General features: G+C 54.6%; 2 protein-coding genes across 3 annotated transcripts; both read left to right on the forward strand.

The window, feature by feature from the left end:
- Positions 1-15876: 15876 nt before the first annotated feature.
- WNT4 (Wnt family member 4) lies at positions 15877-45732 on the forward strand. Its single transcript, XM_032968087.2, has 6 exons — positions 15877-21360; positions 31955-32280; positions 35194-35325; positions 36057-36199; positions 37904-38044; positions 39757-45732. The coding sequence occupies exons 1-6, from the start codon at positions 21272-21274 to the stop codon at positions 40081-40083; spliced, it is 1158 nt and encodes a 385-aa protein (XP_032823978.1). The 5' UTR covers positions 15877-21271; the 3' UTR covers positions 40084-45732.
- A 1960-nt stretch (positions 45733-47692) lies between these two features.
- On the forward strand, positions 47693-52743 carry AP5B1 (adaptor related protein complex 5 subunit beta 1). 2 transcript variants are annotated; one of them, XM_032968092.2, is made up of 2 exons: positions 47693-48083; positions 48992-52743. In XM_032968092.2, exons 1-2 carry the CDS (start codon positions 47982-47984, stop codon positions 52607-52609), a joined length of 3720 nt encoding a protein of 1239 aa, XP_032823983.2. In that variant the 5' UTR covers positions 47693-47981; the 3' UTR covers positions 52610-52743. The 2 variants fall into 2 exon arrangements, with proteins under 2 accessions (XP_032823983.2, XP_075929038.1); XM_076072923.1 differs by lacking the exon at positions 47693-48083 and adding an exon at positions 48090-48450.
- The last annotated feature ends 18288 nt before the right edge of the window (positions 52744-71031 follow it).

Genomic DNA, 71031 nt, shown 5'->3' on the forward strand with positions numbered 1-71031 from the left:
TGATCGTGGTGGTGGTGAGTGGTGATGATGGTGGTGGTGAGTGGTGATGATGGTGGTGAGTGGAGATGGTGGTGGTGGTGAGTGGTGATGATGATGGTGAGTGGTGATGGTGAGTCGTGACGATGGTGGTGAGTGGTGATCGTGGTGGTGGTGAGTGAGTGATGATGGTGAGTGGTGATGATGATGGTGGTGGTGAGTGGTGATGATGGTGGTGAGTGGTGATGGTGAGTGGTGATGGTGGTGGTGATGTTGGTGGTGGTGGTGAGTGGTGATGATGGTGAGTGGTGATGGTGGTGGTGAGTGGTGATGATGGTGGTGAGTGGTGATGGTGGTGGTGAGTGATGATGATGGTGGTGAGTGGTGATGATGATGGTGAGTGGTGATGATGGTGGTGAGTGGTGATGATGGTGGTGGTGAGTGGTGATGGTGGTGGTGAGTGGTTATGATGGTGGTGGTGAGTGGTGATGATGGTGAGTGGTGATGGTGGTGGTGATGGTGGTGGTGAGTAGTGATGGTGGTGGTGAGTGGTGATGGTGGTGGTGAGTGATGATGATGGTGGTGGTGGGTAGTGATGGTGGTGGTGAGTGGTGATGATGACGGTGGTGGTGAGTGGTGATGATGGTGAGTGGTGATGGTGGTGGTGAGTGGTGATGATGGTGGTGGTGAGTGGTGATGGTGGTGGTGGTGAGTGGTGATGATGGTGGTGAGTGGTGATGGTGGTGGTGAGTGGTGATGGTGGTGGTGAGTGGTGATGGTAGTGGTGGTGAGTGGTGATGATGATGGTGGTAAGTGGTGATGATGATGGTGGTGAGTGGTGATGGTGGTGGTGAGTGGTGATGGTGGTGGTGAGTGGTGATGAGGATGGTGGTGAGCGGTGATGGTGGTGGTGAGTGGTGATGGTGGTGGTGAGTGGTGATATTGGTGATGGTGGTGAGTGGTGATGATGGTCGTGGTGAGTGGTGATGATGGTGGTGAGTGGTGATGATGGTGAGTGATGATGGTGGTGGTGAGTGGTAATGATGGTGAGTGGTGATGATGGTGGTGAGTTGTGATGATGGTGGTGAGTGGTGATGATGATGGTGGTGAGTGATGATGATGGTGGTGAGTGGTGATGATGGTGGTGGTGAGTGGTGATGATGGTGGTGGTGAGTGATGTTGGTGGTGAGTGGTGATGATGGTGGTGAGTGGTGATGGTGGTGGTGAGTGGTGATGATGATGGTGGTGAGTTGTGATGGTTGTGGTTAGTGGTGGTGATGGTGGTGGTGAGTGGTGATGGTGGTGGTGGTGAGTCGTGATGATGGTGAGTGGTGATGGTGGTGGTGAGTGGGGATGATGATGGTGGGGAGTGGTGATGATGATGGTGGTGAGTGGTGATGGTGGTGGTGAGTGGTGATGGTGGTTTTGAGTGGTGATTGTGGTGCTTGTGAGTGGTGATGGTGGTGGTGAGTGGTGATGGTGGTGGTGATGGTGGTGGTGTTGGTGAGTCGTGATGATGGTAGTGGTGAGTGGTGATGATGATGGTGGTGAGTGGTGATTATTGTGAGTGGTGATAATAGTGGTGGTGAGTGGTGATGATGGTGGTGGTGAGTGGTTATGGTGGTGAGTGGTGATGGTGGTGGTGAGTGGTGATGATGGTGGTGGTGAGTGGTGATGGTGGTGGTGGTTATTGGTGATGATGGTGAGTGGTGATGGTGGTGGTGAGTTGTGATGATGATGTGGTGAGTGGTGATGATGATGGTGGTGAGTGGTGATGGTCGTGGTGATGGTGGTTTTGATCGGTGATGGTGGTGCTGGTGAGTGGTGATGGTGGTGATGAGTGGTGATGATGATGGTGGTGAGTGGTGATGATGATGGTGGTGAGTGGTGATGGTGGTGGTGAGTGGTGATGGTGGTGGTGATTGGTGATGGTGGTGAGTGGTGATGATGGTAGTGGTGAGTGGTGATGATGATGGTGGCCAGTGGTGATGATTGTGAGTGGTGATGATAATGGTGGTGAGTGGTGATGATGGTGAGTGGTGATGATGGTGAGTGATGATGGTGGTGGTGAGTGGTGATGATGCTGAGTGGTGATGATGGTGGTGAGTGGTGATGATGGTGGTGAGTGGTGATGGTGGTGGTGAGTGGTGATGATGGTGGTGGTGGTGATGAGTCGTGATGGTGGTGGTGAGTGATGATGATGGTGGTGGTGGTGAGTGGTGATGATGATGGTGGTGAGTTGTGATGATGATGGTGGTGAGTGGTGATGATGATGGTGAGTGGTGATGTTGGTGGTGATGGTGGTGGTGAGTGGTGATGGTGGTGGTGGTGAGTGGTGATGATGGTGGTGAGTGGTGATGATGGTGAGTGGTGATGATAGTGGTGTTGAGTGGTGATGATGATGTTGGTAAGTGGTGATGATGGTGGTGAGTGGTGATGATGGTGGTGAGTGATGAGTGATGATGATGGTGGTGAGTGGTGATGGTGGTGGTGAGTGGTGATGATGGTGAGTGATGATGGTTGTGAGTGGTGATGATGGTGAGTGGTGATGATGGGGGAGAGTGGTGATGATGGTGGTGAGTGGTGATGATGATGGTGGTGAGTGGTGATGGTGGTGGTGAGTGGTGATGATGGTGGTGATGGTGGTTGTGGTGAGTGGTGATGGTGGTGGTGAGTGATGATGATGGTGGTGGTGGGTAGTGATGGTGGTGGTGAGTGGTGATGATGACGGTGGTGGTGAGTGGTGATGATGGTGAGTGGTGATGGTGGTGGTGAGTGGTGATGATGGTGGTGGTGAGTGGTGATGGTGGTGGTGGTGAGTGGTGATGATGGTGGTGAGTGGTGATGGTGGTGGTGATTGGTGATGGTGGTGGTGAGTGGTGATGGTAGTGGTGGTGAGTGGTGATGATGATGGTGGTAAGTGGTGATGATGATGGTGGTGAGTGGTGATGGTGGTGGTGAGTGGTGATGGTGGTGGTGAGTGGTGATGAGGATGGTGGTGAGCGGTGATGGTGGTGGTGAGTGGTGATGGTGGTGGTGAGTGGTGATATTGGTGGTGGTGGTGAGTGGTGATGATGGTCGTGGTGAGTGGTGATGATGGTGGTGAGTGGTGATGATGGTGAGTGATGATGGTGGTGGTGAGTGGTAATGATGGTGAGTGGTGATGATGGTGGTGAGTTGTGATGATGGTGGTGAGTGGTGATGATGATGGTGGTGAGTGATGATGATGGTGGTGAGTGGTGATGATGGTGGTGGTGAGTGGTGATGATGGTGGTGGTGAGTGATGTTGGTGGTGAGTGGTGATGATGGTGGTGAGTGGTGATGGTGGTGGTGAGTGGTGCTGATGATGGTGGTGAGTTGTGATGGTTGTGGTTAGTGGTGGTGATGGTGGTGGTGAGTGGTGATGGTGGTGGTGGTGAGTCGTGATGATGGTGAGTGGTGATGGTGGTGGTGAGTGGTGATGATGATGGTGGGGAGTGGTGATGATGATGGTGGTGAGTGGTGATGGTGGTGGTGAGTGGTGATGGTGGTTGTGGTGAGTGGTGATGGTGGTGGTGAGTGATGATGATGGTGGTGGTGGGTAGTGATGGTGGTGGTGAGTGGTGATGATGACGGTGGTGGTGAGTGGTGATGATGGTGAGTGGTGATGGTGGTGGTGAGTGGTGATGATGGTGGTGGTGAGTGGTGATGGTGGTGAGTGGTGATGATGGTGGTGAGTGGTGATGGTGGTGGTGATTGGTGATGGTGGTGGTGAGTGGTGATGGTAGTGGTGGTGAGTGGTGATGATGATGGTGGTAAGTGGTGATGATGATGGTGGTGAGTGGTGATGGTGGTGGTGAGTGGTGATGGTGGTGGTGAGTGGTGATGAGGATGGTGTTGAGCGGTGATGGTGGTGGTGAGTGGTGATGGTGGTGGTGAGTGGTGATATTGGTGGTGGTGGTGAGTGGTGATGATGGTCGTGGTGAGTGGTGATGATGGTGGTGAGTGGTGATGATGGTGAGTGATGATGGTGGTGGTGAGTGGTAATGATGGTGAGTGGTGATGATGGTGGTGAGTTGTGATGATGGTGGTGAGTGGTGATGATGATGGTGGTGAGTGATGATGATGGTGGTGAGTGGTGATGATGGTGGTGGTGAGTGGTGATGATGGTGGTGGTGAGTGATGTTGGTGGTGAGTGGTGATGATGGTGGTGAGTGGTGATGGTGGTGGTGAGTGGTGATGATGATGGTGGTGAGTTGTGATGGTTGTGGTTAGTGGTGGTGATGGTGGTGGTGAGTGGTGATGGTGGTGGTGGTGAGTCGTGATGATGGTGAGTGGTGATGGTGGTGGTGAGTGGTGATGATGATGGTGGGGAGTGGTGATGATGATGGTGGTGAGTGGTGATGGTGAGTGGTGATGGTGGTTTTGAGTGGTGATTGTGGTGCTGGTGAGTGGTGATGGTGGTGGTGAGTGGTGATGGTGGTGGTGATGGTGGTGGTGTTGGTGAGTCGTGATGATGGTAGTGGTGAGTGGTGATGATGATGGTGGTGAGTGGTGATTATTGTGAGTGGTGATGATAGTGGTGGTGAGTGGTGATGATGGTGGTGGTGAGTGGTTATGGTGGTGAGTGGTGATGGTGGTGGTGAGTGGTGATGATGGTGGTGGTGAGTGGTGATGGTGGTGGTGGTTATTGGTGATGATGGTGAGTGGTGATGGTGGTGGTGAGTTGTGATGATGATGGTGGTGAGTGGTGATGATGATGGTGGTGAGTGGTGATGGTCGTGGTGATGGTGGTTTTGATCGGTGATGGTGGTGCTGGTGAGTGGTGATGGTGGTGATGAGTGGTGATGATGATGGTGGTGAGTGGTGATGATGATGGTGGTGAGTGGTGATGGTGGTGGTGAGTGGTGATGGTGGTGGTGATTGGTGATGGTGGTGAGTGGTGATGATGGTAGTGGTGAGTGGTGATGATGATGGTGGCCAGTGGTGATGATTGTGAGTGGTGATGATAATGGTGGTGAGTGGTGATGATGGTGAGTGGTGATGATGGTGAGTGATGATGGTGGTGGTGAGTGGTGATGATGCTGAGTGGTGATGATGGTGGTGAGTGGTAATGATGGTGGTGAGTGGTGATGGTGGTGGTGAGTGGTGATGATGGTGGTGGTGGTGATGAGTCGTGATGGTGGTGGTGAGTGATGATGATGGTGGTGGTGAGTGGTGATGATGGTGGTGAGTGGTGATGATGATGGTGGTGAGTGGTGATGATGATGATGGTGAGTGGTGATGTTGGTGGTGATGGTGGTGGTGAGTGGTGATGGTGGTGGTGGTGAGTGGTGATGATGGTGGTGAGTGGTGATGATGGTGAGTGGTGATGATAGTGGTGTTGAGTGGTGATGATGATGTTGGTAAGTGGTGATGATGGTGGTGAGTGGTGATGATGGTGGTGAGTGATGAGTGATGATGATGGTGGTGAGTGGTGATGGTGGTGGTGAGTGGTGATGATGGTGAGTGATGATGGTTGTGAGTGGTGATGATGGTGAGTGGTGATGATGGGGGAGAGTGGTGATGATGGTGGTGAGTGGTGATGATGATGGTGGTGAGTGGTGATGGTGGTGGTGAGTGGTGATGATGGTGGTGAGTGGTGATGGTGGTTGTGGTGAGTGGTGATGGTGGTGGTGAGTGATGATGATGGTGGTGAGTGGTGATGATGATGGTGGTGAGTGGTGATGGTGAGTGATGATGATGGTGGTGATGATGGTGGTGGTGAGTGGTGATGGTGGTAGTGGTGAGTGGTGATGGTGGTGGTGAGTGATGATGATGGTGGTGAGTGGTGATGATGGTGATGGTGAGTGATGATGGTGGTGAGTGGTGATGCTGGTGGTGAGTGGTGATGATGATTGTGACTGATGATGGTGGTGGTGAGTGGTGATTTTGGTGGTGAGTGGTGATGATGGTGATGGTGAGTGGTGATGATGGTGCTGGTGAGTGGTGATGATGGTGGTGAGTGAGTGGTGATGTTGGTGAGTGGTGATGATGGTGGTGAGTGAGTGGTGATGATGGTGGTGAGTGGTGATGGTGGTAGTGAGTGGTGATGATGGTGGTGAGTGAGTGATGATGGTGAGTGGTGATGATGGTGGTGGTGAGTGGTGATGATGGTGAGTGGTGATGATGGTGGTGAGTGGTGATGATGGTGATGCTGAGTTGTGATGATGGTGAGTGGTGATGGTGGTGGTGAGTGGTGATGATGGTGAGTGGTGATGATGGTGGTGAGTGGTGATGATGGTGATGCTGAGTTGTGATGATGGTGAGTGGTGATGGTGGTGGTGAGTGGTGATGATGGTGGTGGTGAGTAGTGATTATGGTGGTGAGTGGTGATGGTGGTGGTGAGTGGTGATGATGGTGGTGAGTGGTGATGATTGTGAGTGGTTATGATAGTGGTGGTGAGTGGTGATGATGGTGGTGGTGAGTGGTGATGATGGTGGTGGAGAGTGGTAATGGTGGTGGTGAGTGGTGATGGTGGTGAGTGAGTGGTGATGATGGTGAGTGGTGATGATGGTGGTGAGTGGTGATGATGGTGATGCTGAGTTGTGATGATGGTGAGTGGTGATGGTGGTGGTGAGTGGTGATGATGGTGGTGGTGAGTAGTGATTATGGTGGTGAGTGGTGATGGTGGTGGTGAGTGTTGATGATGGTGGTGAGTGGTGATGATTGTGAGTGGTTATGATAGTGGTGGTGAGTGGTGATGATGGTGGTGGTGAGTGGTGATGATGGTGAGTGATGATGGTGGTGGTGAGCGGTGATGATGCTGAGTGGTGATGATGGTGGTGAGTGGTGATGATGGTGGTGAGTGGTGATGGTGGTGCTGTGTGGTGATGATGGTGGTGGTGGTGGTGAGTGGTGATGGTGGTGGTGAGTGATGATGATGGTGGTGAGTGGTGAGTGATTATGGTGGTGAGTGGTGATGATGATGGTGGTGAGTTGTGATGATGGTGAGTGGTGATGATGGTGGTGGAGAGTGGTAATGGTGGTGGTGAGTGGTGATGGTGGTGAGTGAGTGGTGATGATGGTGAGTGGTGATGATGGTGGTGAGTTGTGATGATGGTGATGGTGAGATGTGATGATGGTGATGGTGAGTGGTGATGGTGGTGGTGAGTGGTGATGATGGTGGTGGTGAGTAGTGATTATGGTGGTGAGTGGTGATGGTGGTGGTGAGTGGTGATGATGGTGGTGGTGAGTGGTGATGATTGTGAGTGGTTATGATAGTGGTGGTGAGTGGTGATGATGGTGGTGGTGAGTGGTGATGATGGCGAGTGATGATGGTGGTGGTGTGTGGTGATGATGCTGAGTGGTGATGATGGTGGTGAGTGGTGATGATGGTGGTGAGTGGTGATGGTGGTGCTGAGTGGTGATGATGGTGGTGGTGAGTGGTGATGGTGGTGGTGAGTGATGATGATGGTGGTGAGTGGTGAGTGATGATGGTGGTGAGTGGTGATGATGATGGTGAGTGGTGATGTTGGTGGTGAGTGGTGATGGTGGTGGTGAGTGGTGATGGTGGTGGTGGTTAGTGGTGATGATGGTGGTGAGTGGTGATGATGGTGAGTGGTGATGATAGTGGTGTTGAGTGGTGATGATGGTGTTGGTGAGTGGTGATGATGGTGGTGAGTGGGATGATGGTGGTGAGTGATGAGTGATGATGATGGTGGTGAGTGGTGATGGTGGTGGTGAGTGGTGATGATGGTGAGTGATTATGGTTGTGAGTGGTGATGATGGTGAGTGGTGATGATGGTGGTGAGTGTTGATAATGTTGGTGAGTGGTGATGGTGAGTGGTGATGACGGTGGTGAGTGGTGATGGTCGTGGTGGTGAGTAGTGATGTTGGTGGTGGTGGTGATTGGTGATGGTGGTGGAGAGTGATGATGATGGTGGTGATTGGTGATGGTGAGTGGTAATGGTGAGTGGTGATGGTGGTGAGTGGTGATGATTGTGGTGGTGAGTGGTGATGATGATGGTGAGTGGTGATGGTGAGTGGTGATGGTGGTGGTGAATGGTGATGGTGGTGAGTGGTGATGATGGTGGTGAGTGGTGATGATGGTGAGTGGTGATGAAAGTGGTGGTGAGTGGTGTTGATGTTGGTGGTTAGTGGTCATGGTGGTGGTGAGTGGTGATGATGGTGGTGAGTGATGAGTGATGATGATAGTGTTAAGTGGTGATGGTGGTGGTGAGTGGTGATGATGGTGAGTGATGATAGTGGGGAGTGGTGATGATGGTGAGTGGTGATGATGGTGGTGAGTGGAGATGGTGGTGGTGAGTGGTGATGGTGGTGGTGATTGATGATGGTGGTGATGGTGGTGAGTGGTGATGATGATGGTGGTGGTGGTGAGTGGTGATGGTGGTGGTGAGTGATGATGATGGTGGTGAGTGGTGATGATGGTGGTGGTGAGGGGTGATGATGGTGGTAGTGGGGAGTGGTGTGGGGGTGGTGAGTGATGATGATGGTGGTGAGTGGTGATGATGGTGGTGGTGAGTGATGATGGTGGTGAGTGGTGATGATGGTGGTGAGTGGTGATGATGATAGTGAGTGATGATGGTGGTGGTGAGTGGTGATGATGATAGTGAGTGATAATTGTGGTGATGAGTGGTGATTTTGGTGGTGAGTGGTGATGATGGTGATGGTGAGTGGTGATGATGGCGCTGGTGAGTAGTGATGATGGTGGTGAGTGAGTAGTGATGATGGTGAGTGGTGATGATGGTGGTGGTGAGTGGTGATGATGGTGGTGAGTGGTGATGGTGGTGGTGAGTGGTGATTATGGTGGTGAGTGAGTGATGATGGTGATTGGTGATGATGATGGTGGCGGTGAGTGGTGATGATGGTGAGTGGTGATGGTGGTGGTGAGTGGTGATGATGGTGGTGGTGAGTGGTAATGGTGAGTGGTGATGGTAGTGAGTGAGTGGTGATGATGGTGAGTGGTGATGATGGGGGTGAGTGGTGATGATCTGATGGTGAGTGGTGATGATGGTGATGGTGAGTGGTGATGGTGGTGGTGAGTGGTGATGATGCTGGTGGTGGTGGTGAGTGGTGATGATGGTGGTGGTGAGTGGTGATTATGGTGGTGAGTGGTGATGGTGGTGGTGAGTGGTGATGATGTTGGTGAGTGAGTGATGATGGTGAGTGGTGATGATGGTGAGTGGTGATGATGGTGGTGGTGAGTGGTGATGATGTTGGTGGTGAGTGGTGATGATGGTGGTGGTGAGTGGTGATGATGATGGTGGTGAGTGGTGATGATGCTGGTGGTGAGTGGTGATGATGATGGTGGTGAGTGGTGATGATGGTGGTGGTGAGTGGTGATGATGGTGGTGGTGAGTGGTGATGGTGGTGTTGAGTGGTGATGATGATGGTGGTGAGTGGTGATGATGGTGGTGGTGAGTGGTGATGATGATGGTGGTGAGTGCTGATGATGCTGGTGGTGAGTGGTGATGATGATGGTGGTGAGTGGTGATGATGCTGGTGGTGAGTGATGAAGATGATGGTGGTGTTGAGTGGTGATGATGGTGGTGGTAAGTGGTGATGATGGTGAGTGGTGATGGTGGTGGTGAGTGGTGATGGTGGTGGTGAGTGGTGATGGTGATGCTGAGTGGTGATGATGATGGTGGTGAGTGGTGATGATGTTGGTGAGTGGTGATGATGGTGGTGAGTGGTGATGGTGGTGGTGGTGGTGAGTGGTGATGGTGGTGAGTGGTGATGGTGAGTGATGATGGTGGTGGTGAGTGGGGATAATGGTGGTGGTGAGTGGTGATGGTGGTGAGTGGTGAGTGGTGATGATGGTGGTGAGTGGTGATGATGGTGAGTGGTGATGATGGTGATTGGTGATGGTGGTGAGTGGTGATGATGGTGGTGAGTGGTGATGGTGGTGGTGAGTGGTGATGAGTGGTAATGGTGGTGATGAGTGGTGATGATGGTGGTGAGTGGTGATGATGGTGGTGGTGAGTGGTGATGGTGGTGGTGAGTGGTGATGGTGGTGGTGAGTGGTGATGATGATGGTGGTGAGTGGTGATGATGGTGGTGGTGAGTGGTGATGGTGGTGGTGTGTGGTGATGGTGGTCAGTGGTGATGGTAGTGGTGGTGGTGAGAGGTGATGATGATGGTGAGTGATGATGGTGGTGAGTGGTGATGGTGAGTGGTGATGGTGGTGGTGAGTGGTGATGGTGGTGGTGAGTGGTGATGATGGTGGTGAGTGGTGATGATGATGGTGGTGAGTGGTGGTGATGGTTGTGGTGAGTGGCGATGATGGTGAGTGGTGATGATGGTGGTGGTGAGTGGTGATGGTGGTGTTGGTGAGTGGTGATGGTGGTGGTGAGTGGTGATGGTGGTGGTGAGTGGTGATGATGGTGGTGGTGAGTGGTGATGGTGGTGAGTGGTGAGTTGTGATGATGGTGGTGAGTGGTGATGATGGTGAGTGGTGATGATGATGGTGAGTGGTGATGGTGGTGAGTGGTGATGATGGTGGTGAGTGGTGATGGTGGTGGTGAGTGGTGATGAGTGGTGAGTGGTGATGATGGTGGTGGTGAGTGGTGATGAGTGGTAATGGTGGTAGTGAGTGGTGATGATGAAGGTGGTGGTGAGTCGTGGTGATGGTGGTGAGTGGTGATGGTGGTGGTGAGTGAGTGGTGATGATGAGTGGTGATGATGGTGGTGAGTGGTGAGTGGTGATGATGGTGGTGAGTGGTGATGATGGTGGTGAGTTAGTGATGATGATGATGGTGAGTGAGCGGTGATGATGGTAGTGGTGAGTCGTGGTGATGGTGGTGAGTGGTGATGATGGTGGTGAGTGAGTGGTGATGATGAGTGGTGATGATGGTGGTGAGTGGTGATGATGGTGATGAGTGGTGATGATGGTGGTGAGTTAGTGATGATGATGGTGAGTGAGCGGTGATGATGGTGGTGAGTGAAAGGTGATCTTTGGGAGCGGGTAGCGTAGTGATTCCCAAGTTCGATTCCCGCTCACTGTCTCGACCACCGGCGACGATTATCTGAACCCGTCCTAGGCCTCCCCTAGGTCGACTCAGCCTCAATCGAGTATCTGGGGAGAAAAAGGCGGCCGGGCGTGGTGCTGGCCACCCACCCCCTCGTGTGCCGTGCCGGCCTTCATAGGTGCTCGCTAACAGCACCTGCCCCAACAGTCTGTTAAGGCTACACGGGTGATCTTTGTCTGTTGAGTGGTAACGTCGGTGAGTGAGTGATAATTGAACGTTGAGTGGTAGGTGACTGAACGGTGAGCTGGTGGTGAGTGGTGATGATGAGTGAGTGGTAGGTGAGTAGGTGAGTAAGTTGTGTGTGTGAATGGTATTGTCAGGTGAGTGATCGGTGAGTGGTTTGATGATGAGTGAGTGGTAGGTGAGTAGGTGAGTGAGTTGTCGGTGTGAATAGTATTGTTAGGTGAGTGATATATGAGTGATAGGTTAGTGGTGATAATGAGTGAGTGGTAGGTGAGTGAGTGGTGGGTGTGAATGGTCTTGTTGGGTGAGTGATAGGTGAGTGGTGATGATGAGTGAGTGGTAGGTGAGTAGGTGAGTGAGTGGTGGGTGTGAATGGTATTGTTAGGTGAGTGATAGGTGAGTGATAGGTTAGTGGTGATGATGAGTGAGTGGTAGGTGAGTAGGTGAGTGAATGGTGTGTGTGAATGTTATTGTTAGGTGAGTGATAGGTGAGTGGTTTGATGATGAGTGGTAGGTGAGTGATAGGTGAGTGGTAGGTGAGTGATAGGTGAGTGGTAGGTGAGTGATAGGTGAGTGGTAGGTGAGTGATAGGTGAGTGGTAGGTGAGTGATAGGTGAGTAGGTGAGTGAGTAGTGAGTGATAGGTGAGTGGTAGGTGAGTGATAGGTGAGTGGTAGGTGAGTGATAGGTGAGTGGTAGGTGAGTGATAGGTGAGTAGGTGAGTGAGTGGTGAGTGATAGGTGAGTGGTAGGTGAGTGATAGGTGAGTAGGTGAGTGGTGATGATGAGTGAGTGATAGGTGAATGATTGGTGAGTAGGTGAGTGGTGAGTGATAGGTGAGTGGTAGGTGAGTGAGTGGTGAGTGATAGGTGAGTGGTAGGTGAGTGATAGGTGAGTGGTAGGTGAGTGATAGGTGAGTGGTAAGTGAGTGATAGGAGAGTGATAGGTGAGTGATAGGTGAGTGGTAAGTGAAGTGATAGGTGAGTGATAGGTGAGTAGGTGAGTGGTGAGTGATAGGTGAGTGGTAGTTGAGTAATAGGTGAGTGGTAAGTGAGTGATAGGAGAGTGATAGGTGAGTGATAGGTGAGTGGTAAGTGAGTGATAGTTGAGTGATAGGTGATTAGGTAAGTGAGTGGTGAGTGGTAGGTGAGTGATAGGTGAGTGGTAGGTGAGTGATCGGTGAGTGGTAGGTGAGTGGTAAGTGAGTGGTAGGTGAGTGATAGGTGTGTGGTAAGTGAGTGATAGGTGAGTGGTGAGTGATAGGTGAGTGGTAGGTGAGTAATAGGTGAGTGATAGGTGAGTGGTAGGTGAGTGATAGGTGAGTAATAGGAGAGTGATAGGTGAGTGGTGAGTGATAGGAGAGTGATAAGTGAGTGATAGGAGAGTGGTAGGTGAGTGATAGGTGAGTGGTAAGTGAGTGGTAGGTGAGTGATAGGTGAGTGATAGGTGAGTGGTGAGTGGTAGGTGAGTGATAGGTGAGTGATAGGTGAGTAGGAGAGTGAGTGGTGAGTGATAGGTGAGTGGTGAGTGATAGGTGAGTGATAGGTGAGTGAGTGAGTGGTGAGTGGTGGGGGTCTGTTTATAGATCCTGGGACCGGAGTCGATCCCCTATCTCTGCGTTCAGCTGCATCGAGGCGATTTCACTCGAGGAATGTAAACACGTTGGGCGCTCACCACGCACAAACACAGACAAAGATCCCCCGTGTAGCCTTCGCAGAACTTTCGGGGAAGGGGGGGAGATTTGCCGGTGGCGAGCGGCAACCTCTGAAGGCCAACACTTGCTCGGGATGCCTTTGTCTCCCCAAAGTGCCGATGTTTACACACAGGCCACCAAGGAACTCGTTTGAGGCTGAGTCGACCTAGGGGAGGGCCACAACCGCCGGGTTCGTAGCCGCTGTGTGCTCCACGCTCGCTGACGCACCGCGCAACAAAAGGCAAAGATCCCCCGTATAGCCTTGACAGGCTATCGGGGCAAGTGCTCTTAGCGAGCACCAATGAAAGCCGGCACAGTACACGAGGGGTGGGCGGCTAGCACCACGCCCGGCCGCCTTTGTCTCCCCAGTGGCGATGTTTACACATCGCACCAGGTACTCGCTTAGAGCTGAGTCGACCTAGGGGAGGCCAACGACCGGTTCAGATAATCGTCACTGGTGTTGGCCGTGAGCGGGAATCGAACCTCGGGTTGCTGGGTTCGAAGCGCACACACCTCTCCCCACACGCACGCTCACAAAGACAAAGATGCCCCGTATAGCCTTAACAGGCGGTTGGGGAAAGTGCTGTTAACGAGCACACACTCACTCACAAACTAACACACACTCACTCGCACAGAAACGCACACTCTCACACACACCCACACAGACACGCACTCACACCCAGACACGCGCACACTCAGACCCACGCACTCACACACTCTCACACGCACTCACACCCACAGTCACACACACAACAACAACCGCCATTCGCCACTAAGTGGCGGTGACGTCACCACGACGCTTGTGCCAGGCAATGTGCACCTTGAGGCCACGTGAAGTGTCGAATGCCCGCTGGCAGGAGGTCATGGGGCAGACCCAAGTGCCACGGGTTGACTGACTAAGATGACTGAGATGACTGGCTGATGCACCACCTGTGCTCCCTACTGTGCCAACCTGCTGTGCTTTAGCCACCCGGCTTGTTGTGAGCGTCGCTCCTCCGCCCTCCGTTGTTGTTGGAGGGCGACTGCCTCCAACTGCCCAGTTGCGTCCTTCACGAGCCTCCTCCACAGAGGCCGATCTTGACACCGCTGGTACCAGTCATCGGCAAGTCCACTCAACTCCACGTCCTCCTGTACCACATCACTCCATCTCTTCTCTAGCCCGTGCCGCGCCCGTTTAGCCCCCTCGATCCGGCCGAACAAAAGATGTTTCGGCATGCGGTGGCTGGGCATGCGGGCTACATGACCCAGCCAACGCAGCCTTGCCTGCCGGAGGAGCTCACCGATGGGACCTTGCCAAGATCTTTCAAGGATTTGTGAGCTCCTCACACAATCCAGCCTGGTTAAACCCAGGATGGATCGTAGGCAGGCCAGCCTAAATGTTTCCAATCGGTGATGATGCTCCATTAAGAGGGTCCACGTTTCGCAAGCGTAGAGAAGGGAGGGAATGACCGTGGCCGAGAAGACCTGAAGCTTAGTGCGGAGCGACAGACCAGGTAGCTTCCACACAGCGTTACGCAACCGATGAAAATATATTGCCGCTCGACTGATTCGGAGTGAGACCTCTGCTGTTAAACTGGAGCCGGTCATAAGCACACTGCCCAGGTATGGGAAACTCTCCACTCTCTCCACAACTGTCCCATCACCGATTGGGAGTTGTGGTGGTGGAGTGTCCGATGGTACAAAATACCCAGGCAGGTGCTTAGTTTTGGTGGGGCTGATGGTAAGGCCCCATCTCTTAGTGGCACGCTCCAGTCTCAGCAGCAGCAGCGTCTCCAACTCCTCCTCTGAATGAGCAGCTATCACACACTCACCCACACACACTCACTCACACCCACACACGCTCACTCACACACTCTCACACGCCCACCGCAAACTCGCACGGAGTGTCGCCCGGGGAGATGACCGCGGTTCTCCAGATCGCTTGAAGATCCCCTCGACGCGTTCCTTGGGTCTTGACGGACAGGCTACAGTACAGCAAGGCAGCTGCTGGCCACCAGTGTCTCACCACCCTCGTATGCAGCGTCTGGTTGGGTGTCCCCTCCCCCTACCTACCTACCTACCACCTCCCCACCCCCCCCCCTACCGCCTTCCCCTACCACCGCTCTTGTCACCCAGCACGTCGGCAGTCGGACTGTCCACGTGCCCGGCACCGCGGCACGCAACGTGGACAAAGTCGCGTGACCCCTCGTGCGCAATGAGCCGCGACAGACCCCCGTGAGACTCTCACACGGGGGTCATATTCTCAGTGGCATCATCATCATCATCAAACAAAACAAAGATCCTCCCCAGTGTAGCCTGCGCCAGGCTGTTGGGGCAAGTGCTGTTAGCGAGCACCTATGCAGGCCGGCACGGCACACCAGGGGAGTGGGTGGACAACTCCACGCCCGGACCGCCTTTGTCTCCCCAGTGGCGATGTTCACACACCGCACCAGGTACTCATTTGAGGCTGAGTCGACCTAGGGGTTGCCCAGGACCGGTTCAGATAATCGTCACTGATATGACGATTATCATCACCACCACCAACATCACCGGAATCATCAGCAGTAGTAGCATCGTCATCATCAGAAGCGGCATCAGCAGCAGCATCATCAGCAGTATCATCAGCACCGTCAGCACTCGCATCGTCAGCATCCTCACCATCAGCATCCTCATAAGCAGCATCACCATTATCATCATCAGCAGCAGCATCACCATCAGCATCACCATCATTAGCAGCATCACCAGCATTACCATCTGCTACAGCAACAGCATAATCGTCAGCAGCAGCAGCATCAGCATCGTCGTCGTTATAATCATCATCATCAGCAGCAGCATGGGGGTGAGAGAGAGATCAAGTGAGAGGGGGAGAGAGAGGGGTGAGTGAGTGAGCCTGTAGTCTCAGATCCTGGATCCCCCTCCCCCATCACCCCCCCCCTTCCTCCGCCCCCTCCCCCTCTCCTCCTCCCCCCCGTATCTCCCCCCCGCCCGCCTCCCACATTACCCCCCCCCCCACTTCTCCTCCCCCCGTATCCACCCCCCGCTATGAGAGGGGAGCGCGTGGAGAGTCCAAGGCAGAAACACTGAGACGGAGACACTGGGAGAGACACGCGCGGAGACATTGGGGGACACGCGCGGAGACACTGGGAGAGACACACGCGGAGACACTGGGAGACACGCGCGGAGCCAGAGACACACACAGAGATAGCGGGAGATACACGCAGAGACAGAGACACACGCGGAGACACTGGGAGACGCGCGCGGAGACAGAGACACACACAGAGATAGCGGGAGACGCACGCGGAGACAGAGACACACACAGAGATAGCGGGAGACACGCGCAGAGACAGAGACACACGCGGAGACACTGGGAGACACGAGCGGAGACAGAGACACACAGAGATAGCGGGAGACGCACGCGGAGACAGAGACACACACAGAGATAGCCGGAGACGCACGCGGAGACAGAGACACACAGAGATAGCGGGAGACGCACGCGGAGACAGAGACACACACAGAGATAGCGGGAGACACGCATCGATACAGAAGTCGAGATACAGAGACGCGGAGACAGGCAGAGACAGACAGAGACACGTGTGGGGTGACAGACCGAGACGGAGACACGCGGAGACACAGAGACACGCAGATATAGACGGAGACGCTTATAGAGAGAGACAGACATCGATCCGCACACAGACTTAGCCGCAGGCAGAGACACAGACGCATAGAGGTATAGGAGACATATATAAAGACAAATACCTACAGACATATATAGATACACGGGCACACACACACACGGAGACAGGGAGACAAGGGCACACGCAGAGACAGACATTTCTCGAGACGCAGACACTCACGGAGACACAGGGGGAAACAGAGATACAGTGAGACACTGGGAGACAGGGAGCCGCAGGGAGACAGGGATAGACAGAGAGAGAGAGGGAAACAGACGCAGGGAGAGACAGAGAGACACCGGGATAAACAGGGAGGGAGAGGCAGAGACAGGGAGACACAGGGAAACACAGGGAGGGAGAGGGAGACACAGGGAGACAGGGAGGAACAGGGAGACACAGGGAGGGACAGGGAGACATAGGGAGGGACAGACAGAGACAGGGAGACACAGAGAGGGACAGGGAGACACAGAGAGGGACAGGGAGAAACAGAGAGACACCGGGAGACACAGGGAGGGACAGACAGAGACAGGGAGACACAGGGAGGGACAGGGAGACACAGGGAGGGACAGACAGAGACAAGGAGGGACAGGGAGACAACCCCCAGAACACGGGGCCCGCTGTTTCTGGTTAAACATTGACAGCGCTTTTGTCAGAGCGGGGAGAATCGTAACTCCAAATAACTACGACTTCAACGACTACAACAACAACAACTACAACAACAACTCCAACAACGACTACAACTACAACAACGACTACAACAACAACTACAGCGACTACAACAACGACTACAACAACAACTACAGCGACTACAACAACGACTACAATAACAACTACAACAACGACTACAACAACAACTACAGCAACGACTACAACAACGACTACAGCGACGACTCTTACGACTACATTCACGCACTCAGTGCATCACCGAGATCAACTCCAGAATAATCGAGATCAGCAACTCCTGACTCCGATCAACTCCAGGATCTGATCAACTCCAGGATCTGATCAACTCCTGACTCCGATCAACTCGAGGATCTGATAAATTCCAGAATCTGATCAACGCCTGCATCCTATCAACTCCCGACTCCGATCAACTTTGTGAGCCAGGTTCACCGTGGGAATTGCGATGCGGTGAACGGAGAGACGCGTGGGTTGAGGGAGAGTGAGTTGCAGAGTGAGTGCGTGAGAGTGCCGGCGAGGGTGTGAGAGTGGTAGAGGGGAAAGTGTGAGTGTCAGAGAGTGTGTGAGAGGTAGAAGCAGAGTGAGAGAGTGTGAGTGTATAGGAGTGTGAGAGGCAGAGAGAGAGAGAGAGAGTTTGTGAGAGTGGAAGAGGGGGAGAGTGTGAGAGTGTGATTGTATCAGAGTGTGAGAGGAGGTGTGTGAAACTGGTCGAGGAGAGAGTGTGAGAGGCAGAGAGAGAGAGAGTTGGTGAGAGTGGAAGAGGGGAGGGTGAGAGGGTGTATCAGAGTGTGGGAGAGAAAGTGAAAGGGGAGGTCAAATAACAGAGCTCAATAGCGAGAGTAGTATAGAGAGGGTGAGAGTGTGAGAGAGAGTGAGTGTGGGAGAGAGTGTGGGAGAGAGTGTGGGAGAGAGAGTGAGTGTGGCAGAAAGAGTGAGTGTGAGAGAGTGTGGGAGAGAGGGTGAGTGAGTGTGTGAGAGTGTGGGAGAGAGAGTGAGAGAGAGTGTGGGAGAGTGTGGGAGAGAGAGTGAGTGTGAGAGAGTGTGGGAGAGAGTGTGGGAGAGAGAGAGTGAGTGTGGGAGAGAGAGTGAGTGTGAGAGAGTGTGGGAGAGAGTGTGGGAGAGAGAGTGAGTGTGGCAGAGACAGTGAGTGTGAGAGAGTGTGGGAGAAAGAGTGAGTGAGTGCGTGAGAGTGTGGGAGAGAGAGTGGGAGAAAGAGTGAGTGTGGCAGAGAGAGTGAGTGTGAGAGAGAGTGAGAGAGTGTGGGAGAGAGAGAGAGTGAGTGTGGAAGAGTGAGTGAGAGTGTGGGAGAGAGAGTGTGGGAGAGAGAGTGAGTGTGAGAGAGTGTGGGAGAGTGTGCGAGAGAGAGTGAGTGAGTGTGTGAGAGTGTAGGAGAGAGAGTGAGTGTGAGAGAGTGTGGGAGAGTGTGGGAGAGAGAGTGAGTGTGAGAGAGTGTGGGAGAGAGAGTGAGTGAGTGTGTGAGAGTGTGGGAGAGAGAGTGAGTGTGGAAGAGTGTGTGAGAGTGTGGAAGAGAGAGTGAGTGTGAGAGAGTGTGGGAGAGTGTGGGAGAGAGAGTGAGTGAGTGTGTGAGAGTGTGAGAGAGAGAGAGTGTGGGAGAGTGTGGGAGAGAGAGTGAGTGAGTGTTTGAGAGTGTGGGAGAGAGAGTGAGTGTGAGAGAGAGAGTGAGTGTGGGAGAGAGAGTGAGTGAGTGTGGGAGAGTGTGTTGGAGAGAGAGAGTGAGTGTGAGAGTGAGTGTGAGAGAGAGAGTGAGTGTGAGTGAGTGTGTGAGAGTGTGGGAGAAGAGAGTGAGTGTGAGAGAGAGAGAGTGAGTGTGTGAGAGTGTGTGAGAGTGTGGGAGAGATAGTGAGTGTAAGAGAGAGAGAGTGTGGGAGAGAGTGTGTGAGAGTGTAGGAGAGAGAGTGAGTGTGAGAGAGTGAGTGTGTGAGAGTGTGGGGGAGAGAGTGTGTGAATGTGGGAATAGTGCGGGAGAGAGAGAGAGTGTGGGGGAGAGAGTGTGAGTGTGGGGGAGAGAGATTGTGGGAGAGAGAGTGAGTGTGGGAGAGTGTGGGGGAGAGAGAGAGTGTGAGTGTGGGAATAGTGCGGGAGAGAGAGATTGTGGAAAAGAGAGAGAGCGTGAGAGAGAGTGTGAGTGTGAGAGAGAGTGAGTGTAAGTGTGCGTGAAGTCGTGAGAGAGAAAAGGAGGGAATACAACGGTGAGAGAGAGAGAGAGGGACAGGTCAAGAGAATATTGAAAGATAGACAAAGACACAGACAAGACTGACACAAAGACAGACAGACATCAGAGAAACGTATCGTCTTATCGACACACATAAACCTAAGACAGACACTAAGATAGATTTACAGATACGCAGGCAGACACACTAGCAGATACTTAATCACAGACAGACGGACAGAAAGATACCTAGAGAGAAACTTAAGACAGACACTAAGATAGGCAGACATACATACAGACAGGGACACACACACACACGGACATACGGGAATTGAATAAAATCCAGTAGAGAGATAAGTCGTCTAGCAACAACAACAACATCCAACAGCGACACGGTAAATACACCTCTACAGGTCTACTAAAAGAGACAGAGTCAAATGTATCGTACGGCAACAGGCTGAAGGCGTCGTTGAGATTCACCGCAGGGCACGAGCGTTGATTAATTTGAACCAGAAGGCGAGGAGATCATTCGCAAAGGGAGATACCCGCGGAGACATTCCCGATAAGGCAGAGCGGGTGAATCCACAGCAAGGCAACAGCAGCAGCAGCAGCGAGGATTACTCACCATCACAAACATACAAAGTGCGAATCGACAACACCAGCATCATCAACAACAACAACAAGGCTACTCGTAATTGCGAGAGTCAATAAGTGAATTACAACTTTTGTCTGGAGGATTGCCATTGTTCCGGAACGGCAACAGTGAGAAGGAAATAGAGCACCGCTGAGCGGGCGATTGGACTATAGAAGTCCTATTGCAGAGTCCTATAGGAGTCATATTGCAAAGTCCTATCGGAGTCCTATTGCAGATTCCTATAGGAGTCATATTGCAGAGTCCTATAGGAGTCCTATTTCAGATTCCCATAGGAGTCCTATTGCAGATTCCTATAGGAGTCCTATTGCAGAGTGCTATTGCAGAGTCATATAGGAGTCATATTGCAGAGTCCTATAGGAGTCCTATTGCAGAGTCCTATAGGAGTCCTATTGCAGATTCCTATAGGAGTCCTATTGCAGATTCCTATAGGAGTCCTATTGCAGAGTGCTATTGCAGAGTCCTATTGCAGAGTCCCATAGGAGTAATATTGCAGTCCCATAGGAGTAATATTGCAGTCCTATAGGAGTCATATTGCAGAGTCCTATAGGAGTCATATTGCAGAGTCCTATTGCAGAGTCCTATAGGAGTCCTATTGCAGTCCTATAGGAGTCATATTGCAGAGTCCTATTGCAGAGTCCTATTGCAGAGTCCCATAGGAGTAATATTGCAGTCCCATAGGAGTAATATTGCAGTCCTATAGGAGTCATATTGCAGAGTCCTATAGGAGTCATATTGCAGAGTCCTATTGCAGAGTCCCATAGGAGTAATATTGCAGTCCTATAGGAGTCCTATTTCCAGAGTCCTATAGGAGTCATATTGCAGAGTCCTATTGCAGAGTCCTATTGCAGAGTCGTGTTGCAGTCCTATCGGAGTCATATTGCAGAGTCCTATTGCAGAGTCTTTTAGGAGTCCTACTGCAGGGGCTTTGATCGACATAGGCGAGGTGATTTAAACAGCCCTTAGCCTTGGGGTAGGGTTATAGTCACATCCTGATATTGATTGACGGTGGAGCGGAGTGGGGGGAGGAGAGAGGGGGGCTCTTAACTGAAGACCGGGGGCGGGGGGGGGGGAAAGCGATTCAAATAATCCACCGCGAAGGTGACACAAATAACCGTAGTAAATAAATAAGCAGATCAGAAACAGAGAGAGGCAAAGGCGGAAGAGTTGTGTCTTGCGTTCTTCGCTCGAGAGAGTCTCTCAAGAAACTCAAGCGCTGGAAATCTCTTCAAGTGACGGGCCCCACTTTGCTGCTGCTGATGATGCTGATCACGGCGATGATGATGGAGACGGTGATGGTGGTGATGATGGTGGGATCCGTGCGCCTCGCCTCCTGCAGCAGCTGGTTGTGAGTAACTCTGTGTCGCTAACTCTGTCTCTTGCACAAACACACACGCGCGTGCCTGTGCGCGCGCGCGTGTGTGTGTGGGGAGCGGTAGCGTAGCGGTAGCGGTTAGCGCTACGCTACCCCTACGAACCTGGCTACCCAGGTTCGATTCCCGCTCACGGCCGACACCAGTGACGATTATCTGAACCGGTCCTGGGCCTCCCCTAGGTCGACTCAGCCTCAAATGAGTACCTGGTACGGTGTGTAGTAAACATTGCCACTAGGGAGACAAAGGCGGTCGGGCGTGGTGCTGGCCACCCACCCCCTCGTGTACCGTTCCGCCTTCATAGGTGCTCGCTAACAACACTTGCCCCAAGTCTGTTAAGACTATACGGGTGATCTTTTGACGTGTTATTTGTGTGTGTACACGTGTGATCTCTTACATGTGTGTGTCTGCCTCTGCACGTGTGTATACGTGCGTGTGCACGTGTGTAACTGCACGTGTGTAACTGCACGTGTGTATACGTGCGAGTGCACGTGTGTAACTGCACGTGTGTAACTGCACGTGTGTAACTGCACGTGTGTATACGTGCGAGTGCACGTGTGTAACTGCACGTGTGTGTATACGTGCGTGTGCACGTGTGTAACTGCACGTGTGTGTATACGTGCGAGTGCACGTGTGTAACTGCACGTGTGTATACATGCGTGTGCACGTGTGTAACTGCACGTGTGTGTATACGTGCGTGTGCACGTGTGTAACTGCACGTGTGGAAATTTGAACACACAGAGACACATATCCGTGTCGTCTTAACGAACGGTCAACGAGTAGCCACCTATGAAGGTCGGCACACACAGACACAGACAGACACACACACAGACACACACACAGACACACAGACACACAGACATAGAGACACAGACACACAGACACAGACACACAGACACACACACATAGACACACACACACATACACACACACAGACACACAGACATAGAGACAGACACAGACACACACACAGAAACAGACACACACAGACAGACACACACACAGACACAGACACACAGACACGGATAGACGTAAAAGCAAAGATACTCCGTGTAGCCTACACAGTACGTTGGGGAGGGGAGGGGGGGAGGACAAGTGCTGTTGAGGTTTCAAGTTTCAAGTTTATTTTGTTTAACCCAGGTGAGAACTCAAGAGAGCCAGATAGAGAGGAGTCTCGTTTGCAAGATTGACCTGCTATGGGGGAAAGGGGAGGTGGTCAGGTCACGTAGATAACTAAATATAAACAAATTAATATTTTTAAAACTATTTACTTTTTTCTAAATGCGACCTGGCCACCACAAATGATAGCTCAAGGAAAAGTGGACTCATCATCATCATCATCGTCGTCGTGTGCGCATTCGTAAAGTCGCAGCCGAGTAGTCTCCAAACGCGTGGATGATTTGGATTCGAAATGCGGGATGGGTGAAAAAAAAAACATCAACTGGAGGACCCGGAAAGAGAGAAAGACAAATTCCACGCGAACACGGGGAGAGAGATTGAGAGAGACACCACAGACTCTAGATATACAGCAGCAGTAGGCATCGTCTCCTCGTCACCGTGATGATGATTATGAGAGAGAGAGAGACACCACAGACTCTAAATATACAGCAGGCATCAAGGCTCAGGTTTGAACCCATGACATCCTGCATACCAGGAGAGGTTGTTAACATCTCCTCGCCACCGTGGTAATGATGATGATGAGAGAGAGAGATACACCACAAATTCCACATATACAGCAGCAGACGTCAAGGGTCGAGATCGATCAGGCGAGGTTGTTAACATTTCCTAGCCACCGCGTAGAATAACGTAGGAAGCAAAGAGGAAGAGATCGAACAATGAACATGCGTCCTGGTCGTCGCATGAGAAATCAATTATTAGAAATATCAGAATCAGAAGATGTATTTATAGACTGGAGGAAATCCGATGAGCTACCAAGCTCTCTTATTCACAGATGTCCAGGAGGTGCAGGGTCAGAACGTTACAGCAATAAACGACACCTCAACACGGTAGGAATACAGGGAAGGCAAAAAACTAATCCATTGTAAAAATCACGTAAACTAAACCACTTAAAAAAAAAAGAATTACCAGATAAAGCCCCACTTAGCTACGTAGCTTGTTTTTTTTTAGAAGCGACCTGGCTATCACAAATAATAGCTCTGAGAAGTCGCTCATCATCATCGTCGTGTGGAAATGTATAGCCTCAAAATAATCTAAGCAGGCTACAGGCACGTCTCGTAATGATCCACAGACGACTGATGGGAGTTGGACATTTTTTTTTGCAGGTCGACATTAATTCACCGGAATATTAAACAGATATAAGGGCACTACTGTTGTGCAAAGATGAGGTGAGCTGTCAATTTCTTTGAGCGAGCAGCACCGATGATGGCTCGGCACACGATGGGGTGGGTGGCCAGCACCGCGTCCGACCGCCTTTGTCTCCCCAGTGGCGATGTTTACACACCGCACCAGGTACTCACTTGAGGCTGAGTCGACCTACGAGGCAGGCCCGGGCACCGGTTCAGATAATTGTCACAACCCCCCCCCCCCCAACACACACACACACGCGCACACACACACACACACGCGCACACACACACGCGCGCACACACACACGCGCGCACACACACACACACGTGCACGCACACATACACACACCCGCACACACACACACACACGCGCACGCACACACGCACACGCGCCCACACACACGCGCACACACACACACGCACACACGCGCACACACATACACACACGCGCGCACACATATACGCGCGCACACACGCACACACACGCACACGCGCACACACACACACCACAATGCACGCATGCATGCCATGCCGTGCATAACACGCACGCACCGCAAGCCTACACGCGGACCCACATACTGCCACAAATATGCAAACAATTCAATTCTCTGTCCTCTATTTAAGCAGGTGAGGGCCCATTGAGATGCGTTATCTGTTGTGACTGACGGCCTTTATTTAACCATTCGAGAGACCGTCAAGATGAAATATCTGTTGTGACTGACGGCCTTTATTTAACCATTCGAGAGCCCATTGAGATGCGTTATCAGTTGTAACTGACGGTCTTTATTTAACCAATTGAGAGACAGTTCAGATGAATTATCTGTTGTGACTGACGGTCTTTATTTAACCATTTGAGAGACAGTTCAGATGAATTATCAGTTGTGACTGGCCTCCTTTATTTAACCATTCCAGAGACCATTTAGGTTCATCGTCTCGCCCGAGTCGCGTCCTTTATTGAACCCCCTGAGGGGGCATTCATAAGATTTGATGTGACATTGCTTGCGTGCAATAAATATTGTAATTCACTTCAAGTTCTATTTTCTCAATCCACTGCTGGACGATTACATCTTTCCCACCCACGCGTCAGCCGGCGGGGGGTTGTTTGACCATACTTCTCCACTCTGGTTCAGTTGAGGTGAAGGGGGGGGGGGCAAGTGTCAGGAGTAGGTTCGAATATCACTCGCCACTGACGTTAGCCGTGTCCGGGAATGGACCTCAGGACGCTCGGATTCACGGCTCGGTGCGCTAACCGAAGCGCCACCGCTCCACCCACTCACGTGATCATGCAGCGGTAGTTACAGCCGGGGGATGAGACATTTGTGGTGTTAATTAGTTAATGAGTTGTAATTAGGGGCGAGTGATGCTCGACCAACGTCTTCACAGGTGCAGTAATTAAATGCAATTGATGGTTATTGAGTCAATATTAGCGAGTTGAACTAGCGATGGTGGAGTCATTGGCGAGTTTAACTAGCGATGGTGGAATCATTAGCGAGTTTAACTAGCGATGGTGGAGTCATTGGCGAGTTTAACTAGCGATGGTGGAGTCGTTAGCGAGTTAAACTAGCGATGGTGGAGTCATTGGCGAGTTTAACTAGCGATGGTGGAGTCGTTAGCGAGTTAAACTAGCGATGGTGGAGTAGTAAGCGCTGGTTAAGTGCCCAACATGTAGAGTGCAGTGTTTGATGGCGGTCCCCATTCAATTAGTAGTTTAATTAGTGGGGGGGGGGCGGGGGGGGGGCTGGGAAGTCACGTGGTGGAGAGATAAGCGATTGGGGTTCAGTAGGGGAGGGGGTGCGTGGGGGAGGGGCTGATGTAATGAACGCTTGAGAGAAGCAAACTGATTGTGGTTTTAAAAATAGAGATGAGGAGGAGGAGGTGGGGAGAGGAGTGAGGGAGGGATGAGGAGGGAGGAGAGAGGGGATGAGGGATGACTGCGCCCCCTACAGCGGTGGCTATGAGATGTCAGCAACCTCGCCTGGTGTACAGGGGATCGCGGGTTCGATCCTGATCCTGACCCTGACGCCTGCTGCTGTACACACGGAGTTCGTGCGTGTCTCTCTCTCTCTCTCCATGGTCGCGTGGATTTTTCTCAGGGTCCTCCGGTTATTCCCTCCACATTAAAGAACCAACGTCACGCGTTTAGAGTATTTGGCTGCTTTATACATCTCATCACACGATGATGATGATGACAAGCCCACTTCGTTGAGCTATCATTTGCGATGGCCAGGTCGCTCTTGAAGAAGAGCTACTTAGCTGAGTGGGGCCTTACCCGGTAAAATAAAAAAAGAAAGATATAGTTCACAGTCTAATTTGCAATATGGTAAAATGCTTCAGCATTTGGGGGGGGGTTGAGTTATACCGGTTGTTACATTGTCCGTGTGTTTATTTTAGCTATCGGAGGAGGACCTTGATAATCCAGAGGTAACCCATGCAGAATCGGGGGAGAACATACAAACTCCAATAGACAAGATTCCACTCCCCCCCCACCCCCATAGCTTATAACAGGCTGCTGGGACAAGTGGTGTTTGCGAGCACCTATGAAGGCCCGCACGCCACAAGGAGCGGGCGTGTGGCCAAAACTCCACGCTCGGCCGCCTTTGTCTCCCCAGATGTTTTACCACACACACTGCAACCGGCTGCTCGATTGAGGCCGAGTCGATCTATAAGGGGGCAGGCCCAGGAACCCGTCGAGATATTCGCCACCGCTCTCCATTGGCACGCGAGCGGGACTCCAACTCGGGCCGGCCTCTGCCGGGGTTCGTGAGCGCGGTGCGGCGCTAACTTCAGCGCCACCGCTCCCCGCGTACAATCGGGAATCGAACCCTCCCCCCCCCCCCCCCCCCCCGGCGAGGGATCTCCGCTGCTGTGTAGTTTGTCCCAGGCTCGTGTTCGGTCCGCGTGTTGTTCGGCCGCATGTCCGACGTTTTTGCCCCTCGCGCCAGGTTAGGTTCTTCAGGAATTGATCGATGTTAGCGGTCGATGCAGCAACGCCACTCTACAAATGCAGCCATCTCGAGAGACGGAGAGACACAGAGGGAGAGAGAGAGGGAGAGCGAGCAGGGAGAGGAGGATGGTGGAGCCGAGAGGCGGTGAGATGGACGAAGGACGGAACGGCGATGGGGAGAGAGTGATGCGAGGTGGGGAGACCCGGGGAAGCGAGAGATGGGAGATGGTAGGAAGAGGTGAGAGAAGAGAGGAAGAGGAGCGACCAGCGGCAGAGAGAAAAGACGGACACGGAGGGGGGGGGGGGGGGAGATAGTGGAGGGCTGGATTCGGGGAGAGGAAAGGAGGGAGGGAGAGGAAAGGAGGGAGAGAGAGCTCACTGATGAAAAAAAAAGTTATTCTGTTGTTTGTGTTGCTATCACATTTCCTGTTTGAGTAATAGTAGTAATGAATCATCATCGTTGCCACCAAGACCACGCAAACATCAACATCATCACCACCACCACCACCATATCATCACCACTAACACACCATAATTACTCCCACAATTATTACACCACGATCATCAGTATCATATCATCACCAACTACCATCATCACCACTACCACCATTATCACTACTACCACCATCATCATCATCACCACTACGACCATCATCATCATTACCACTACCACCACCATCATCACCACTACCACCATCATCACCACAACGACCATCATCATCATCATCACCACTACCACCATCATCACCACAACGACCATCATCATCACCACTACCACCATCATCACCACAACGACCATCATCATCATCACCACGACCATCATCATCACCACTACTACCACCATGACCACTACCACCATCATCATCATCTCTACCACCACACCACCATTTCTATGAACGTCAACTCCACCCTCGTCAGAAGGGGAGAGAGAAAGAAAATAATGAACACGGAGGAGTCGAGAGCTGGTCGAGGTGGGAGAATGGAGAGGAAAGTGGTGATGGAGGGAGTTGGGGAGAGAGAGACGGGGGGGGGGGGGACGGTCACTGATAAAAGTGATGCTGTGTTTTGTTATCTTGTTTCCTGTTTAATTGATTACAGTGATGAATCACCAGCGTTACCACAAACATCCTCATTAGCACTGCCATCATCATCATCACTCCTGCCATCATTAACATCGCCACGCGACCAATACTAAGCACAAGACCATCACCATCTTCACGACCATCATCAGAATATGTATTTGTGCTGGAGGAATCCGATGAGCTAGGAAGTTCTTTCCCACAGATGTCTACTACGACCACTCAAATCATCACTCACATCACTACCACTAACAACATCCCCGCCACCATGAATATGAACAACATGATCACTACCATCGCTCATCTAACCCATCATCATCAACAAAGACTCCCCCGTGTAGCCTTAACAGATTGTTGGGGCAAGTGCTGTTAGCGAGCACCTACGAAGGCCGGCACAGCACACGAGGGGGTGGGTGACCAGCACCTCGCTCTGCCGCCTTTGTCTCCCCAGTGGCGATGTTTACACATCGCACCAGGTACTCATTTGAGGCCGAGTCGACCTAGAGGAGGCGCAGGACCGATATCAGATAATCGTCGCTGGTGTTGGCCCGTGAGCGGGAATCGAACTCGGGTGGCCGGGTTCGTAGCGCAGCGTAGCGCTAACCCCTACGCTACCGCTCACCCACTGAGCCGACACCCCCGCCAACCTTCTGCATCACCACTTTTAAAACATCTCCGCGAGAGAGAGGCGAAATCGCTGACTACACTGCGTTTTGTCTAAATAACAAAGTAACACAAAAGAGAAACATAAAAATAAAAAGATAAATATTACAAATAAATAAAACACACGCGCGCACCCAAATCAATCCCATATGATGACCGAGATGGGTCAGTGCCTCCCCTCTCTCAAACCACACACTGCCCACTGCGAGCCACCTGGCAACGAGCCCGAGTTCGATTCCCGTTCACAGCCACCGACATCGGCGGCGTATGTCTGAGCCGGTCTCTGGGCCTTCTCTAGGTCGGCTCAGCCTTAAAACGAGTACCTAGTTGCGGTGTGTGTGTCGAACAGCAGCACGGGAGAGACAAAGGCGACGGGGCGTAGTGTTGGGCCACCCATCCATTCCCCCTTCGTGTGCACTGCCGGCCTTTATAGGTACTTCTCACGAACAGAACTTGCCCCAACATTCCTTTAAAAGGCTATACGGGGGGGGGGGGGGGGGGGGGGGTGGAACTTTTACCTTTTGTGAGTGTGCCGTGTGGCCCGGGACCGGTTCAGAAAATCGTCACTGGTGGTGTTGGCCGAGAGCGGGAATCGAACCCGGGTCGCCGGGTTCGCAGCGCAGCGCGCTGACCACTACACTACCGCTCTCAGACACACATACACACACACATAGAGACACAGACACACATACACACACACATAGAGACACAGACACACGTACACACACATATAGACACAGACACACATACACACACACATAGAGACACAGACACACGTACACACACATAGAGACACAGACACACGTACACACACACATAGAGACACAGACACACGTACACACACATATAGACACAGACACACATACACACACACATAGAGACACAGACACACGTACACACACATAGAGACGCAGACACACGTACACACACACATAGAGACACAGACACACGTACACACACACATAGAGACACACATACACACATATAGACACAGACACACGTACACACACACACATAGAGACACAGACACACGTACACACACATAGAGACACAGACACACATACACACACACATAGAGACACAGACACACGTACACACACATATAGACACAGACACACGTACACACACACATAGAGACACAGACACACGTACACACACATAGAGACACAGACACACATACACACACAGAGACACAGACACACGTACACACACACACATAGAGACACAGACACACGTACACACACATAGAGACAGACACACGTACACACACACATAGAGACACACACACACACATATAGACACAGACACACGTACACACACACACATAGAGACACAGACACACGTACACACACATAGAGACACAGACACACATACACACACACATAGAGACACAGACACACGTACACACACATATAGACACAGACACACGTACACACACACATAGAGACACAGACACACGTACACACACATAGAGACACAGACACACATACACACACAGAGACACAGACACACGTACACACACACACATAGAGACACAGACACACGTACACACACATAGAGACAGACACACATACACACACACATAGAGACACAGACACACGTACACACACATATAGACACAGACACACGTACACACACACATAGAGACACAGACACACGTACACACACATATAGACACAGACACACACACACAGAGACACAGACACACATACACACACACATAGAGACACAGACACACGTACACACACATATAGACACAGACACACGTACACACACACACACATAGAGACACAGACACACGTACACACACATAGAGACACAGACACACATACACACACACATAGAGACACAGACACACGTACACACACATATAGACGCAGACACACGTACACACACACATAGAGACACAGACACACGTACACACATATAGACACAGACACACATACACACACACACATAGAGACACAGACACACGTACACACACATATAGACACAGACACACGTACACACACACACACACATAGAGACACAGACACACGTACACACACATAGAGACACAGACACACATACACACACACACATAGAGACACAGACACACGTACACACACATATAGACACAGACACACATACACACACATAGAGACACAGACACACGTACACACACATATAGACACAGACACACGTACACACACACACACATAGAGACACAGACACACGTACACACACATAGAGACACAGACACACATACACACACACACATAGAGACACAGACACACGTACACACACATATAGACACAGACACACGTACACACACACATGGAGACACAGACACACGTACACACACACATATAGACACAGACACACATACACACACATATAGAGACACAGACACACGTACACACACATAGAGACACAGACACACATACACACACACATAGAGACACAGACACACGTACACACACATAGAGACACAGACACACGTACACACACATAGAGACACAGACACACGTACACACACATAGAGACACAGACACACGTACATACACAGACGAGCAGAGAGACACAGACACTAATCGATTTTAGTAATATAGACCGGGGTTCGGCAACCGAAAACCTTACAAGAAGAACCATCGTTTTTGAATTCCATAACAAATTTAATTAAATATTTGAAGAGGCAAAATTCGCTGTGGTGCTGAATACGAGACGATAATGAGTCCCTTTATAAGTAACAGTCACGAAGAGGTCACATTTAAAGAGGTCGCCGCACGCGGCTTCGGGGCCTCAGGAACTCGCCGACCCCTGAAAAAAAACATAAACATTAAAACGCATTTCTGTTTTTTTTAACTTGCATAGTCAAGTAATAGTATTTTGTCATTTGCTATACGGCCAGATAACACGACAAATCGCTAACCTTAAACACCTAGTCGTTCATTAAAGTTGAAGGCGGTGTAGTACTATAGTAATAGAGCAAGTGCAGAATCACTGAACCGGAATTTATAGCTTGAAAGCATTTAACGCGGGACCCTGGAGAGTTCGGGGCCCGTAGCTACGTACATATGTAGCTACTTTTGCTACTAGGATAATCCAGCAATGCAGACACATAAAAACAAATATCCGCACACGGATAAAACAACTAACACTGTGTGTGTGGCTTGAAAATAGACGTATATGAGACGACGTTTCGGGCAACCATTATTTACCTCACCGTTGTTATAGTGTACCTCGTTGTTGTTTAATTTGCCTAATAATTGTTATTGATGTAATTCACCTCGCAGTAGTTATATTTACCTCAATAGTCGTTATTCACCTCATAATCGTCGTCGTTATTATCGCTGTAGTTTACCTCGGTTTTATTTACCACATAATTGTCGTGATGTAACTCGTCCTCCTCACCGCTATTGCCGTAGTTTACCTCACACTTGTTATATTTACCTCAAAATTGTCCCATGTTTTACCTCAACATTACCATCGTTGTTATTGCGGTTTACCTCGCAGTTATATTTACCTCATAAATGTCGTCATTTACCTCAATAGTCATCGTTAACTTCATTTTCTTTGTCATCCCCCCCTCCTTTAGAGCGCTCTCGCGCTTGGCATCTCTGGGCGCCGTGACCTCTGACCCATCATCATCCTCATCATCATCGTCGTCGTCCTCCTCCTCCTCGTCGTCGTCTTCATCATCATCGTCGTCGTCGTCTTCCTCCCCGCACGCCTGCGAGTCCCTGGGCGGCCTCACGCCTCGCCAGGTGCAGCTCTGCCGCCGTCACACCGAGGTGATGGAGGCGGTGAGGCGCGGCGCCCAGGTCGCCATCGCCGAGTGCCAGCACCAGTTCCGACAGCGGCGCTGGAACTGCAGCACGACCCGCAGCGGGCCCAGCGTGTTCGGCAAGATCGTCAGTCAGGGTGAGGAGTGGTGGTGGTGGTGAGGGGGTGGTGGTGGTGGTGGTGAGGGGGTGGTGGTGGTGGTGGTGAGGCGGTGGTGGTGGTGGTGAGGGGGTGGTGGTGGTGGTGAGGGGGGGGTTGAGTGGTCAGTCAGGGTGAGGAGTGGTGGTGGTGGTGGTGGTGAGGAGGGGGTTGAGTGGTTAGTCAGGGTGAGGAGTGGTGGTGGTGGTGGTGGTGAGGGGGGGTTGAGTGGTTAGTCAGGGTGAGGAGTGGTGGTGGTGGTGAGGAGGGGGTTGAGTGGTTAGTCAGGGTGAGGAGTGGTGGTGGTGGTGGTGGTGAGGGGGGGTTAAGTGGTCAGTCAGGGTGAGGAGTGGAGGTGGTGGTGGTGAGGGGGGGTTAAGTGGTCAGTCAGGGTGAGGAGTGGTGGTGGTGAGGAAGGGGTTGAGTGGTCAGTCAGGGTGAGGAGTGGTGGTGGTGGTGAGGAGGGGGTTGAGTGGTCAGTCAGGGTGAGGAGTGGTGGTGGTGAGGAGGGGGGTTGAGTGGTCAATCAGGGTGAGGAGTGGTGGAGTGGTGGTGGTGTGATGGTGGTGGTGGTGAGGGGGGCTTGAGTGGTCAGTCAGGGTAAGGATTGGTGGTGGTGGGGTGGTGAGGGGGTTGAGTCATCAGCCAGGGTGAGTCTCGGAGAAAGGTGAGGTGAAATTGTCAGCCAGGGTGAGGAGTGGAGGGAGACTGACGAGGAGAGGGCTGGGATTGAGTCACCAGGAGAGGACTGGGATTGAGTCACCAGGAGAGGACTGGGATTGACTCGCCAGGAGAGGACTGGGATTGACTCACCAGGAGAGGGCTGGGATTGAGTCACCAGGAGGGGACTAGGATTGAGTCACCAGGAGAGGGCTGGGATTGACTCACCAGGAGAGGACTGGGATTGAGTCACCAGGAGAGGACTGGGATTGACTTGCCAGGAGAGGACTGGGATTGACTCACCAGGAGAGGACTTGGATTGAGTCACCAGGAGAGGGCTGGGATTGACTCGCCAGGAGAGGACTGGGATTGACTCGCCAGGAGAGGACTGGGATTGACTCACCAGGAGAGGGCTGGGATTGAGTCACCAGGAGGGGACTGGGATTGAGTCACCAGGAGAGGGCTGGGATTGACTCACCAGGAGAGGACTGGGATTGAGTCACCAGGAGAGGACTGGGATTGACTCGCCAGGAGAGGACTGGGATTGACTCACCAGGAGAGGACTGGGATTGAGTCACCAGGAGAGGGCTGGGATTGACTCGCCAGGAGAGGACTGGGATTGACTCACCAGGAGAGGGCTGGGATTGAGTCACCAGGAGGGGACTAGGATTGAGTCACCAGGAGAGGGCTGGGATTTACTCACCAGGAGAGGGCTGGGATTGAGTCACCAGGAGGGGACTGGGATTGACTCACCAGGAGAGGGCTGGGATTGACTCACCAGGAAAGAGCTGGGATTGACTCACCAGGAGACAGCTGGAATTAAGTCGTCAGCCTGGGTGAGACTCACCAGAGGGAGAGGTCAGTCAGGGTGAGAAAGTGAAGGGGAGAGACGCATTCGGGGAGAGCTGGCGTGGATCGCAGGAGATATGTGGTGAGGTGACAGAGTGAGTGAGCGGCAGAGCTGGGATGAGAGCGAGACGTGGAGCAGATGAGAAACGTGACGAGAGGAGGAGAACTGTTGTGAGGTCGAGGCGTGGGAGGAAGAGAGATCTTCATGGGAGGAGAGCGGAAAGCAAGAAGTATGTTGAACTTATTTCGTACCGCACGTCGCCAACCCGTGCTAATCGGAGATGGAGACTCGGGGCTGAGAGAGGATTGACTTAGAAGGAACGGAAGATGTGAGGCGAGTGAGACGTACGGTGAGGTGGAGGAGAGCTTCGGGGGGTGAGCCCCCGGGGAAGGGAGCGCTGGTAACAGGAGCTCTGGTCGAGATGATGGTGAGAGGAAAACTGGGGAACGGAGACCTGTGCTGAGCATCTCTCTTGATCGGTCAGAAAACCTTTTAAATCTAATTCTCATCTGGCCCCACGGTGTAAACAAGTGGAGTCTCTTATCTTCCACTCCGTCTCTCGGGTCTTTCCATTTACGTGCTACCAAGAAGGGCCGTTGCCCGAAACGTCGACTATTGTATATTTCACAGTTTAAGGCCCTCGTGTTGTCGACAATATGTGTTGAGTTTATTATCTGGCGACAGATAGGCTTATCGCTTTCCCTTGCTCCAATTGGTCGGTTCCATCACGCTTTACATCTTTCCGATTTGTCGCTCAACGTGTGGCATTGCTCTTTACATCACTTTGCCCCCCTCACTTTCTGATTGGTCGATTCGTCACTTTGACCCCCCCCCCTCCTATCTCTCTACATATTATTGGCTGATTCACCAATTTGCCCCCCTATGGCTCTGATTGGTTGATTCATCATAATTTCTCCACAACTCTGGCTGCCCACCTGATGATGCTGGGTTGCAATTACTGGTGACGTGTCGTACTCGAATTGCAAATGTTGCGGGTTTACTCTCCAACACACCGGTGTGCTGTACTAGTAAAGAATTGGCACGTCTTGTTTGCGTGACGAACCTTACTCATTGGCTGTGTCGGGTGGTGGCGGGTTTAACGACACATTTATATCCACGCGATCTAACCCAAAAAACTTATATTATGGATAATAACGTGAAAGCCTACGTGTTAAACTCGTCACTTTGACACTCCCCAATTGGTTGAGGCCAACACCTTGTCCCCCTCCCATCTCTGATTGGTTGATTTATCAATTACGCTGCCACTCTCTGATTGGTTGAGTTAGCATCTTGCCCCCCCCCCACCCCACATCTCTAACTTTCCTCCCCTCCCCCCTCCATCTCTCGCCCTTCTGATTGGCCGGCGTGTTGCTGATCCCCGCTCTCCGATTGGCTGGCTGCAGGCACGCGGGAAGGTGCCTTCGTGTACGCGGTGGCGGCGGCCGCGGTGGCCCACGCGGTGACGCGCGGCTGCAGCAGCGGGGAGCTCGACAAGTGCGGGTGCGACCGCACGGTCAGCGGCACCAGCCCTGAGGGTACGGCCCTCGCGCAGACCCTCAGGAGACCCCCTCACCAGCAAAGAGACTCACAGAGACCCCCTCAGGGACCCCCTGCCCACACACCACGCAGAAACTCCCCGAGATCCTCAGGTACTTCCCTATCGGGGAGACACTCACAGAGACCTTCAGGAGCCCCCACTTGGGAGAAACTCCGAGATCCTGAGGGATTTTCCTATCGGGGAGACCCTCACAGAGACCCTCAGGGTTGGGACCCCCACATTCACAGACACCCTCTGAGATCTCTACCGGGGAGACAAAGTCCCTCAGGAACCCATTTTGGGAGGTGAGGGAGGGTTGGGGGGTACTCACAGAGACCTCCAGGCCCCCCCCCACTAGGGGAAATCCTCGACAAACCCACGCCTCATGGACTACTATAGGCCCCCCCTCACAGAGACCTCCAGAGCCCCCCCTCCTAGGGGAAATCCTCGACAAACCCACCCCTCATGGACTGCTATAGGACCCCCCTCACAGAGACCCTCAGGAGCCCCCCACTAGGGGCAATCCTCTACAAACACACCCCTCACGCACTGCTATAGGGCCCCCCTCACAGAGACCCTCAGGGGCCCCCCACTAGGGCAATCCTCTACAAACCCACCCCCTTACGTACTGCTATAGAGGCCCCCCCTCACTGACCCCCCCCCCCGCCCTCACGTAGCCCTCCCCCAACCAAACCCTCCACCACCCCCCTGTTGTGGTCGCTTGTGCAGGGTTTCAGTGGTCGGGATGCTCGGACAACATCGCCTACGGAGTGGCCTTCTCGCAGAGCTTCGTGGATGCGAGGGAGCGCGGCAAGGGAGGCTCCCCGGCACGGACGCTCATGAATCTCCACAACAACGAGGCCGGCCGCAAGGTGAGGGCCGCGCTTCACGGACTCTCGCGGAGAGGCCCGCTGGTCTCATAAGAGGCGCACGGAGCCTCGCGTGGAGGCCCACGGGCTCATAGAGACCCACGGACGCTCGCATTGAGGCCCACGGTCTCTCGCATAGAGACCCACGGACGCTCGCATTGAGGCCCACGGACTCTTGGATAGAGGCCTACGGTCTCTCGGATAGAGGCCCACTGACTATCGCATAGAGGCCCACGGTCTCTCGGATAGAGGCCCACGGACGCTCGCATTGAGGCCCACGGACAATCACATTGAGGCCCACGGTCTCTCGGATAGAGGCCCACGGACTATCGCATAGAGGCCCACGGACTCTCGGATAGAGGCCCACGGTCTCTCGGATAGAGGCCCACGGACGCTCGCATTGAGGCCCACGGACTCTCGGATAGAGGCCCACGGTCTCTCGCATAGAGGCCCACGGACTCTTGCATAGAGGCCTACGGACTCTCGGATAGAGGCCCATGGACTATCGCATAGATGCCCACAGACTATCGCATAGAGGCCCATGTACTCTCGCATAGAGGCCCACGGACTCTCATATTGAGGCCCACGGACTCTCGCATTGAGGCCACGGACTCTTGCATAGAGGCCCATGGACTCTCGCATAGAGGCCCATGTACTCTCGCATAGAGGCCCACGGACTCTCATATTGAGGCCCACGGTCTCTCGCATAGAGACCCACGGACGCTCGCATTGAGGCCCACGGACTCTCGGATAGAGGCCCACGGTCTCTCGGATAGGGGCCCACGGACTATTGCATAGAGGCCCACGGACTCTCGGATAGAGGCCCACGGACTATCGCATAGAGGCCCACGGACTCTCGGATAGAGGCCCACGGACTATCGCATAGAGGCCCACGGACTCTCGGATAGAGGCCCACGGACTCTCGGATAGAGGCCCACGGTCTCGCGGATAGAGGCCTACGGTCTCTCGGATAGAGGCCCACGGTCTTTTGGATAGAGGCCCACGGACGCTCGCATTGAGGCTCACGGACTCTCGGATAGAGGCCCACGGTCTCTCGCATAGAGGCCCACGGTCTCTAGGATAGAGGCCCACGGACTATCGCATAGAGGCCCACGGACTCTCGGATAGAGGCCCACGGTCTCTCGGATAGAGGCCCACGGACGCTCGCATTGAGGCCCACGGACGCTCGCATTGAGGCCCACGGACTCTCGGATAGAGGCCTACGGTCTCTCGGATAGAGGCCCACGGACTATCGCAAAGAGGCCCACGGACTCTCGGATAGAGGCCCACGGTCTCTCGGATAGAGGCCCACGGACACTCGCATTGAGGCCCACGGACTCTCGGATAGAGGCCCACGGACTCTCGGATAGAGGCCCACGGTCTCTCGGATGGAGGCCCACGGACGCTCGCATAGAGGCCCACGGACTCTCGCATAGAGGCCCACGGTCTCTCGGATGGAGGCCCACGGACTCTCGGATAGAGGCCCACGGTCTCTCGCATAGAGGCCCACAGTCTCTCGCATAGAGGCCCACGGACTCTTGCATAGAGGCCTACGGACTCTCGGATAGCGGCCCATGGACTCGCGCATAGAGGCCCATGTACTCTCGCGAAGAGACCCACCGCGTATCTCTGCACATCTCTGCGTGTGCCTCCGCGTGTCTTCCCAGTCTCTCCATGTCTCCGCGTGTCTCTCCCCGTTGTCTCCAGGCTGTAGTCTCCCACATGCGTGTCGAGTGTAAGTGCCACGGCGTGTCAGGCTCGTGTGAGGTGCGCACCTGCTGGAGGGCGCTGCCTCCGTTCCGCAAGATCGGCTCCGTGCTCAAGGAGAAGTTCGACGGCGCCACGGAGGTGCGACGCGCCTCCTCTTCCTCCTCCTCCCTCCTCCACCACGTGTTCAACCACAATAACCACAATCTCCACCACCACCATCATCATCAGCAGCAGCAGCAGCAGCCATTGTCTATTATCCACTGCTGGATGAAGGCGTTTCGTTGCCATCCTGCTGCACGCTCACCTTCACCTCGTCATCTTCCATTATGATATTAATAATAATAACAACGGCCGGGCGCTGGTGGTGGTGGTGGTGGCTACGCTAAGTTGGCACAGCAGGGACCACAAGTGGTGCATCTGCCAGTCATCTCAGTCAGTCAACCCCATGGCACCTGGGTCTGTCCCATGACCTCGTCCTCCTGCACCTAGCCTGGCACAGCAGTCAAACCCATTACACCTGGGTCTGTCCCGTGACCACCTGTCACTTCACGCGGCCTCAAAGTGCACCTGGCACGGCACATGCGGCGTGGTCACCGTCACTTAGTGGCTACTGACGGCTGTTTGGTATTGGTGGCTACGCTGCACACGGCTGCTCGCGATCCAGCGCTGTGGAGGTAGCAGCGAGTGGGGGTTGGTGGATCACCGCGCACGGCTGATGTTGTTGCGAAACTCCCTTCGCCGTGGGTAGGCGGCGGGGAGGAGCCGTACTTCTGGCTCTCCAGGGGTGCGGCGGTGCAGCGAAAATGTGGACCCCACCTATTCCATATGTATGGCATAGAGCAGGTGGTCGGCAACTGAACATTTGTTTTCCAAATTCAGTAACAAACTCGATATTGCAAGAGCCGCAGTGCCCGTGATGAACACGGGACGGACGTTCGTGAATAGCATCACGAAGCAGCTCCTTAGAGAGCCGCACGCCACTCCGGAAACGCAGGTTGCCGACCCCCTGGGATAGAGCGTTGCCCCCTCGCACGCGTGGGTTTTCTCCGGGTACTGCGGTTTCCAATCCGCATGTAAACACCGCAGAGCTTGGTGGGGGAGGTGGGGGTGTAATTGGTTCCAGCTCACCGCGTGGTTGCTGTTGCCTTTCCACTCGTCTGTGGTCACTCACCGAACCTCTGAGTCGTTCACTCGTTCTCGTCGTGAGTGAGTGAATAGTGTGCGGCAGTGCGTTGGAAGTTCACGATTATAAAAAACAAACACCTGAATATATTCGTCACTAAATTCGCCTAAGCGGAATAATCACCATTTCCACCCATACCCACCCATACCCACACATACCAACTCATACCCAAACACCTCCACACATATCCACCCATACTCACCCACCCATACCCACTCACAACCACCCACCCACCCATAATACCCAACCATACCCATCTATACCCACCCACACCCAATCACAAAGACATAGATCCCCCGTGTAGCCTTAACAGACTCTTGGGGCAAGTGCTGTTAGCGAGCACCTATGAAGGCCAGCACGGCACACGAGGCTGAGTCGACCTTGTGGAGGAGGTCCCGAGACCCTGTTCAGATAATCGTCACCAGCGTGGTCCATGAGCGGGACTCGAACTCGGGCGGCCCGGTTTTGCAGTGCAGCGCGCTAACTCCTGTGCTCCCCACACCCACACTCACCCGCACCCACCCACACCCACCCACACGCCCGCCTGCCCACACCCACCCACACCCACACGCCCGCCTGCCTGCCCACACCCACCCACACCCACCCACACGCCCGCCTGCCCACACCCACCCACACCCACACGCCCGCCTGCCCACCCACGCCCCAGGTGGAACTGCGCAAGATTGGCACGCGGAGGCAGCTGGTGCCGCGCAACGCGCAGTTCAAGCCGCACACGGACGAGGACCTGGTGTACGTGGCGCCCAGCCCGGACTTCTGCGACGCCGACCCCAAGGCCGGCGTGGCGGGCACGGCGGGGCGCGAGTGCAACCGCACCTCGCGCGCCCTCGACGGCTGCGAGCTCATGTGCTGCGGCCGCGGTTTCCACACGACGCGCGCCGAGCTGGTGGAGCGCTGCTACTGCAAGTTCCACTGGTGCTGCTTCGTCAAGTGCAGGCAGTGCCGCAAGCACGTGGAGATGCACACGTGCCGGTGATCGCGGCGACGGCGGCGACCGGACGGGCGGGCGGGCGGGGCGAGCGGGCGAACGCGTGGCAATAGATGACTGCTGATGATGATGAGAGATGGGGAGAGAGAGAGAGAGAGGGGGAAAGAGATGGAGAGAGGGAGAAAAGGGAAGGAGAGCTGGCCGGCGATGATGGCAGAGAGGATGTGTGTACGCGCGCGCGTGACGGCAGACGGGGTGATGGCGGCTGGCGATGGGAGACGAACGTAGGAGCTGAGCGGATGAGCGACGGGAGCGATGATGGATGATGTGGTGGGGGGGAGGGGGGTGGTTGGGGGCGCAATCCAACGATGGGAGACAGTGGTGATGGGGGAGGGCGCGCGATGGGACATGTTGGTGATGTGGAGCGAGTGATGCGGTGTGCGTGCGTGCCTGCGTTGAACGTGAGGGTTGCCACTTGTCTTTGAGTTGCAAAGAACCGGGACGTATCGCAGTGAGAGGCGCGCAGAAGAATGTCTCAGAGGAGATGAGAAGCAAGCTGTGAATGCTTCGTCACGAACGGTGCATCACGAGTCTTTTACAGATCTTCTTTAAAAAATATATATATATTGACGACGTAGTGGGAAAATAAGCAGTACAAGGTGGCAACCCTGGCGTGCCTGTAGGCGTGATTGAGTGGTGGCGCGAACGGCTGGGACGGAACAGAACAGATGGGAGTGGAGTGGAACGCCCGCGCACACGAGCGCGCGCGTGTGCGTGCGTGTGTGTGTGCGTCGTGACGGCTGCTCCTGGCTTTAACCAGGGATGGCACGAGCTCACGCTGCGTGCCCCTCTCCGTAGACCTTCGCTAGGGTTGGGACTCAAACCGTCGTGGATTCCGCCTCCCCCTCCCCACCACCACCAATGGAGGGACAAGTTGGCGATGGAGGGAGCAAGTTGCGTTTGCGATGAGAGTTGGGGTAGGCGAGCGATAGTTTCTGCCAGGATGGTTACACGCTCAATATGACAATGTACGGTTCACAGTGACGGCATCACATTTACCCACCACCTCTATGTAAGACCGAAACAGGAAGGCATTCCCCACATTTCTGGTTGATCGCCTGATGATTCTGGTTGTAATCAAAGGCGAAACGTCGTACTCGAATTGTCAACGTTGTGAGTTTACTCTCCAACACACCAGTCTGCTGAACGAGTAGCGAATTGTTGACCTGACGAACCTTACTAATTGGCTGTATCGGGTGGTGGTGGGTTTAACGACACATTTATATTTCACGCGATCTAATCCAGCAAAAACCTCTGTTGTGATCAATGCATGTTTGTTGAATTTCTTTTGCACCGTGACGTAGCCAAGCGTGCATATCGGAGGTGCGGGGGAAGGACAACAAACACAATGGGGAACTGTCTCTCCCTCTCTCTCTCTTTAACACCACCGGAACGAGACACCAGCTATCTCTCTCTCTGAACGTCACCAGAAGAAAAGAGCCGTTATTATCACTTTCCCGAGTGTTGTCCTGAAGATGCTTGCCAAAAAACCCCGTATCGTCTCTAACCGCTGCGAACAAAATTTGGCTGCGATAAAAAAAAAAAATTTCAACGAACAAAAAAAATTGGGGGACGTCATGCCACGTAACGACCCGGCCAAATGCCTCCTTCACCACCGCCGCGGCCGTCGAAGGCCAAACGCGATCAGATTGTCGCGCACGGGCAAGCGTTTACACAACGTGCCACTGGTTATCCGCCGCTTCAGCAGCGCCCTGGGTGCAGTCGAAGGGCGATTCTCCACGACCGGGGTTTCTAAACGGCGCATTCGATGCGGCCTCCGTGATGCCATCGGCTAAGAGCTCGCCGCGGGAGCGAGACAACCCCCGCGTGACTTCTGGGGACGTTCGGGCCCGCAGTCGATTGGCGACGCAGACCCGGCGCGGTCTTCGGCGCCTTCGAACTCAAAAGAGCCCCGCGAACTAAAACGCCCGTCGGTTCCACGAACACACGGCTCGTATCCCTCCTCCTTTCCCCAACGTCGATCGCACACGTCCCCAACCCCCCCCCCACCCCCCCTGCGACACCGTCGCCCCGTGCCCACGGTTGACCTCGCACGGAAACGTGAACTGCTGCACGCTTTTTGACAACAGACCTTGTGGGTGGCTGAGACAATGTGCCCGGCTTTGGTCTGCGCTGTGACGAAGGTGGCAACTCCCACCGACTCGTTTACTCACTCACTCGCCCAGTAACTCGCTCACCCACTCACTCACAGACCAACACCACTCGCCCTCCTACTCACCCATTCACTCACTGACCCACTCGCCCGCCCTCCTACTCACCCATTCACTCACTGACCCACTCGCCCGCCCTCCTACTCACCCATTCACTCACTGACCCACTCACCCGCCCTCCTACTCACCCATTCACTCACTGACCCACTCGCCCGCCCTCCTACTCACCCATTCACTCACTGACCCACTCACCCGCCCTCCTACTCACGCATTCACTCACTGACCCACTCACCCGCCCCCCTACTCACCCATTCACTCACCGACCCACACCACTCGCCCTCCTACTCACCCATTCACTCACTGACCCACTCGCCCGCCCACTCGCTCGCCCATTCGCTCACCGACCCACACCACTTTCCCGCCCGCTCACCGGGGTTGCCACCTGTCCCGCCTGGTGCAGTCCGGTGGAATTGGCGTCTTTGAGCCGCTGCTCTATGCCGAGGTCCGGCACCGGTGCGGCTGCGTCGAAAGTCGTCATGGCAGTGAACCGCGCAGTTCTGATAGCGGACCTCGTGGCGGCTGAGAAACAGCTCTGGGTGCGGTCCGCGTTGGGTGGGGGGGGGATGGTGGCAACCCGAATTACGAAGCGGCGCGCGACGTTCTTTCAACAACGTTCGATTGTTCGATTGTGGTAACGACACGAGCCACGGAATGGCACGGCCGTGTACCCGGGTTGCCATCTGTTCCGGGTACCCACCCGGGACCGGTCAGCTCTGCTTAAAGGAAATCTTCCCGAGTTTTGCTCTATGCTGTGGGCAAGGTGGCAACCCTTCACCCGAATGGGCAAGCGTTTCTAGAGGGGGGGGGTGGGGGGGGGTTGAGGAGGGGAACAATACCACTGTGATGCTTTAATGAGCCAAGTGCCTTCCCTGTGGACATTATTTATTTTATACCTGACGCTAAGATTGATATACGTTCGCCTATTTGACGCATCCAAACCTTAACGCACTAAGAGCAGCATTTTCTTTCCTATCTTTTCTTTTTTTAAATGTAGCTTAAAGGAGTTATAGGTTACCGTACGGGGGGGAAAAAAGGTTAAAGTACCGTATTTAATCACCCGCCGCTCAAAATGTATTCTATTAAAGTATATTGCGACGACTGCGGTAGCGGCGGCGATGGCCGCGATCACGTTGGGTGCGTTCGAAGAGCCGAAGCGGCTCGTAGACCGGTCGAGACCTGGCTAAAGACGAGATGAGCGTGAGTTTGTCGATGTTGGCGGAGAGCGACGGTGTAGGGTGAGGTGCGGTGTGAATGAGAAGAGGAGGTGATGATGATGATGATGGTGATGACGACGATGATGCAGACGAGAGTCAATCGGCGGGCGGGACTCGCACGTGCCGCCGGGGGTTGGGTCGGTGGGGCAGAAGCCGTGGGCGCGGCATCGCCGACCGCGCTCAAAGTGCTCCGCGAGCCGGCGTGCACGAGGGGCCAGCGGATCGTTCGTTCAGGGCGGCCCCGTCCTACTCAACGTCTCTGGCTCTCTCTCTCTCTCTCTGTGTGTCTCCCGCTGCCACTGGCGCCTCTCGCACGACCACTTTTAGACCTTGCGCCCGAGGTCGAATCCTCCTCGCCCTCCACCCCCCCCCCCCCTTCCCACCCCAGAACGTCCCTCCTTCGCAGGGGCCCGGCTGGGATGTGACGACGTCACGTGGCTCTCGCACCGCGCACGACGCCCGGCAGGCAGTGTCCGTTCGCCCACGAAGCGCACACAACGCGCGACCGAAGGGGGGAGTTGCGCAACGCGCATCTAACGAGGGCCGACGGGCGAGTTGGGGTGGGCCTGTGGCCGCAAGACCTTTCGGTCGTTCTCCTCGGCCCACGTCACTGAGCGGCTGTCCGCCTGATGGTGCTAGTTGTTTTTACTGGCGAAACGTCGGACTCGGATCGTGGCGCGTTTAACGGCGCGTTTATATTTACGCGATTCTAACCCCCCCCACCCCCCCCCAAAAAAAAACAACAACCCTCTTATGGATGATATTTGTCGCGAAAGCCTCCTGCTGCGTGTTAAACTGCCACTGAGTGGATCGACAGAACAAGACGTCCCACTTTAAGCTTCCACTCCCCCCCCCCCCATCATTCAACGAGTGCAGTGCCCTCGATAATGCGCGAGTTATTTCTCTACGTAGTCCATCATCATCGTCATCGTTGTCGTCGTCATTTTCATCATCCTCGTCGTCGACGTCCCACGGCTTTAATCGCCGCGAGACGTCCTCGCCGCGCCGCTCGCAGCTCACGGCTCGGGTGGCTCTCACCGCGTGAGAGCCTCCGGCTGTGGAGACGTGGGAGGGCCCCGGGGGGCGGGGGGGGAAGGGAGGGTCAGGTCATTTGAGGCTGCGGTTTCACCACATCTCTCTTGGATTTAAACTTCATTTTTCGTTGGGATGATTTTTGGCTCTCACCAGATTACGCTGGGTTTTTCTCTGACTTTGCCCAAATTTATGAGATTTCTTAGACGTTTCACCATTTGTTTCTGTACTTTACCTGATTATGCTCAGATGTCTTTAGGACCCGGATAACTTTTCTTCAGATTTCTCTGGAATGTCTCAGATTTTTCTCCAATTTCCCTGGAAATTAAAAAGAATCAGATTCCCCCCCCCACCCCCCATTTCACTGCTGGGTTTCCTCCCCAAAATTTTTCTCCAGATCTCACCGACTTTGAATCCCCGCCACCTTTCTCGATCACCTTTCAACCTCTCCCCCATTTGTCCGGCCAAGACGCACAGAAAAGATGACTTCACCCTACCTGTAAAAAAACACAACGAATCCACCAAGTTAACCTCTGTGTTCATCGCCCTCAAAGAGCCCACACACAAAGCGTGCCTCTCACTAACCAACCGCCCTTTGCTGTTCCCAGCGCCACTCTCCGTCTTCCAACGACCCCAACGCTCCCATCGACAGCACCGCCAATACAGGGCAGAGACAAATATACTTAACGCGTGACGGTTCGTGGCAGGGACCCTTCATCGGAGCAGAAATGACGAAGGGGCCCAGGCAGACAGAGCGATTCACACTTGGCGGGAGAACGCCCGCCCTCTTTACGCCACAATGTAACTGAATGAGAATGTTTCCAGACAGTGCGTTCTTTCGTCGGTGGATATGCAGCGACGGACGGACCAAACCCTCTCTTACTGGTCCGCTGCCTTCCCTCGATGCAAGGCCACAGAAACCCTCTCCATCGTTCCTCCTCCTCCTACGCACGCGGTTATCACCACCCCCCCCCCCCCCCACACTTACGGCTCTATTTAAGACTAAACCAAGCAGGTGTGTATCGGCCTTGCTGTGACCTTCCTGTGTTATCGTCGTCTCAGTGTTGTAATATCCCGCGCGTCTGTGTGCGTTTTTTTTTGTTTGCTGCATTATTATATTATTGTTTTTGTTTTGCATTAAAGAAAGACATTGTTACAAATGTGTGCACGCGCGATGCCTTGCCGAGTCTTGACGCGTTTCTCTGGACAAATGCGGCTACGGCAAAGGGCCATTGCCCGAAACGTCTACCTGTTATATATTTACTCCGAAGGCCGCAGAGGTGTGAATGGACGTGTTGGATACTCTTTAGTTCTTTCGGTAAAGTCACGTAGGTATAATATAAAATAAATCACGACGTTTCGATTGCAACACAAGCAATCATCATCAGGTGGGAAAACTACAGCAATATTTTATTTTTTGCTGAAGTGGGAGAGAGATGCCGTGGTATGGATTCCCGCAGTCACGAAAGCTTCAAATCTAGATTGAACGTGTAGGAGTTGTTAATGTCGCTTGTGCGCCACTGCCAACGCAAGAAGCGGAGTGATATTACAAAAATTGGATCATGATTGTCACCCTATGGTCACCCTGTGGTGTAGTAAACTAATTTAAAAGCTAAACTATTATTTTATTTTAGCAGGTAAGGTCCTCTGAGCTATGTGGCTCTTTGTCAGAATCGAACTGGCTATCACAAATGAGAGCCCCACGAAGTGGCTTATCATATGGAGATGTATTGCAGCCGAATATTCTCAACACGTGGATGTTGATTCTAAACGTGGAGGGAAATAGCGGAGGAACCGAAGAAAAATCCTCACGACCATGGGGAGAAAGACACCGCAAACGCCAAATATACAGCAGCAGGCGTCAGGGTGTGGATCGAACCCACGACCTCCTGTATACCATGCGAAGTAGTTAACATCTCGCCACCGTGCCACGTGTTAACATCACTTGCTCCCAAACGCCAAACGGCCAGCAACAAACGACAACATGAATATTGTAATAAAGAGTTCAGGCACATCCTGAATTGAACAGGGTTATCGTAAGAGCTTCGAGGACGAGGGGGGGGAAAGAGACGACGGCGATGATAAAAGATTTTTTTTATTTTATCAGGTAAGGCCCACTGAGTTATTAGCTCTTTGTTAGAAACGACCTGACCACACACGATAGCTCAACGAAGTGACTTACCACGTGCAAATGTTTAGCTGGCAGGCGATTCTACAGCGTAGCCAGCGCGAGGCAAGAAGCCGAATTAGGGAGCCTTAGTCTGACCCTAGGAGCCCTTCATACAGTATCATTAACCACGAGAAAGCCTGATATATACCTGAACCCACATCCACCTGAACCACAACAAACACAAGAGGACCTTCGCCTGCCCACGTGAGCCTCAATAATTCTGAATATGATTTAGCCTGACTCGCTTGATTCGTTAGATGTGCCCACGTCATTCAGCCTGGCTCTGCGAGCCAGACAATTCCCAAATGCATTTCATTCTGGCCCTGGGTTAATAACGGAGGGATGCCCGCGAGACTTCGAAGGTGGCTCAATGACGCACACTTAACGAATATGAGCCGATACATTTTTATATTGTTTCTCCTATTCTGGCTCTGTGAGCCACCCCGATAGACCTGAGCATACCTGTCAACCCCTTATCAGTGCCCTACCTTATTACAGACCTTATAAATCTCAACGTCCATCCTACAAAGTCCCATTACAAGGGAGAAACACAATATACACAATTGTGTTACCCGCATGGACCTGAACACTCAATTTCCCTGTACAAAGAATATGGGTAAACCGTATGGGTTGACATGTATGCCTTGTTCTTTGGGTCTTTCAGGTAAAGTCACGTAGAAACGTTCAAATTAATGAAAATAAAATCAACAAAAAACTACGACGTTTCGATCACAACACAAGCGATAATCATCAGGATCGATTGTGTTGTATGTTGTCATCGAAACGTCGTAGTTTTTGGTTTATTTAATTTTCATCAATTTGAACCCATCTACGTGACATTGGGGGGGGAGTGGGGGATAGGAGGGGTGGGGGAAGGGGGTAGCACGTGACTCCCGCCCGTTCTAATTACATTTCCCACCACGCTTAAGCACCGCCCGACTCCGATTGGCTCACAGCCCCCCGCCTTGGAGTGACGTCACGAGCTCCCCCAAGCGACCAATCGGCGCCCGCAGAGAAGCGCGTCTCATTGGTTAAGCACGGTCCGGGCGCGCTTGTCCGTGGTGGGAAATGCAGTGGCGTTCCTGCTATTGTTTGTGAAGGGTAATCGGACTTCTCGGGCACGCAAAAGGGGAAGGCAAATTTTCAAGTAAAAAAAATTAAACAGATATAGAAAAATTAACTTTCGACTTAAACAATTTCAATCGCAACTCGGCTTCACTCTCGCTCGCTCGCTCCACGATGAGCGGCGGAGCGCGCCCGCTGCGGCCTGCGGAAGCGGCGCTGCCCCTGCTGCTCTCTCCGCCGCCGCCGCCGGGCAAAGCAGGCAACGTCGAGGCTCAGGTAAAGTGCCCGGGGCCTGGTAGGCCCAAGCAGGGTCCACCAGGAGCCGTGGTCTATCTACTGTTGGACGAAGGCCTCGTCATTAGCCGTGATCCACTGCTGGATGAAGGCCTTCCCATCATCAGCCGTGGTCTATCCACTGTTGGACGATGGCCTCGTCATTAGCCGTGATCCACTGCTGGATGAAGGCCTTCCCATCACCAGCCGTGGTCTATCCACTGTTGGACGATGGCCTCGTCATTAGCCGTGATCCATTGCTGGATGAAGGCCTTCCCATCATCAGCCGTGGTCTATCCACTGTTGGACGATGGCCTTGTCATTAGCCGTGATCCACTGCTGGATGAAGGCCTTCCCATCATCAGCCGTGGTGTGTACACTGTTGGACGATGGCCTCGTCATTAGCCGTGGTCGGTCCACTGCTGGATGAAGTCCTCCACATCATCACCATCACACGATCCTGGGGCTTAATAATCCATCTAGAATCTGCGCTCAACCTGAATCCAATGCCCCCCCCCCCAACTACTTTAATGTGTCTTGTACGTTCTTGTGTTGTACTTCTTCCGCACCGTACGTAGCCAAACCACGCTCATCGGAGTCGCGGGTGAAAGACCAAAAAAACAACAACTTAGTTTGCCAATCGAGATGATTTAAAAGTTTCGTAGTTCCCAGTGGCTTCCGGATATCGGAAGAGAGAGCGTTCCGTCTTTGTTCGATGGCCAGCAGCCAAAAGCCGCCGCCGCTGCTGCTGCTGCGAGGGTGGTGACGTCCTACCGGGCGCATTTCCTCCCTTGACCGTCCCTGCGTCGTTCACGCGAATGAAATCTGTCCGCCCCGACTTGCGTGCTCACCCTGTCATCTCTCCTCCCCTCCCCGCCCTCGCCTGATCCACCTTTTTGTTCACCAACCAGCTTCAACTCCTGCGCCGCCTGCAAGAGTTCCCCGAGTCCTTCCTGCCACCAGCGCAGCAGCAGCAGCAGCATTGTCGTCATCATCCGCATCATCATTGTCAGGAGGTGGAGGATCATGGAACACCGGGTGACTGGCAGGGGACCCAGAAACTCATCGCTGCTCTGCTGTCGTTGGTGTCCTCTCCGTCGACATCGTCGTCGTCGCCAGCAAACCTCGAGTTGCGCGTGCACGCCACGCTGGCGCTCACCACGCTGCTGGTGCTGTCGCAGCCCCCAGCGAATGACGGCTCCGGCGACGACGGAGACGATGATCGGCGGGCGGCGGCGGCGGCGGCCCTCGCTCACGCGCTGTCTCAAACCGCGTCCACCCTGCTGCAGCTCGTGGCCAGCTCGCAACACCAGCAGAAGCGCCAGCAGCAGCAGCAGCAGCAGCAGAAGAGGGGAGGTGCGGAGCGTGGAGCCGTTGTCCCGGCGCCCCTGAGGAGGGTCGCTCTGGAGGGCCTTGTGGAGCTCGAGGCCGCCTTCCCCGGGCTGCTCTGGGAGGAGCGCGAGCAGCTGAAGGCGCTGGCAGCCGGGACGACGGTGGGCGTGGCGGCACTGTCGGCGCTCGTGCTCGCCAACGGCACAGCTGCCGGCGGCGGCGGGATCGCGACGGGCGTCGTCGGCGGCGGCGGCACCTCGACCGCTACCGCTGCGGCCGCGGCCGCCGCTGCCGCGGCCGGCGCCGAGACGCGCGCCTCCGTAGCGGCCGCGCTGGACCGCCTGCCGCTGCTCTCTCCTCCGCGGCAGCTGCTGGCGGCGCGGCGCCTGGCCGCGGCGGCCTCCGCGTCCCGCGTCCCGCCCGTCGTGTTCAAGCCCCAGCTGCTGCGGCTGATGGCCTCGTCGGAGCCGCCGCTGGTGGCCGCGGCGCTGCTGATGAAGCGGGCGTTCGGCGACGCGCTGTTCGCGCCCGACGAGGAGGCGCTGCTGGCGCGGAGGCTGGCGGTGGCGGCGGCGCACCCCGGCGCTGCCGCCGCAGACGGCACCCGCATGCTGGCGTCGCGGTGGCTGCTGCGCTTCCCCGAGAATTCGCCGCTGCACGACGACGACGACGGCGGCGGCGGCGGCGGCGGCGGCGGCGGCGGTCACGACGCGGTTGCTGGTTGCTGCGAGTGCGGCGGCGGCGGCGGCGTCGGTAGCAACACCGGTGGCGGTGGTGGCGTTGGTCCAGATTGTAGCGCGAGTGGTGGGGTTGATGGGTACGGAGGTGACGCCGGTGGTAGGGATGCAGCCGTTGGTGGCGATGGTTGTGGCGGTTGTCGCCACGGTATTGCCGGTGGCAGGGGCGGCACCGTGCGCGCGCCGCTCTCGCTCACCCCGGCAATCGCCACCAGCCTCTTCCCGACCGTCTTCCGCGGCTGTCCTCCGCTCTTCCCACCGTCGCCGCAGTCCACGTCCCGGGAAGACGGCGCTTCCGCGGCGTATCTGCTGCTCTCCCGGTTCCAGCTGCTCTGCCTGATCCACTGTGAGGACGACTTTGGGGAGGCGCACGGCGAAAGCGGCGCCGGCGAGGGCGCCGACCGCCTGCTGGGCTGCCTGCGGGCGATGGCGTCGGACCTTCCCCGCCGGTCCCGGCGGAGGCGCCAGCAGCAGCAGCAGCAGCAGAAGGGACGCCAGCAGCCCCGCAGCGTGCCCTGCCCGTTTTTCGGAGCGGCGCTCCTCTACTTTCGCCACTTCCGGCGGAACGCGCCGGCGCTCTGCGGGCTGCGCCGGCTTCTCCTGGACGCGTTCGTGGAGGATGTCCGCCTGTCTCCCCGCGTCGTTCGCCTCGTCGACCGCATGCAGGAGGAGGAGGAGGAGGAGGAGGAGGCAGCGGAGGCGCTGGCGGTGGCGACGGCGCTAGAATCGTCGTCGTCCACGTCGTCGTCCACGTCGTCGTCCACGTCGTCGTTAACGTCGGCGTCGCCGCCGCCGGCGTCGTCCGGCGGCGGCGGCGGTTTCCCGGTGCTGCTGCTGCGCTCGCTGCAGGAGGCGATCGTCGGCACCGCCACCGGCTCCCGGAGCCAGCCGCTCCGGCGGCCGCCGGAGCGGCTGCCCTACGAGCTGCTGGTGCTGGAGCGCGCGGCCAGGGAGCCACGGGTGCCCGCTGCGCCCGCGCTCATCTTCTTGCTGCGACTCGTCTCGCCCGAAGCCGGTCCCGCCGCCGGCGCCGCCGGCGTTCTCGGCAACTGGGAGGGCGGCTGCGGCGTCCTGGCGGTGTGCCGGCACCTCTTGGCGAGGCCCGGCGGAGGCGCCGCCGATGCGGTGGCTGCGCCGCTGCTGTCCCGGCTGCTGCTCACGCTGGCGCAGTCGCCGCTGTGCGACCTCGACGTGCGGGACCGGGCGAGGGCGCTCGCGGGGCTCCAGGCGGCGCTCTCGCCGGCGAAGCTCCGCGCTCTGCTGTCCGCGCCGCCGGCGGCGGCGGTGGCGCGGTGTTGCCGTCGTCACCGCCGCGACCGCCGCGACCGCCGCCGCCGCCACGACGACGACTCGGCGCCGCCGGTCCCGGCCTCGCCGATCGCCGAAGTGCCGTGCCTGGTGCCGCTTGCGGAACCCGCCCTCGCGCTGGCACTCGTCGACCCCGACCGGGACGGCGGCGACGGTGTCGCCGGCGCGGACGTCGCCGACGGCGTCAACGAAGAGGACGCGCTGCCCGTCTACCTGAGGTGGCTGCGCGGCGGCAAGAACGGCGGCAGCTGGGGCGGCGGCGGCGCCGGCGGCGAGCACTGGGGCCGGCCCGACGAGGCGCAGGTCGCCCTGCGCGTCGCCCTGCGCGACGACTGGTCCCGGCGCCACGGCACGGCGTACGCCGTGCAGCTGCGTTTCGCCGGCGCCCGCGCCGAGGACGTGCGGCTGCCCTGCCTGGGCCCCGCCGGCAGCGACGGCGCCGGCGGTCGCACGGCGAGACTTCGGCTGAGCTGGTCGCGCGGCAGCCGCCGGTACCGCGACGTGACGCTCGCCCCGACGGCCGTGTTCGCGGACGGGCTGGGCCGCACGTGCCGCTGCCGCCTGCCGACGCTGTCGGTGCCGCTCGCGAGCCTCCTGCGGCCGCTGGCGCCCGCCCTGTCGCCGGACGCCCGCTCGCGACTCTTCGAGGGGCTGTGGGCGCTCTTCACGACCGCTGCCGCCGACGCGGCGGCCTCCGACGGATCCCAAATCTCGGACTGCGACGACGGCGACGACGTCATCGATCCCACCGCCTGTGCCCAAAGCGTCCTGCGCCTCGGCGGAGGCGCTGGCTCCGAGGAAGCGGCGGCGGGGGAGGCGGCGAGGGGCGCCGTCGCCGAGAGGCTGGAGCGGGGCCTGCGCCGCTTCGCCGTGTCGGCGTGCGGTGGCGACCGCCGGCACGACGCCGACGGGGTCCGCGGCCCCGCCGGTCGGCGAGCGTTCTGGGCCGCCATGACGCTGCCCCCTGGGAGGCACATCCTGGTGCGCGTCACCGGCCCTCGGGTCGCAAAGGGCCGCGGCGGTTGCGGCGCCGGCGGTGGCAGCGGTCCTGCGGCCGTCCTCGTCACCGTGGCGACCGACGACTGGAGGCTGCTGCCCCTGATTGGCTCGCACTTGGCGAAGGTGGCGAGGGCGAAGGGCGAAGGCCTCTGAAAGGGCTTCTCAAGCCTCTCCGTGGACAGTTGCGAATCCATTTCATCGACAGATTTTCGTTTGTATTTTTCTTGCCAGGTTTGGTCGTGGAAGATCAAACTGGGGGGGGGGGTCTTCTGCCAGTGAGTCCTTAATTTGGGAGTTCTTTATTTTACCAGGTTAGGTACCCACCGAGCGAAACAGCTCCATTTCAGACGTGACCTGGCTATCACAAACGATAGCCCAGCGAAGGGGCTCGTCATCGCGTAGACATTTACAGCGGCAACATTCTCTTGAACGCGTGACGTTGATTCTAAATGTGTGGAGGGCAAAAAACCGGAGGACCCGGAGGAAAAATCCGCGCGTTCGCGTTGAGAGAGAGCGGGAATCTCCAAATACACAGCAGGCGTCGGGGTCGGGATTGTACCGACGGCCTCCTGTGTACCAGGCGAGGGACTTAACATCTCCTAGCCACCGCAGCGCCGATCAATATCCTCGGCCCCCTCGTACGGCCCTCTTGACGTGCGGGCCCCCCCCGGCTATACGCAAGTAGTGAAACCCCCCTCCCCCCATCATCATCATAATCGTGCCGCCGTCGCAAACCCCAGTGGTTTCAAATGTTTGCAGCGGCCCTCGCACTGACGATGTCTTATCGGCGAAAGTGGAGCCCCCTCGCCTTCTAAAAGATGGGTGAAGGACAACCGCTCCGTAGCGCCGCTCGAGATTCCCGCGTGAATACGAATCGACAACAGCAACAAAAAAAAAAACGGCGGAGGCGCAAGCCCTGCAATCGCTCGCGCACGCCCACCGCTGGTGGAAGGGTAGCTCCACGAGAGAGAACAAGACCCCTCCTCTCTATTCTGAGCGGGTATTTGGCCTACTCTTCCGTGCTGGCGAAGACATCCTGGAATGGATGAGAGAAGCGCACAATTTAACCCCCAAACTGTGATCGACTTTTGTTTTTGTACCCAATTGTTGTCCTTGCTTGGTGGACGGAGGCCGGTGGATTCAATGAACCACGGCGGATTGCAAGTCCAGTTGGCTGACTTCACATCCCCATCCCCGCCTCACCACCTTGTTAGCAGCGGTGGTGGTGGTGGTGACGGTGGGAGATTATTCGATTTTTTCACTTTGCACTGTGATGAGATTTTCCGATCGCGGAAGGTTTCTTAAAAGACGTGTCGCGGTCGTCGTGAAGTCCCCGTCGGCTCGAGATTGGGGCCGCTTGGGAGTTGTCGGTCGGTCGGTTTGACGATCGGCTGATCTGTTGGTCGGTCGGTTGATTTGGTCGGTCAGATTTTCTTGTGCGACGCACGCTGGGAAAATAAAGAGCGACGATCGATGGCACATTCGTCCTTCCGTGTCTCCCTCTCTTTTTGTTGAGTTGTACCGTGGGCTGTTTGAACACCTGCATGTAACTGGGAGGAGTGTTCCAATGCAACGTTCTTTAGTGAATGTTTAAACGACTAAACTTGTTTTTGTTTTGCCAGGTAAGGGCCCTCGCTGAGCTATGTAGCTTTTTTTTATATTAAAGCAACCTGGCCATTGCAAATGATAGCTCAACGAAGTGGCTTATCGTCATCACGTGGAAATTTATAGCGGCCAAATAACCTCAACGCGTGACGCCACTGAATGTGGAGGGGGAAAACCGGAGGACCCGGAGAAAAATCCACAGAGAGAGAGACACCACCACACTCCAAATATACAGCAGCAGCAGCAGCATGCATCGGGGTCGGGATCGAACGCACAGCCTCCTGCATACCAGGCGAGGTGGTTAACAAGGGGAGGGGATGCGGTGTGGTCAACATCACGCCTACCCGGCCGCCTTTGTCTCCCCCAATGCCGATGTTTACCCACAGCACTAGGTACAGTACTCGTTTAAGGCTAAGTTGACCTAACGGAGGCCTTGGACCGGTATAGAATATTCCTCCCAATCACAAAGACAAAGATTCCCCCATTTAGCCTTTAACAGACTGTTGGGGCAAGTGCTGTTCGCAAGCACCTTTTGAAGGCTGGCACGGCACACGGGTGGCCAGCACCACGCCCGGCCGCCTTTGTCTCCCCTGTGGCGATGTTTATGCGCCAGGGACTCATTTGAGGCCGAGCCGACCGAGGGTAGCGCCCAGGACCGGTAAAACATTGGCCACCGGTCGTGAGCCGGCAACGGTCGAACTTGGCTGGAGCCGGCCTTGTAAGTGCAGAGCGCCAACCACCGCGCCACCGCTCCCGACCGCACGCACCGACACGGCAAGCGGACGAGACACGGATCCCGCGTGGAGCGCACAGCCTTCACAGACTTTGTGGGGCAAGTGCCGTTAGCGAGCGCCCTCGCAAAGGCCGGCATGGCACACGCGGTCGGGTGCGGGCGGGATGGTGTGACCCAACGCCACTCCCGGCCGCCTTTGTCTCCCTTCGCGGCGACGTTTAAATTGAGGGGAGAGGCACCGGGGGTCGATGCAGACAGTCGCTGCCAGCGATGCCCTGCCGCAAACGGGAATGGAACTCCGTTTTTTTTTTGTGGCGCGCGCTAACCGCTGAGCCACCGCTCCGCAGACACACACAACATACTCATACATACACAACATACTTATACACAACATACACACACACAACATACACACAACACACACACAATATACACACAACATACACACACAACATACAATATACACACAATATACACACACACAATATATACACACACAACATACTCATACACAACGTACACACAACATACACACACAACATACTCACACACAACACACACACAATATACACACAATATACACACACAACATACTCATACACAACATACACACACAACATACTCATACACAACATACGCACAACATACACACAACATACTCACGCACAACACACACACAATACACACACACAACATATACACACAATATATACACACACAACATACACACACAACATACACACACACAACACACACACAATACACACACAACATACACACAACATACACACAACACACAATATATACACACACACAACATACACACACAACATACTCACACACAACATACACACAATATATACACACAACATACACACACACAACATACACACTCGTGCACACACACACACCGACACCCTCACACCAGCACTGCCAAAAAACATGTTTAAAAAATCCTAAATTCCGTAAGAAGCTGACAAGCTTGTGGTCAGGACACCTGCAAACACACGCGCAGTTACAACACACACACACGCCCGCATGATTCCTCAATACGAGTGAAAATGAAATGAAAACACTCACGCCTCTATACACAGTCCACACACAGGTGAGCCTGTGTGTGTCTGCGAGTCGACGCGTGTGTCTCTGTGTGTACCTGTGTGTGTGTGTTGTACCTGTGTGTGTCTCTGTGTGTACCCGTGTGTGTGTGTTGCACCTGTGTGTACCTGTGTTTCTCTGTGTATACCCGTGTGTGTGTTGTACCTGTGTGTGTGTTGTACCTCTGTGTGTGTCTCTGTGTGTACCTGTGTGTGTGTGTTGTACCTGTGTGTGTCTGTGTGTACCCGTGTGTGTTGTACCTGTGTGTACCTGTGTCTCTGTGTGTACCCGTGTGTGTGTTGTACCTGTGTCTCTGTGTGTACCCGTGTGTGTGTTGTACCTGTGTGTATCTCTGTGTGTACCCGTGTGTGTGTGTTGTACCTGTGTGTGTCTCTGTGTGTACCTGTGTGTGTGGAACCTGTGTGTGTGTCTGTGTGTACTCGTGTGTGTGTGTGTGTGGAACCTGTGTGTACCTCTGTGTGTGTTGTACCTGTGTGTTGTACCTGAGTGTGTGTGCTGTACCTGAGTGTGTGTGCGTGTTGTACCTGAGTGTGTGTGTTGTACCTTAGTGTGTGTGTGTGGTACTTGAGTGTGTGTGTGTTGTACCTGCGTGTGCGCTGTAAGATTGTGAAAATTAAACAGTTTGTGCGTTTGAGTAGCAGGTGATGACTGGCTAACGGGGTGCGTTTGAGAGTGCGGGTGAGAGAGGGGAGACGCGTGTGTGTGTGTGGCCGTGTGTGTGCGCGTGTGTGTCTGCGCGTGTGTGTGGGCGGCGTGTGTGTGTGCGGGAGTGTGTGTGTGTGTGCCTGTGAATGCGTGAGCATGAAGTGTCGTCCACTCCACGTACTGTGGTGTGTGTGTAGGTGCGTGTGGGGGTGTGTGGGTATGTGTGGGGGTGTGTGGTGTGTGGGTCTGTGTGGTGTGTGTCTGTGTGGGGTGTGCCTATGTGTGTGGTGTGGGTATGTGTCGTGTGGGTCTGTGTGGTGTGGGTATGTTTGGTGTGTGGGTATGTGTGGGGTGGGTCTGTGTGGTGTGTGTGGTGTGTGGGTATGTGTGGTGTGTGGCTATGTGTGGTGTGTGGGTATGTGTGGTGTGTGGGTGTGGGTATGTGTGGTGTGTGGCTATGTGTGGGGTGTGGGTCTGTGTGGGGTGTGGGCAAAAACAGCCCCCTGCCTCCTCGTGGTGCCGGACGGCAACGCTGTGGTGGGCAGTGCCGTGGTGGGAGGGCCAATTGAGATTGGCCTTTCCCTCATGGCGTTTGTAACCACCACAGCGGCCAAATGGGGGCTCTGAACGGGTGCGAGGGGCTGGTAACCCCTCCGCCTTCAATTAATTACCACCAAACCACAACTGAAAATTTTAATCAATAAGCTTTTGCCGGAGACCCCGCGGGGACAGGCGACTATGACATCTCCTGGCGAAACCCCATTTGGCAGAGCCAGGAGACTGTATCCTTCCCCTCGGGGCTCCTCCAGAAACAACAAAAAACCACTACGCTTGGCCACGTGGAATGTTCGAATGCTCACTGTGGAGGAGAGGCTGCCACTCCTCTGTCGGGAGCTGGACCGGTACCGCCTGGATCTCTGTGGTATTCAGGAGGTCCGGTGGACCGGCTCTGGCTCCGGCCACCATGAGGGGTGGACAGTCCTCTTATTGGGGCAGGAAACTGCCAAGCAACAGGGAGTGGCTCTTCTTCTGAACAAACGAATGGAATGAAGGGGGTATGGGAGCGTAGCGGTGAGGTGTGGGAAGCTGTAAGCCCCAGGCTACTTTGGGCTCGCCTTCCCATCAACCAGAGGCGAGGAGTGGTGGTCGTGGTTATTTATGCTCCCACCGAAGACGAACATCCGTGGACGGATGCAGGCAAGGCTGATGAGTCAGATGTTTCCTATGACCTCCCGTCAAAGGTGCTAGCTAAATTGGCTCCTCGGGATAGAGTAATCTTGTGACTGCAATGCCCGGGTTGGTTATGATGCTGGCACCTGGTCTGGAGTGATTGGAAGGCATGGGCCAGATCAGCTCAATAACAACGGCAGGAGGCCCATAAGTAAAACTATGTGGCCGGGAGTCGGAGCCATTCCCTGTACACCTTGAGGTACGACAGGGATGTCCTCTGGCTCCCACATTATTTAACATTTATTTCGACCACGTAGTTCGTGAAGACTTCAATAGCTGTACAGGCGGAATTTCCATCTGGTACAGATACAATGGGAAGCTGATTGATGCCCGGGTGCAGTCAAGGGATGGCTTCCTATTGCTAAACCACGTTATGTATGCCGATGATCTGGTAATTGCTGCTCACTCAGAGGAGGAGTTAGAGGCGCTGCTGCTGAACCTGGAGCTTGCCACTAAGAGGTGGGGCCTTACCATCAGCCCCACCAAAACTAAGCACCTGCCTGGGTATTTTGTACCATCGGACACTCCACCCCCACAACTCCCAATTGGTGATGGGGCAGTTGTGGAGAGAGTGGAGAGTTTCCCATACCTGGGCAGTGTGCTCATGACTGGCTCCGGTTTGACAGCAGAAGTTTCACTCCTAATCAGTGGAGTGACATTATCGTTTCATCGGTTGCGTAACGCTGTGTGGAAGCTACCTGGTCTGTCACTTCGCAGGAAGCTTCAGGTCTTCTCGGCCACGGTCATTCCCTCCCTTCTATATGCTTGCAAAACGTGAACCCCCTTATGGAACATCTTTGCCGGTTAGAAAGATTTAGGCTGGCCTGCCTACGATCCATCCTGGGTTTAACCAGGCTGGATTGTGTGAGGAGCTCACAAATCCTTGAAAGATCTGGACAAAGTCCCATCGGTGAGCTACTCCGGCAGGCAAGGCTGCGTTGGCTGGATCATGTAGCCTGCATGCCCAGCCACTGCACGCCTGAACAGCTTTTGTTCGGCTGGATAGAAGGGGCTAAACGGGCGTGGCACGGGTTAGAGAAGAGATGGAGAAGAGATGGAGTGGTACAGGAAGATGCGGAGCTGAGTGGACTTGCCGATGACTGGTACCAGCGGTGTCAAGATCGGACTCTGTGGAGGAGGCTTGTGAAGGATGCTACTGGGCAATTGGAGGCAGTCGCCCTCCAACAACAACGGAGGGCGGAGGAGCGACGCTCACAATAACGAGCGGAGCGCCGGGTGGCCAAAGCACAGTAAGTTGACACAGTAGGGGGCACAGGTGGTGCATCAGCCAGTCATCTCAGTCATCTCAGTCAGTCGATCCGTGGCACCTGCTGGGTCTGCCCCGTTACCTCCTTCCAGCGGGCGTTCGACACTTCACGAGGCCTCAAGGTGCACATGGCCTGGCACAAGCGTCGTGGTGACGTCACCACAACTTAGTGGCGAATGGCGGTTATTGTTGTTGTGGTTATGTGTGGTGTGTGAGTATCTGTGGTGTATGGGTATGTGTGTGGGTGTGTGGTGTGTGTATGTTTGGGTATGTATGGTATGGGTATATGTGGTGTGTATGTGTGGATGTGTGTTGTGTGTGGGTAGTGTAGCGGTTAATGCGCTGCGCTACGAACCTGGCCACCCGGGTTCGATTCACGCTCAAGGTCAACACCGGTTAAGATGATCTAAGCCGGTCCTGGGCCTCCCCTAGGTCGATTCAGCCTCAAATGAGTGCCTGGTGCGGTGTTTAAACATGGTCACTGTGGAGACAAAGGCGGCCGGGCGTGGTGTTGGCCACCCACCCCCTGGTGTGCCGTTCCGGCCTTCATAGGTGCTCGCTAACAGCACTTGCCTCAAACAGTCTATTTAGGCTACACGGTGGGATCTTTGTCTTCACGATGTACACATATTTGCGTGTCCTACGTGTGTCTTACTGCTGTGTACGTCTGTGCATGGCTGAGTAAACGCGCATGTGCCAATGGACGTGCACGCGGCGTGCTTGTGAAAGTGTGGAGAGCGCAGGCGGGGCCGCATCTTGCCGGGGTCGCCTCGCTCACTCACTCGAACCCCACGGCACCTGGAAGTCCAGTGACGTGCGGTGAGGTCAATGGCTGGAGAGGCACTGGCTAGTGTCAGAGCCAGATTCACACACTGAGGGGGGCGTGGCCTCACGGAGGGGGGCGTGTCCTCACTGAGGGGGGCGTGTGTTAGACAGGCCCCCCTCAGTGAGGCTGATGTGATAGCTGCCTCCCCTGGTGCTTTTTCATTGCAGTTTCATGACGAGACCAGCGAGCCTAAATATCTTTATAAACATACGTGAAATAAGTTACCTGGAGTATGGAAGGCGAGGACATGAAATGAAGGGGTCTACAAACATTACGTTGGTGACATACTGAGATAGTAACAGGCACGCGCTTATTGCCCGCGCTCCATCCAGTGACTGAGGGGTTGCGCAATCAGAGGGGAGGCTGAGCTCGTCGCTGCCTCACCTCTCGTCTCTTCCGGTATTTGCAGCGGAGCTCCGCAAATTTTGCCGATTTTTACTATGAAAATGATTGGAATCGTACAGAAATTGCATTTATAACACAGATCAGTGGAAAATCTCAATTTTAATTTTATTTGATTATCCTTTTTTTTTTACTTTTCGTAACAGCTATTTTCATTGGAGTATGACAGGTGGAGGCTCTGCCTCCTCTGCCTCCCATGGCCGCACGTCCCTGCTTGGGTCTGTCCCCAGAGCGTTGACGCCACGAGCCGTCTGAAGTCGAGGAGTAGGGCAGAGGCGCAGCGCTGCAATTGCCAGCGGAACGGCTACCGCTGGTGGATGGCCGCCGCAAGGTGAAAACCCCGCGGGGAGCGGTGGCGCAGCGATTGGCGCCGCCGCCGCGCAGCAAAACCTCGGCCGACTTCGGTGACGAATATCTGAACCGGTCGTGGGGTGCCTCCCATAGGTCAACTCATTGCCACTCGGGGAGACAAAGGCGGCTGGGCGTGGTGGTGGTCACCCATTCCCTCGTGTGCCGTGCCGGCCTTCATGAGGTCCCTGCTAACAGCACTTGCCCCAACAGTCTGCTCAGGCTATACGGGGGGGATCGTTGTCTTCGTGCTGTTTGAATATGCATCCAAGGTGCGGTGGTGGGGAGCGGTGGCACAGTGGTCAGGGCACTGCGCTACGAGCCCACCCACCCACCTGAGTTAGATTCCTGGTCACAACCAACATGGGTGGGCGAGTGATATCTAAAGCGGTACTGGGTTCTCCCGTTCACCAACCCACACTCACCATCGTGGTGAAGTATGGTCAAACGACCCACATAGCCTACACGGACATTGGGAGGTCTTCTTAAAGCAGGGGAATGACAATGGGATTATCCCCTCTGTCTGCGTCCCCTCTCTCCTCTACACGTGTCTCCCTGTCTCTCACCTCGTGTCGCTATCTGCACGTGGCGCTGTCTCTCACCAGGTCTCCCTTACGTCCCCATATCTCTGTCTGTGTTTCCCTATGGCTCCTTAACACCTCAATGTCTCTCCACCCCGTCTTCCCGTGTCCCTACGTCTCTCTGCCGTGTTTCCCTGTGTCACTCTATGTGTCCCCATGTCTCTCTCCGTGTCTCCGCGTGTCTTCCCATTTTCCTGTGTCTCCGTGTCTCTCCGTGTCCCTCTGTCTCTCCTCGTTGTGTCCCCGTGTCCCTCTGTGTGTCTCCATGTCTCTCCCCATATCTTCCCCTCTATCAATGTGAGTCTCAGTGTCTCTCTCAGTGTCTCTCCGTGTCTCTCTCCGTGTCTCTCTCCGTGTCTCCGCGTGTCTTCCCTTGCTCATCTGTCTCTCTCTCCGTGTCTCCCCGTATCCATGTCTCTCCCTCAAGTCTCCCCATGTCCCTCAGTGTCCATCCGAGTATCTTTGTGTCTCTCCGTGTCTCCCCGTGTCTCTCTCTCCGTGTCTTCCCATATTCCCCTGCGTCTCTCCCCGTATCCCTCCGTCTCTCTCCCCGTGTCCCTCCGTGTCTCTCTCCCCGTGTCTCTCTCTCCGTGTCTTCCCATGTTCATCTGTGTCTCTCTCAGTGTCTCCCCTTGTCTCCCCGTGTCTCTCTCAGTGTCTCCCCCGTGTCTCCCCGTGTCCCTCCGTGTCTCTCTCCCCTTGTCTCTCTCCCCGTGTCTCTCCCTCCGCGTCTCTCCCCCGTGTCTCCCCGTGTCTCCTCGTGTCTCTCCCCCGTGTCTCTCTCCCCGTGTCTCTCTCCCCGTGTCTCTCTCCCCGTGTGGTCTCCGAGTGTTGTGACATTGAACTCCACAGCTCAGGAATTCTTCTCGCCGCCGCGCGTGATCTAAACAAGCGGCGGTGGGGGGAGGGGAGAGGGGGGAGAGACGGGGGTCAGGGATAGGGGCTTGCTTCTCGGCCCGAGGGAGAGCGATAGGGCATGGGGGCAGGGCTAAGCTTATAGGGCTAGCGTCAAGGGATACGGTTTGGGCTAGCATCATCCCTCAACCAATGTGTGCTATGGGCAGTGCTAGGGGGATTAACGGGGCTACCGTTGACGTCAGTGATAGGGATAGTTGCCAGGGCCTAACGTTAGAGCTATTGGTAGGGTGAGCAGTTGCAGGGCCTAATGGTAGAGCTATTGGTAGGGTGAGTAGATGCAGGGGCTAATGGTAGAGCTATTGGTAGAGTGAGTAGTTGCAGGGCCTAATGGTAGAGCTATTGGTAGGGTGAGTAGTTGGTGCAGGGGTGGGCTAACTAAAATAACGTGACGAGGCCAATTGTTTTCAAATTCGGTAAAAAAAGGGCACAACTCAAAATTTAATGAGCCGCGCAATGCACTGTGGGTGACGGTGGTGGGTCCTTTGATAAATAACGTGTGGTATGTGTGACATGGGTGTGTGTGGTGTGTGGGTGGTGTGTGTGGTGTGTGTGGGTGTGTGTGGTGTGTGGGTGGTGTGTGTGGTGTGTGGGTGGTGTGTGGGTGTGTGTGGTGTGTGAGTGTGTGTGGTGTGTGGGTATGTGTGGTGTGTGGGTGTGTGTGTGGTGTGTGTGGTGTGTGTGGTGTGTGGGTGTATGGGTGGTGTGTGTGGGTGTTTGTGGTATGTGGGTGGTGTGTGTGGTGTGTGTCGTGTGTGGGTGTGTGTGGTGTGTGGGTGTGTGTGGTGTGTGGGTATGTGTGTTGTGTGGGTGTGTGTGGTGTGGGTGGTGTGTGGGTGTGTGGTGTGTGGGTGTGTGTGGTGTGTGGGTATGTGTGGTGTGTGGGTATGTGTGGTGTGTGAGTGTGTGGTGTGTGGGTGTGTGTGGTGTATGGGTATGTGTGGTGTGTGTGGTGTGTGTGTGTGGTGTGTGGGTGTTTGTGGTGTGTGGCCCTGTGTGGTGTGGGCATGTGCGGTGCGTAGGTAAGTTTACCACAGGTCGCCAACCTCTGGGCTAATGCTTTGGTTAGTATCAGTGCGAGTGTTGTGGGCAGAATGTGAGGCTCATAGTGCCATGCAAGGCGAGAGCTACGGCTCGTGTTAGCGGAGAGGGTTATGATTTGGTGTTAGAGGCGGCGGTTATGGACGATGCTAAATGCTGGACTCCGAGGGCGCGGGCTATGAGTGTTAAGCGTTAGAGGTGAGAATTACATGTGAATCGCTTTGCATGCAGTTTTCTAAATGTGTGCGCGCGTGTGTGTGGGGAGCGGTAGTGTAGCGGTTAGCGCGCTGCGCTACGAACCTGGCGACCCGAGTTCGATTCCCCCCTCATTACCAACACCGGCAATGATGATCCGAATCGGTCTTGGGCCTCCCCTAGGTCGACTCAGCCTCAAATGAGTTAAGGCTATACGGGCGATCTTTGTGCGTGTGTGCGTGTGTGAGTGATTGAAAGGGGCATGGGCCGGCAGATGAGCTCCAAGCCGACTGTGCAGCCCATGGGGCTTGTAATCACCGACAGCCTTTTGTGTGCATTCCGTGGCATCTTAAGACCCAGCCACGCAACGTCTTGGGCGCTCACCGGGAGGAGGGGAGGGGAGGGGGGGGACGTCTCCCTCCGTACAGCGCGAGGCCCTGGCAAGGATCGTTCAGCACCCGGCCGTGGTCTCAGACCTGGGTCGCTCTCGCACAGATGCCTCGCTGCCGGGTCCATTGATGATGAACGACGGCCACCACGTGGGGGTGGGGGGGGGGTGGGGGGGGTCCCTTCAAGAGTCGCCACGCGCGGCTCCAGAGCCGCGGGCTTGGGGATCTCTGGCCATGGGAGACTGGAGGCTGAGGAGGGGGACGAGGAAGGGGAGGTGGAGGAGGTGGAGGGAGGAGGTGGAGGAGGGGTGGGGGGACGAGAGGGTGGTGGAGGTGGAGGAGGAGAAAGGGCGAGTGGGAAGAGAGACGGAGGTAGGTGGAGAAGGAGGTACAGGAGAAAGAGCGGGGGAGGAGGTGGAGGAGGAGGAAGGAAGAGGGGGACGAGGAGGAGGCTGACGAGGGGGGGGGGGGGGGACGAAAGGTGGTGGAGGTGAAGGAGAAAGGGGCGGGGGAGAAGGAGGTGGCTGGTGGTGTGGGGGGTGGTGGTGGTGGGGGGCTGCTGGGATGTCTGCGCCAGACACAGTTGCACTGGCAAGGCGTCACCCCCCCCACCCACCACCCCCCCCCCCCCACCCTCGTGTGGCACGCCACGGGGCTCCCCCCCGTCCCGGTGCCCACACGGGCGCTGTCATCGCCGCTGTCACAACAACAAAGAGACGGAGCCCTGGGCCCCTGCCCCCCCCCCCTGTCTCGTGTTGCGTTTCGCCGCCCTGCGCCTGCCGCGCAGAGCCAACGACGCATTTCATTGCGCGCGGGGCCTCGCTACAGAAGAAGTAACGTAAATAATATACGAGTGTAATAATAACAATGCTAACTCTTGTCACACGCGCGCACGGCACGCACGCGTAGATTTGGAAGAAGAAACACGCGCAGAGGTGCGTTTTTGAGCATGAATTAAACAATATTTAGGTGTGTGTATGTGAGTGTTTTTTTTAAATAGTACTAATTATTAAAACTTAGGGAATTCTCACTAACTCGGTTCAACGACGGGCGCTGTTTGGTAGAGAGAGGACCCCTCTGGCATCACGGCAGGAGGAATCCGATGAGCTGTGAAGCTCTTGACTCACACGTGTCCGGTAGGAGGCGGATATAACGCGGTTGGTGCGTGGGGGGGAGGGGGGATAAACGGATTGGGGGATAGGGTTAGAGGTAGGGTTAGTGATGGGTTTAGGGTAGGGGTTAGGGGTATGGTTAGTAATGGGGTTAGGGGTAGGGTTAGTGATGGGGTTAGGGTAGGGTTAGTGATGGGGTTAGGGTAGGGGTTAGAGGTAAGGTTAGTGATGGGGTTAGGGGTAGGGTTAGTGATGGGGTTAGGGTAGGGGTTAGGGGTAGGGTTAGTGATAGGGGTAAGGTTAGTGATGGGGTTAGGGTAGAGGTTAGGGGTATGGTTAGTGATGGGGTTAGGGTAGGGGTTAGGGGTAGGGTTAGTGATGGGGTTAGGGCAGGGGCAAGGGGTAGGGTTAGTGATGGGGTTAGGGTAGGGGTTAGGGGTAGGGTTAGTGATGGGGTTAGGGGTAGGGGTTAGGGGTAGGGTGAGTGATGGGGTTAGAGGAAGGGTAAGTGATGGGGTTAGGGTAGGTGTTAGCGGTAGGGATAGTGATGGGGTTAGGGTAGGGGATAGGGGTAGGGTTAGTGATTGGGTTAGGGTAAGTGATGGGGTTAGGGTAGGGGTTATGGGTCGGGTTAGTGATGGGGTTAGGGTAGGGGTTAGGGGTAGGGTTAGTGATGGGGTTAGGGTAGGGGTTAGGGGTAGGGTTTGTGATGGGGTTATGGTATTGGTTAGGGTTAGTGATGGGGTTAGGGTAGGGGTTAGGGGTAGGTTTATTGATGGGGTTAGGGTAGGGGTTAGAGGTAGGGTTAGTGATGGGGTTATGGTAGGGGTTAGGGGTATGGTTAGTGATGTGGTTACGGTAGGGGTTAGGGGTAGGGTTAGTGATGGGGTTAGAGTAGGGGTTAGGGTTAGTGATGGGGTTAGGGTAGGGGTTAGGGGTAGGTTTATTGATGGGGTTAGGGTAGGGGTTAGGGGTAGGGTTAGTGATGGGGTTAGATTAGGGGTTAAGGGTCGGGTTAGTGATGGGGTTAGGGTAGGGGCTAGGGGTAGGGTTAGTGATGGGGTTAGGGTAGGGGTACGGGGTATGGTTAGTGATGTGGTTATGGTAGGTGTTAGGGGTAGGGTTAGTGATGGGGTTAGGGTGGGGGTTAGGGGTAGGGTTAGTGATGGGGTTAGGGTAAGGGTCATGGGTAGGGTTAGTGATGGGGTTAGGGTAGGGGTTAGGGGTGGGGTTAGGGATGGGGTTAGGGTAGGGGTTATCGGTAGGGTTAGTGATGGGGTTAGAGGTAGGGTTAGTGATGGGGTTAGGGTTGGGGCTAGGGGTAGGGTTAGTGATGGGGTTAGGGGTAGGGTTAGTGATGGGGTTAGGGGTCAGGGGTAGGGTTAGTGATGGGGTTAGGGGTAGGGTTAGTGATGGGGTTAGGGTAGGGGCTAGGGGTAGGGTTAGTGATGGGGTTAGGGTAGGGGTTAGGGGTAGGCTTAGTGATGGGGTTAGGGTAGGGGTTAGGGGCAGGGTTAATGATGGGGTTAGAGGTAGGGGTTAGGGGTAGGGTTAGTGATGGGGTCAGGGGTAGGGTTAGTGATGGGGTTAGAAATAGGGTTAGTGATGGGGTTAGGGTAGGGTTAGTGATGGGGTTAGGGGTTGGGGTTAGGGGTAGGGTTAGTGATGGGGTTAGGGTAGGGGTTAGGGGTAGGGTTAGTGATGGGGTTAGGGTAGGGTTTGTCGGTAGTGTTAGTGATGGGGTTAGAGGTAGGGTTAGTGATGGGGTTAGGGTTGGGGCTACGGGTAGGGTAAGTGATGGGGTTAGGGGTAGGGTTAGTGATGGGGTTAGGGTAGGGGTTAGGGGTAGGGTTAGTGATGGGGTTAGGGTAGGGGCTAGGGGTAGGGTTAGTGATGGGGTTAGGGTAGGGGTTAGGGGTAGGCTTAGTGATGGAGTTAGGGTAGGGGTTAGGGTAGTGTTAGTGATGGGGTTAGAGGTAGGGGTTAGGGGTAGGGTTAGTGATGGGGTCAGGGGTAGGGTTAGTGATGGGGTTAGAGGTAGGGTTAGTGATGGGGTTAGGGGTAGGGGTTAGGGGTAGGGTTAGTGATGGGGTTAGGGTAGGGGTTAGGGGTAGGGTTAGTGATGGGGTTAGGGGTAGGGTAAGTGATGGGGTTAGGGGTGGGGTTAGTGATGGGGTTAGGGTAGGGGTTAGGGGTAGGGTTAGTGATGGGGTTAGGGTTAGGGTTAGTGATGGGGTTAGGATAGGGGTTAGGGGTAGGGTTAGTGATGGGGTTAGGGTAGGGGTTAGGGCTAGGGTTAGTGATAGGGTTAGGGGTAGGGTTAGTGATGGGGTTAGGGTAGGGATTAGGGGTAGGGTTAGTGATGGGGTTAGGGTAGGGGTTAGAGGTAAGGTTAGTGATGGGGTTAGGGGTAGGGTTAGTGATGGGGTTAGGGTAGGGGTTAGGGGTAGGGTTAGTGATGGGGTTAGGGTAGGGGCAAGGTGTACGGTTAGTGATGGGGTTAGGGTAGGGGTTAGGGGTCGGGTTAGTGATGGGGTTAGGGTAGGGGTTAGGGGTAGGGTTAGATATGGGGTTAGGGTAGGGGCTAGGGGTAGGGTTAGTGATGGGGTTAGGGTAGGGGTTAGGGGTAGGGTTAGTGATGGGGTTAGGGTACGGGTTAGGGGTAGGGTTAGTGATGGGGTTAGGGGTAGGGTTAGTGATAGGGTTAGGGCAGGGTTTAGCGGTAGGGTTAGTGATGGGTTAGGGTAGGGGTTAGGGGTAGGGTTAGTGATGGTGTTAGGAGTAGGGTTAGTGATGGGGTTAAAGGTAGGAGTTAGCGGTAGGGTTAGTGATGGGGTTAGGGTAGGGGGTTAGGGGTAAAGTTAGTGATGGGGTTAGAGTAGGGGTTAGCGGTAGGGTTAGTGATGGGGTTAGGGTAGGGGTTAGGGGTAGGGGTAGTGATGGGGTTAGGGGTTAGGGATAGGGTTAGTGATGCGGTTAGAGGTAGGGTAAGTGATGGGGTTAGGGTAGGTGTTAGCAGTAGGGTTAGTGATGGGGTTAGGGTAGGGGTAGGGTTAGTGATGAGGTTAGATTTGAGGTTAAGGGTGGGGTTAGTGATGGGGTTAGGGTAGGGGCTAGGGGTAGGCTTAGTGATGGGGTTAGAGGTAGGGGTTAGCCGTAGGGTTAGTGATGGGGTTAGAGGTAGGGGCTAGGGGTAGGCTTAGTGATGGGGTTATGGTAGGGGATAGGGGTAGGGTTAGTTATGGGGTTAGGGTAGGGGTTCAGGTACGGTTAGTGATGGGGTTAGGGTGGGGGTTAGGGGTAGTGTTAGTGATGGGGTTAGAGGTAGGGTTAGTGATGGGGTTAGAGTAGAGGCTAGGGGTAGGGTTAGTGATGGGGTTAGGGTAGGGGTTAGAGGTAAGGTTAGTGATGGGGTTAGCGGTAGAGTTAGTGATGGGGATAGGGTAGGGGTAGGGTTAGTAAGGGGGTTAGGGTAAGGGCTAGGGGTAGGGTTAGTGATGTGGTTAGTGTAGGGGTTAGGGGTAGGGTTAGTGATGGGGTTAGGGGTAGGGTTAGTGATGGGGTTAGAGGTAAGGTTAGTGATTAGGTTAGAGTAGGGAATACGGGTAGGGTTAGTGATGGGGTTAGGGCAGGTTTAGCGGTAGGGTTAGTAATGGGGTTATGGTAAGGGTTAGGGGTAGTGATGGGGTTAGAGGTAGGGGTTAGGGGTAGGGTTCCTGATGGGGTTAGGGGTAGGGGTTACGGGTAGGGTTAGTGATGGGGTTAGAGGTAGGGTAAGTGATGGGTTTAGGGTAGGTGTTAGCGGTAGGGTTAGTGATGGGGTTAGGGTAGGGGTTAGGGGTAGGGTTAGTGATGGGTTTAGGGTTAGTGATGGGGTTAGGGTAGGGGTTTTGGGTCGGGTTAGTGATGGGGTTAGGGTAGGGGTTAGGGGTAGGGTTAGTGATGGGGTTAGGGGTAGGGTTAGTGATGGGGTTAGGGTAGGGGTTAGGGTTAGTGTTGGGGTTAGGGTAGGGGTGAGGGGTAGGCCTAGTGATGGGGTTAGAGGTAGGGTTAGTGATGGGGTTAGAGTAGGCGTTAGGGGTATTGTTACTGATATGGTTATGGTAGGGGTTAGGGGTAGGGTTAGTGATGGGGTTAGGGTAGGCATTAGCGGTAGGGTTAGTGATGGGGTTAGGGTAAGGGTCATGGGTAGGGTTAGTGATGGGGTTAGAGTAGGGGTTAGGGGTGGGGTTAGTGATGGGGTTAGGGTGGGGGTTTGGGTTAGTTATGGGGTTAGGGTAAGGGTCATGGGTAGGGTTAGTGATGTGGTTAGGGTAGGGGTTAGGGGTGGGGTTAGTGATGGGGTTAGGGTAGGGGTTATCGGTAGGGTTAGTGATGGGGTTAGATGTAGGGTTAGTGATGGGGTTAGAGTAGGGGATAGGGGTAGTGATGGTTTTAGGGGTAGGGTTAGTGATGGGGTTAGGGGTAGGGGTTAGGGGTAGGGTTAGTAATGGGTTTAGAGGTAGGGTAAGTGATGGGGTTAGGGTAGGGGTTAGGGGTAGGGGTAGTGATGGTTTTAGGGGTAGGGTTAGTGATGGGATTAGGGGTAGGGGTTAGGGGTAGGGTTAGTGATGGGATTAGGGGTAGGGGTTAGGGGTAAGGTTAGTGATGAGGTTATAGGTAAGGTAAGTGATGGGGTTAGGGTAAGGGTTAGCGGTAAGGTTAGTGATGGGGTTAGGGTAGGGGTTAGGGGTAGGGGTAGTGATGGGGTTAGGGTAGAGGTTAGGGGTATGGTTAGTGATGTGGTTATGGTAGGGGTTAAGTGTAGGGTTAGTGATGGGGTTAGGGTAGGGGTTAGGGGTGGGGTTAGTGATGGGGTTAGGGTGGGGGTTAGGGTTAGTGATGGGGTTAGGGTAAGGGTCATGGGTAGGGTTAGTGATGGGGTTAGGGTAGGGGTTAGGGTGGGGTTAGTGATGGGGTTAGGGTAGGGGTTATCGGTAGGGTTAATGATGGGGTTAGAGGTAGGGTTAGTGATGTGGTTAGAGTAGGGGATAGGGGTTAGGGTAGTGATGGTTTTAGGGGTAGGGTTAGTGATGGATTTAGGGTTAGTGGTTAGGGTTAGGGTTAGTGATGGGGTTAGAGGTAGGGTAAGTGATGGGGTTAGGGAAGGGGTTAAGGGTAGAGTTAGTGATGTGGTTAGAGGTAGGGTAAGTGATGGGGTTAGGGTAGGGGTTAGGGGTAGGGGTAGTGATGGTTTTGGGGTAGGGTTAGTGATGGGGTTAGAGGTAGGGGTTAGGGGTAGGGTTAGTGATGGGATTAGGGGTAGGGGTTAGGGGTAGAGTTAGTAATGGGGTTAGAGGTAGGGTAAGTGATGGGGTTAGGGTAGGGGTTAGCGGTAGGGTTAGTGATGGAGTTAGGGTAGGGGTTAGGGGTAGTGATGGGGATAGGGTAGGGGTTAGGGGTAGGTTTAGTGATTGGGTTAGGGTACGGGTTAGGGGTAGATTTAGTGATGGGGTTAGGGTAGGGGTTAGGGGTAGGTATAGTGATGGGGTTAGGGTAGGGGTAATGGGTAGGGTTAGTGATGGGGTTAGGGTAGGGTTTAGGGTAGGGGTTAGTGATGGGGTTAGGGTAGGGGTAGGGTTAGTGATGGGGTTATGGTAGGGATTAGGGTAGGGGCTAGTGATTGGGTTACGGTAGGGGTTAGGGTTGGGGGTAGTGATGAGGTTAGGGTAGGGGTTAGGGGTAGGGTTAGTGATGGGTTTAGGGTTAGTGATGGGGTTAGGGTAGGGGTTTTGGGTCGGGTTAGTGATGGGGTTAGGGTAGGGGTTAGGGGTAGGGTTAGTGATGGGGTTAGGGGTAGGGTTAGTGATGGGGTTAGGGTAGGGGTTAGGGTTAGTGTTGGGGTTAGGGTAGGGGTGAGGGGTAGGCTTAGTGATGGGGTTAGAGGTAGTGGTAGTGATGGGGTTAGAGCAGGCATTAGGGGTATTGTTACTGATATGGTTATGGTAGGGGTTAGGGGTAGGGTTAGTGATGGGGTTAGGGTAGGCATCAGCGGTAGGGTTAGTGATGGGGTTAGGGTAAGGGTCATGGGTAGGGTTAGTGATGGGGTTAGAATAGGGGTTAGGGGTGGGGTTAGTGATGGGGTTAGGGTGGGGGTTAGGGTTAGTTATGGGGTTAGGGTAAGGGTCATA

This window comes from Petromyzon marinus, chromosome 39, assembly GCF_048934315.1.
Source record: "Petromyzon marinus isolate PM22_M1 ecotype Great Lakes invasive population chromosome 39, UKy_Petmar_22M1.pri1.0, whole genome shotgun sequence".
Classification (NCBI taxonomy): Eukaryota; Metazoa; Chordata; class Hyperoartia; order Petromyzontiformes; family Petromyzontidae; genus Petromyzon; species Petromyzon marinus.

Coding starts and splice junctions, on each gene's coding strand:
- AP5B1 (XM_032968092.2), top strand. CDS start 47,982: ATGAGCGGCGGAGCGCGCCCGCTGCGGCCTGCGGAAGCGGCGCTGCCC. Junction 48,084..48,991: donor CAGGCAACGTCGAGGCTCAG/GTAAAGTGCCCG, acceptor TTCACCAACCAG/CTTCAACTCCTGCGCCGCCT.
- WNT4 (XM_032968087.2), top strand. CDS start 21,272: ATGATGCTGATCACGGCGATGATGATGGAGACGGTGATGGTGGTGATG. Junction 32,281..35,193: donor CGGCAAGATCGTCAGTCAGG/GTGAGGAGTGGT, acceptor GGCTGGCTGCAG/GCACGCGGGAAGGTGCCTTC. Junction 38,045..39,756: donor AGTTCGACGGCGCCACGGAG/GTGCGACGCGCC, acceptor CCCACGCCCCAG/GTGGAACTGCGCAAGATTGG.